This window comes from Mirounga leonina, unplaced genomic scaffold, assembly GCF_011800145.1.
Source record: "Mirounga leonina isolate KUSES-001 unplaced genomic scaffold, KU_Mleo_1.0 Mir_115, whole genome shotgun sequence".
Taxonomy (NCBI): domain Eukaryota; kingdom Metazoa; phylum Chordata; class Mammalia; order Carnivora; family Phocidae; genus Mirounga; species Mirounga leonina.
This window is the reverse complement of record NW_023270268.1, coordinates 18640667-18712755: the sequence shown is the minus strand read 5'-3', so window position 1 is coordinate 18712755 and position 72089 is coordinate 18640667. Positions and strand designations below refer to the sequence as shown.

Below are 72089 nucleotides of genomic sequence, written 5' to 3'. Positions count from 1 at the left end.
TGGGATCGAGCCTGCTTCTCCCTCTTCCTCTGTCCCCACTCCTGCCCCTGCTCCTGCTCTCTCACGCGCTCTCTCTCACTCTCTCTCATGCACATGCTCTCTCTCTCTCTCTTAAATAAATAAAATCTTAAAAAATTTTTAAAAATAGGGGCGCCTGGGTGGCTCAGTCGGTTAAGCAACTGCTTTCGGCTCAGGTCATGATCCTGGAGTCCCAGGATCGAGCCCGCATCGGGCTCCCTGCTTGGCAGGGAGTCTGCTTCTCCCTCTGACCCTCCCCCCTCCCATGCTCTCTCTCTCTATCTCATTCTCTCTCTCAAATAAATAAATAAAATCTTAAAAAAAAAAAAAATTTTTTTTTAAATAAATTAAATATAACTTTAAAAGTCAGTTCTTCAGGGCACCTGTGTGACTCAGTTGGTTAAGCATCCAACTCTTGATCTCAACTCAGGTCTTGATCTCAGGGTCATGAGTTCAAGCCCCGCACTGGGCTCCATGCTGGGCATGGAGCCTACTTAAAAAAAAAAAAGTTCTTCAGTCATACTAGCTACATTTCAGGTGCTCAATGGCCACATTGGTTATCAATTGGAAAGCACAGAAAATATTTTAAGCATCAGAGAAAATTCTGTTTGTACAGATCTGCTGCTTTAGACCCTTGACATTCTTTTCTTTTTTGTGGTCTTTCCCAGCAGATAAAGATGAGGCATCTGAAGTCTGGTTTTCCCATACAAAATCTGTTTGATGCATAGATTTCATATCAGAATAATATTTGTTACCACAGATTTTTAAGGGGTGTATGATTACCACTTCCTTGTTAGGTTGATATTGGGTTTATAGAAGTTCTTGACAAGAGTTTTATCCCATTGAGATCTAGGCTGGCTCAGTTAGTAGAGCATGCAACTCTTGATTTTGGGATGGTGAGTCAGGCCCCATGTTGGGTGTAGAGCTTACTTTAAAAACAAAATAGGGGCACCTGGGTGGCTCAGTTGGTTAAGCGACTGCCTTCGGCTCAGGTCATGATCCTGGAGTCCCCGGATCGAGTCCCACATCGGGCTCCCTGCTCAGCGGGGGGTCTGCTTCTCCCTCTGACCCTCTTCCCTCTCTTGCTATCTGTCTCTCATTCTCTCTCTCTCAAATAAATAAATAAAATCTTTGAAAAAAAAAATAAATAAAATAAAAAGTTTTATCCCAACAGTACTAACTATAAAAGAAGGAACTGCTACAACAACTTTACTAAGAATGAAAATTTGGGTTGAAAAAGACCTTTAGTTTTCCATAGGCTTCAATGTGGCCTGCGTTTTTTGTTTGTTTGTTTTGTTTTGCCAAAGTGCTGGATACTCAAAATAAGTTTATAAATATTCATCATTTGCAATAAAAACAGTCTTTTTTTTTTTTTTAAAGATTTTATTTATTTATTTGACAGAGAGAGAGATAGTGAGAGCAGGAACACAAGCAGGGGGAGTGGGAGAGAGAGAAGCAGGCTTCCAGCCCAGGAGGGAGCCTGATGTGGGGCTCGATCCCAGACCCCGGGGATCATGACCTGAGCCAAAGGCAGACGCTTAAGGACTGAGCCACCCAGGCACCCCTAAAAACAGTCTTTAGATTTGTCCTAGAAGGGTCAAGCTGGCCTGAGATACCAGTGTTGAGGTGACATGCAGCCTCAAGCTATATTTTGACCACCCCACAGAGACTCACCCAAATTGGCAGTTTTTGCCCCGTAACCTTCTTCCCATAGCTCCAACATTACCCTCTAGTTGAGCCTTGGAAATGTTGCCTGGACATTTAGCTCATTTGTAGATCTTAGCTATTGTTATTAATGCTGCAGTGAACATCATCATTATACATACAGTTTTCGATCTGTTTTTATGGGCCCAGCACGCTTCCGCTGCGCGACTCTGCTTCGATCTGTTTTTATATAGGAAAAATAAACTTAAAATAGAGGCCTTTATTAGGAACCACTGATCAGGTTACCTTAAAAAAAATCTGCAAAGGTGGAATAGTTAGCTTGTACCTTTAAAACTCATAATTAGAGCATTCAAATTTAATGAATCTTCTGGAACACACACTTCACAGCTCACCCTCAAATCTTAGTAATGGACAACTCATCCCACAAAATTGATCAAACCATTTAATTTAATTGGTATGCTATGAATATCTGAACTCTTTTGCTTGCAATTCTCATTGTCATTTAAAGAGAGGTTGATTATTTGGCAGTCCTAGTTGGTTTAGAAATAGTAATTGATAGGTAATGTAATTATCAGTCATCTAATCACTGAACTTCTTTCTCTGAGACTGTAAACATACCATTTAGGTTCCAGAGATTAATTTTTTTAAGTTGATTTATTTTTGGTAATCTCTACACCCACCATAGGACTCAAACTCATGATCAAGTGATCAAGAATAGCATGCTCTTCGGACTGAGCCAGCCAGGCACCCCCAGAGGTTAATTATTAACTAAGCTAGGAAGTTTCACTTATCAGAAAGGAAAATCTAAAACATGATCACCCACATTAAAGAATTTTGTCCATTGGCCTATAGTTGGATTCTATGGGTAGGGTCTTTTAGAATCTATTGCTGCCAAGACACCCAGCATTCGTATTGTGATTAGGATAAGAAATTGCTAAACGTTCCACTCCCTCCTAATTTAGTTCTCTAATTTGTTCATTCTTGTTAGTTTTTGTATGGTATATGTTGGTATGGTGACCAGTCATAGATTTGCTCCTCTATGTCCTCACTGTACCCTGGTTCTTCTTTTTCTTATAGTCAGTGAAGAGAGAACTGGAGGCCCCCAATGTAAGATCAATAACAAAACCTAAGAACAAGACCAAGAAGTGCCAAACCCAAAGACAGACATCACCACTGAAGATGTTAGCTGTCAACTGAAAAGTTTCCCTAATGTAACCCATCCTACAATGTAATGGTTGAAATTAATATGTCTAAGGCTACAATATCATTGATTGTTTTCATCAGCAACAGCATTATCATTGTTTCAAAATGGTGCTCTTCCTCTTACTACTCTTCATAAATGTCACTGTGTGTTTCAAAAGCCACTGCCTTTTTTCTACCTCAAGAAGCAAGAAAAATCTCAAATAAACATCCTAACCTTACATGTAAAGGACCTAGAAAAAGAAGAACAAAGAAAGCCCAAAACCAGTAGAAGAAAGGAAATATTAAAGATTAGAGCATAAATAAAGTAGAAACTAAAAAGCAATAGAACAGATCAATGAAACCAGGAGCTGGTTCTTTGAAAAGAGCAGCAAAATTGATACACTTTTAGCTAGATTCGTAAGAGAGAGAGAGAGAGAAAGAACTCAACTAAACAAAATTAGAAATGATAGAGGGGAAATAACAACTGACACCACAAAAATACAAAGGATTATAAGAGAATATTCTGAAAAATTATATGTCAACAAATTGGACAACCTAGAAGAAATGGATAAATGGGTAAATTCCTAGGAACATATAACCTCCCAAAACTAAATCAGGAAGAAATAGAAAATTTGAATAGACCAATTACCAGGAATGAAATTGCATCAGTATTCAAAAAACTCCCACCAAACAGAAGTCCAGGACCACACAGCTTCACAGGTGAATTCTACCAAACATTTATTTTTATTTATTTATTTATTTTTTAAAATTTATTTTTAAAGATTTTATTTATTTATTTGAGAGAGAGAGAATGAGAGAGAGCAAGCACATGAGAGGGGGGAGGGTCAGAGGGAGAGGCAGACTCCCTGCCGAGCAGGGAGCCCGATGCGGGACTCCATCCAGGGACTCCAGGATCATGACCTGAGCCGAAGGCAGTCACTTAACCAACTGAGCCACCCAGGCACCCTCTACCAAACATTTAAAGAAGAGTTAATACCTATTCTTCACTAACTGTTACAAAAAATAGAAGAGGAAGAGAAGTTTCCAAATTCATTCTATGAGGCTAGAATTACCCTGATACCCAGATAAAGACACCACAGAAAAAGAGAACTACCGGCCAGTATCTCTCATGAATATAGATGTAAAAATCCTCAACAAAATATTAGCAAACAATCCAACAATACATTTTAAAAAACATTCACCACTACCAAGTGGGGTTTATTCCCGGGGTGCAAGTGTAGTTCAATATTTGCAAATCAGGGGTGCATGGGTGGCCCAGTTGGTTAAGTGACGACCTATGAAATGGAAGAAGATATTTGTAAATGACATATTTGATAAAGGGTTAATATCCAAAATATATAAAGAACTTCTACAACTCAGCACCAAAAAAAAAAAAAAAAAACCAAATAATGCAATTAAAAATGGGTAGAACACATGAACAAACATTTCTCCAGAAAAGACACACAGATGGCCAAAAGGCACATGAAAAGATGCTCAACATCACTTATCATCAAGTAAATCAAATCAAAACCACAATGAGATACCACCTCATATCTATCAGAATGGCTAAAATAAAAAACACAGGAAATAAGAAGTATTGGGTAGAGTATGGAGAAAAAGGAGTCCTCACGCACTGTTGGTAGGAGAGCAAACTGGTGTGGCCATGTGGAAAACAGCATACAGGTTCCTCAAAGAATTAAAAGTAGAATTATCATATGATCCAGAAATTCCAATCCTTTGGCTATTTACCCAAAGAAAATGAAAACACTAATTTGAAAAGATATATGCACCCCTATATTTAATGTAGCATTATTTACAATAGCCAAGATATGGAAACAGCCCAAGTGTCTATTGACAGATGAATGGATAAAGAAGAGGTGGTATTTATCAACACAAAGGAATATTACTAGGCCATAAAAAGAATGAAAGGTTGCAATTTGCAACAACATGGATGGTTCCAGAGGGTATAATGCTAAGTGAAATAAGTCAGTCAGAGAAAGACAAATACCATATGATTTCACCCATATGTAGAATTTAAGAAATAAAACCAACAAAATAAGAAAAAAAAAAGAGAGAGGCAAACCAAGAAACAGACTCTTAACTATAGAGAACAAACTGGTGGCTACCAGAGGGAGTGGGTGAAACAGGTGATGGGGATTAAGAGTACATTTATCATGATGAGCACTGAGTAATGCACAGAAATGTTGAATCACCATGTTGTACACCTGAAACGAATATAACACTGTGTGTTAACTATACTGGAATTAATATAAAAAACAAAAACAAAAGCCACTGCCTTTTTTAATAAAATAAAACTTTAATCTCAAGGGCTTGTAGATGTGGAATGGTCTCCTAATGGGATTGGGTGGCCAGACTATTCAAGATTCCCTTGACCTTCTAGGGCTCTTAGTGGTCACCTGTGTTACCACCATGACCCCCCGTTAATACTCTGTAGTGTAGCTGGGACCAGGAGAAACTGTTTAAAGAGGATTTTAGATGAATCAAGAGGTTAACAGGAAGGAAAGAACTAGGCACACATCCAACTAGGTAATCTAGTTTGGGGGAACTTGGCTGACTCAGTCAGAAGAGTATGTGACTCTTTTTTTTTAAGATTTAAAAAATTTATTTGAAAGAGAGAGAGAGAAAGAGAGAGAGCATGAGCAGGGGGAGGGGCAGAAGGAGGAGCAAACGCCCTACTGAGCCAGGAACCCGACTCAATCCTGAGACCATGGGATCATGACCTGAGCCAAAGGCAGACGCTTAACCAACTGAGCCACCCAGGCACCCTGAGCATCTTGATCTCAAGGTCATGAGTTCGAGCCCCATATTGGGTATCGAGATTACTAAAAATAAGTAAGTAAATAAATAAACTTAAAAAAATAAAGTATGTAATTTTTTAAAAAAGATTTTATTTATTTATTTGACAGAGAGAGAGAGAGAGAGCGAGCGAGAGCAGGAACACAAGCAGGGGGAGTGGGAGAGGGAGAAGCAGTCTTCCCGCTGAGCAGGGAGCCTGATGCGGGGCTCGATCCCAGGCCCCCAGGACCATGACCTGAGCCGAAGGCGGACGCCTAACGACTGAGCCACCCAGGCGCCCCTAAAGTATGTAATTTTTTTTTAAAAAGATAATCTAGTTTTACCATTTGGGACTCATTCTGATGCCTCAGGCAAGCTTCTTAGTCTCTCTTGTGCTTATATCTCCCATTATCAACATGAGAGCTGATGCTGTGTGTTAGTAGGGCAATAGTTAATGACAAGGACGCTGGCATCAGATTGCTGGAGTGCAAACTCCTGTACTCCCAATTCCTGGCAGGAATCATCTTGGGCACATGGCTTCAAGTTCTTGTGTAAAATGGATAACACAATAAATCCAGGGTTTGTCAATAATTTTCCAATTCTATCTGGGAGAAGGAGTATTCTTGGAGTCTGGATGTCTAGGTCAGATTTTTTTTTTTTTAAGATTTTACTTATTTATTTGACAGCGAGAGAGGGAACACAAGCAAGGGGAGTGGGAGAGGGAGAAGCAGGCTCTCTGCTGAGCAGGGAGCCCGATGCGGGGCTCCATCCCAGGACCCTGGGATCATGACCTGAGCCGAAGGCAGATGCCTAATGACTGAGCCACCCAGGCCCCTGGGTCAGATTTTTTAGAGAGAAGTATTTCTGTAGTGGAACAAAGGAATCTACTTAGGTCATGATGGCTTGACTGAAATTTCTCGTAAGAGCCAATTTCCTGCCCTCTAATTCTGCATTTCCCCAAGCAATCACTTAATCAATAATTTGGTCTTCCACCTAGACCAGGAATAGCTCTTTTTTGTGCAGACCCTAAGTCTGGATTTTCAGTTTATATATCATCATATAAAAATGGTCCTAACTGTATACTATTAGTGCTCATTAATCCTCCAGTCCCTAAGAACTCCTTAGTAAACTAATAACATTAAATTTCTGAATATATAAAGTATATTTAATTCCAATGTATGTCATATGTGACTTGTGTATAAAAATAAATCCTGTTGCATTTTGACATGATCTAGAAAAAAGTTTTATACGAATTTTTTTCCCTAGAGAAGTTGTAATCTGAAATAATGACATATATAGAAATTGACTCCAAATCAGGGATTCCTGTGCTAGTGGTTATCACAGAAGTCCTCTTGGGGGAATACTGGTGTGTAAGTTATGCCTCAGAGTTTGTCCCATCACATAGGAACAAAACTGGACTTTCACAGACTCCTGTACCAGTCTGTCACGGGCTTAGGGTCACCTGGGGAGAGTGTAAACTCCCAGGCACTAGAACGTAACCTAGCAGGCAAGTGGCACCTGAAGCTCAAGGTCCCAGGTGCAGGACCTTAGAAACAAAACCACACAGAAGCTGAGGAGGGCAACGCAGAAGCAGTAAAAGGTAAATCTAAAGTGTTCTGGCTGAGCACCAACAATGTCTGTCTCACAAAATTACAGCGCTTTCATGATCTTCTCTCCATTTTTTTTCTGAAAGCATTTTCATTATCAATAATTTCTTTGGCCAACATTTCAAGTCTAATAGAGTCAAGGAACAGTTTTGCACAAATTACTTAGCCTTCAATGTTTTGGAACTTCTTAAAACTTTACCAGTTTTAGATAAATATTTAAATGTGGTGCTTCAAAATACATTTGTGCCTCTAGTGGAAACATAATTGTTTACATGTAGTCTCTTCTATATACAATGATTTTTTTTTCTTAAGTTTTATTTATTTAAGTAATCTCTACACCTAACATGGGGCCCAAACTCACAATTCCGAGATCAAGAGTCCCATGCTCTTCTGACAGAGCCAGCCAGGGCCCCTAATGATTTTCTAATAATCAATTAAATATTGTAATTTCTAGGTGAAGGATGTTTTAAAAATCTCACATATCTTAAAATAAACGACAGTGTTCTTAACAAGTTTACCCTAAATCACTTCTAATTTTAAATAAATAGTAAATATATGTTTGACTTTTCAGCTAATCAAGTGTTCAGACTATTCCAAGGAATAGTAAGTTACTTTAAATTTTTCACATCATTTAAAGGAATGTTTAAAATGTACATTAAAATTAACTCTAAAAACCACATTCTAGACTACCTGTACAAATTATTTCTATTTTTAAATATGCTTAGAATGTGTCGGACTTTTTTTTTTATGTAATCTCTTCACCTGATGTGGGGCTCAAACTCACAACCCCTGAGATTAAGAGTCACATGCTCTACTGACTGAGCCAGCTAGGTGCCCCTGGGCTTTCAAACTTCTTCTTCTTCTTCTTTTTTTTTTTTTTAAAGATTTTTATTTATTTATTTTAGAGAGAAAGAGTAAGCATTGGGGGGGAAGGGTCAGAGGGAGAGGGAGAGAGAGAATCCCAAGCTGACTCTCCACCGAGCACGGAGCCCAACGAGGGGCTCGATCCTATGACCTCGAGATCATGACCCCAAGATCATGACCCTGAGATCACGACCCAAGCTGAAATCAAGAGTCAGATGCTCAATGCACTGAGTCACTAAGGCTCCCCGGACTTTCAAACTTCTTGAACATAATGCTAACAAGCAAGAAGTCTTTTTTTTTAATTACATAAATTTTGAAAATACAAAAAAAAAAAAAATTACCTGAATTCCACCACTTAGAGAGAACCATGTTATTTTGATTTCTTTTCTTCGAGTTTTTTTTTTTTTTTTTTTTAATTAAAAAAGTCATAGAGGGACGCCTGGGTGGCTCAGTCGTTAAGCATCTGCCTTTGACTCAGGTCATGATCCCACCAGGGTCCTGGGATCGAGCCCCACATCAGGCTCCCTGCTTGGCAGGAGCCTGCTTCTCCCTCTGCCTGCCTCTCCCCTGCTTGTGCTCTCTGTCTCTCTCCCTCTCTCTCTGACAAATAAATAAATAAAGTCTTTAAAAAAAATCATAGATATTCCACCTTTAATAATGGTGGGATCTATAATTGGTAGAATAGGTAATCTGGACAAGCTCTCCCTCTGAGGACAACTAGAAAGGCAGAACAAATTTTATATATAATTATATACATACACACACATATATATATATATAAAGTAAATAAAGTATATATATATACACATACACATACAAGTATATATACATAAAAGTATATAAAGTATATATACACACATGTAAGTATATAAACTATATGTATACTTTATATATATATTTATGTATATACAGGCATTGGAGCTAACAAGCAGTGAAAACTTATAGAACCCAGATCCAGGAGAACATGGAGAGTGTGGAGAAGGTGTGGGCTGCTTCTGGAAGGGGTAGCTGAGATGCAGAGAGGATGAGCAGCCCTCTGACTGTTGGTGGGCCACGATGATAAAAGCGTAGGGATCCACCAAGCAGTATAGGAGGAGGGTCCTGATAAACCTTTTACACTTTGAGTTGGGATTCCCTAAAATCTATTCTCCACAAAGTAGCAAGAGTGACATTTCTAAAACTTATCAGATCCTGGTACTCTTGCTTAAAACTCCCCAGTGTTTTTCAATCTCAGAGTAAAAGATAAAATAAGAAAAAAAAAAAAAAAGAACAAAAGGCCTACAAGACTCCTACATTAGCAGTTTCCACCCTATTTTGAGATTCAAAGGATCCAACACTCTCTTCTTTAAATTTAAATTCCAGTTAGTTAACATACAGTGTTATATTAGTTTCAAGTGTACAATTTAGTGATTCAACACTTCTCTACATCATCTTTTTTTTTTTTTTAAGATTTTTATTTATTTATTTGACAGAGAGAGAGACAGCGAGAGAGGGAACACAAGCAGGGGGAGTGGGAGAGGGAGAAGCAGGCTTCCCGCCTAGCAGGGAGCCCGATGCGGGGTTTGATCCCAGAACCCTGGGATCATGACCTGAGCTGAAGGCAGATGCTTAACGACTGAGCCACCCAGGCGCCCCTCTATACATCACCTTGTGCTCATCACAACTGCACTCCTTAATCCCCATCACCTATTGCACCCATCCCTCACCCCCTCCCCTCTGGTAACCATCAGTTTGTTCCCTTTGGTTGAGTTTGTTTCTGGGTTTGTCTCTCTCTCTCTCTCTTTTTTTTCACCTCTGCTTGTTTGTTTTGTTTCTTAAATTCCACATATGAGTGACATCATATGGTATTTGTCTTTCTCTGATGATTTATTTCACTCAGCATAATACTCTCTAGCTCCATCCATGTCGTTGCAAATTTCATTCTTTCTTATGGCTGAGTAATATATTCCATTATATATATCTATGTATTGATACATATAACACATTTTCTTTATTAATCAGTCAATGGACACTTGGGCTGTTTCTATAATTTGGCTATTGTAGATACTGCTGCTATAAACATTGGAGTGGGTGCATGTATGCCTTTGAATTAGTGGTTTTGTATTCTTTGGGTAAATACCTAGTAGTGCAATTGCTGAGTCTTAAGGTAGTTCTATTTTTAACTTTTTGAGGAACCTCCCTACTGTTTTCCAGAGTGGCTGCACCAGTTTCATTCCCACCAACAGTGTAAGAGGGTTCCCCTTTCTTCACATCCTTGCCAACACTTGTTGTTTCTTGTGCTGTTCAAGTTAGCCATTCTGACAGGTGTGAGGTGACATCTCATTGTAGCTTTGATTTGCATTTCCTTGATGATAAGTGATGTTGAGCATCTCATGTGTCTGTTGGCCATCTTCTTTGGAAAAATGTCTATTCATGTCTTCTGCCCATTTTTAATTGGATTATTTGTTTTGGGGTCAACACACATTTTTTTTAAAAGATTTTATTTATTTATTTATTTATTTATTTATTTATTTATTTATTTATTTATTTATTTAAGAAAGAGAGTGAGAGAGAGAAAGCACGAGAGGAGGGAGGGTCAGAGGGAGAAGCAGACTCCCCGCTGAGCAGAGAACCTGATGTGGGACTCAATCCTGGGACTCCAGGATCATGACCTGAGCTGAAGGCAGACGCTTAACTGACTGAGCCACCCAGGTGCCCTACACCCTCTTTTTTTTTGAGAAAGAGAGAGCAAGCACATGTGCATGAATGGGGAGGGGAAGAGGGGGAGGGAGAGAGAGAGAATCTCAGGTAGGCTCCACGCCCAGCGTGGAGCTCAATCCAGTTGAGCACAGGGCTCAATTTCACAGCCCTGAGATCATGACCCATGACCTGAGTCAAAATCAAGAGTCTGACACCTAACTAACTGAGCCACCCAGGTGCCCCAACACCCTCTTTTTATAATAAGAATTTATAATGCCCTCTTTATTATCATAATATGAAATGTATATATAACAACTAATCTACAAATATAATTTCAGAAAAATCAATATAATGCCCAAACTGTAAAGAAAGGAAATATAAAAGTAATCTATAATGAAACAATATGTATGTCAATATGTAAATTTCTACATATATGTAAATTTCTACCTATAGGTCAGACGATATAATGAAGTGATAAGAGGGTGTTTATACCTGTATGCAGAATGACTGTAAATATAGCCTGATACAAGTGTGTATGCTCTCGGCCACTCGAATACCATGAACAGTGTTGCCATCAATGATCTGATTCCTGAACTGTTTAAAAAATCTTGATAAAGTTCCAAACTAGACAAACAACAACCTTCCCTTCATTCACAAAGTAGTTGCACTCCAGAAAATATGGTATATATTAAAAACGTACAAAAAGTAGTTTGTGTTTGTATGTGAAACGAAGTTCTAGGCTCATATAATAAAATACAATTTTCTTTCCCCTCTGTCACTGTGGCAAGACATTTGGAAGTTGTGTCAAGCACAGAACGATTCCCCATTGAGTGGGACTGTCCCACACAGTTGCAGGATCTCTGGCAGTCTTGGCCTCCATGAAATGTGGGTACCACCCTTGCCATTGTTGTGACAATCAAAAACACCCCCACCAATTTTCAAAATGCCCCCTGAGACAGAGGAACGCACTCACTGCCTTTGAGTCTCACTCTTACCAGGGACCTGGGGCACAGTTACCTCCCTGGGTTCATTTCCCACTCTTTTTCCTTGTACCTGCCTTTGCAGCTACATTGGCCTCCTTGCTGCCCTCAAATACAATCATGCGTGCTCCAGCTTTAGGCTCTTTCGTTGGCTGTTCTCTCTACCCAGAATGTTCTTCCTCCAAAGACATGACCCACTCCCTCACTTCCTTCAAGTCTTTGCTCAAATGTCACCTTCTCAGGGGGACCTTCCTGGACCCTTTGTTTAAAATTTAAAATTCCCTCATCCTTGCCCTTGGCATTCCCTCTTCTCCCTTTCTCTATTTATTTTATCCCCATAACAGCACCATCTGACATTTCTCGCGTTTTACTTATTTATTTTCTGTTTATCTGGCCACCTTCACCCCCAGAAGTCGTAAGTCTGGTGCAGCTAGGTTTCTTGTCTCTTTTTGTCCACTGTGGCGTTCAATAAATAGCAGTGGAAGGGAGGGGGAGGGAAGGGAAACGAAAAAGGGAAAGGAAGGAGAGGGAGAGAGTGAGGGAGGGAAGTGGGGAACAGGAGTGGGCTTCCAAAAAGTATCAAAGGGGTATGAGACCCAGATCTGTCTTCTCGCCCTCAACTACCCAGTGAGTTCAAAAATGCACTGTTGCTTCCTTGCCCCAAAGACTGTCTCATTTTTCCTTCTTCTGGGAACTGGGCAGAGACAGAGTTTTCTATCTGGTGTTTATCTGGCGCTATAATACTAGTTATTAGTCAGTGGATTAGTCAGTGGAGTCTACTCTGTTTTTTAAAGTTGTTGTAAATGGAGAGGTTAATTTTGAGATGAGAGTTGGTAAGAACCTCTATGAGCCATATTACCCCGAAGCCAATAGACTACAGATGGTTGGAAAGGAACATGGCTTAGAGCCCTTGATCTCTTTATAATGTGGTGCGTTTATGGACCAGAAAACTCACAACTAAATGGAAACATCAGACGTGATTATGGATACAGAAGGCTTTTCAAGGGATGTTTTGAGTTAGTCCCGGGAGGCAGGCTTTAATAATAGCTATTGTGAGAGTGCCTATAAAATAAGCCTAAATAAACAGGTGTTTAATAAACAAAGAAATCACACAATGAAATTCCAGTCATTTGTATAAACTTCTATACCAAATTATATCTGCAGGTCCCTGTCTTCACCTGCAATTTCGTGAGCTGAAGTGTACATCTTTAACAAAACAAACCCATGTAAGGATTATATATTATTACCTACCATGAAATAACTTCCATTGTTTTATAAAGAAATGGAGAAGATTGCAGGTACCTCTCAATGGAAACAGAAGGAACTTGGAGTGTGTTCCCCTCTTGCTTCTTCCTCCAAAGCAGGGTTTTGTTTTGTTTTTTTTTCCTATGGCAGAAGTCAGCAATATGAACATTAATGGAATTGTTCCATATGCATTTGTGGTAGGCAGAACAATGGCCCTTCTGAAGACGTCCATGTCCTGAATCCTGTGATATTTATACCTGAATCCTGTGATATTTATATATTAAGTTACAAAGCAAAGGGGAATTAAGGTTGCAGATGGAGTTAAGGTTGCTAGGCAGCCAGCCTTGAAATGGGGAGATTATCTGGTGGGCTCAATGTAATCACAAGGGTCCTTTAAATATGAGAGGGAAGCAGAAAAGCAGGGGTGTCCAAGAGATGGGCACATGAGAAGGATTTGACTTCACGTAGTTGACTTTGAAGATGGAAGGGGAGGACAATCCAAAAAATGTGGGCAGCCTCCTACAGCTTTTGGCAAAGGCAAGAAAACAGGGATTCTCCCCAAGAGCCTCCCGAGAGGAATGCAGCCCTGCTAATACTTTGATTTTAATCTAGTGAGACCTTGGTTGGACTTCTGACCTATAGAACTGTTGGGTAATAAATATGCATTGTTAAAGCACTAAGTTGGTGGCAATTTGTTACAGCAGCAATAAGAAACGAATACAGTATTATTCTGCTCTCTCCATTTGTCATTTAACCTCACCCACAGAAGTTACTCTCTCTCCTACCACACACCCCAGAGCTCTAGTTCTCCTTTCTGTTGTCAGTTTGTAAATCACTAGTGGTTCTCAATGGGGGCAATTTCCCTCCTCTCCCTCCCCCCCACCAGGGGGACATTTGTCAATGTCTGGAGACAGTTCTGGTTGTCACAACTGGGGACTGGGAGGTTTGGTCCTGGCATCTAGTGGGGAGAAGCCAGGGATGCTGCTAAATACCCTATAATGCACAGGACACCCGTCACAACAGGATTATCCAGCCCAAAATGTCAATAGCACCACTCTTGGGAAAAATCTGCTGTACACACGTATCAGCTTATATAATACATGGGGTTAGGGGGATAACTGCCCACATTCAATGAGTTTTTGTATCCTCCCTCCTCCACCTCTTCCTCCTTCCCCTCTACTCCTCTCTGGACACCCCAGCCCTTACTTTTTTTGGTCTTGTTTTCTTTACACCATGAATTCTCAAAGGGGCACCCCCCCAGGAAGTGAAAATTGTTTTTTAAGGGGCAAAAATACAGATATTACAGTAGTTTGTGGCCCTTCAAAACTCAACCCCACCTGAAAAACTCCTGTTCCTTAGTACTTCATTTCTCCCATTAGGGAGCATTTAAGTTATATTTATTTATTTTTTCCCTTAGGTGGGTGATAATGAAAAAAAGGTTGAGAAACATGCTTTGCACTAAAGTGTGTTATTAATCACTTCCAAAGATGGTCTTTTCTTCTGACCTTTTCTGTTAGATTTAAGGGGAACTTACTCATAAGCTGTTAGAGGAGTTGTGTTGTTTAACAAACAGTGTTAAGGAACAAATGTTTTTGCAAGCTAGTAAATTCATTTTTAAATTTGCATGCTTATGAATTTTCAAAAATGTACTTAAAAATGTACAAAATTATTGTTCAACTGCTAACATCTGGTTTAAGATGTTTTGCCCTGTTTTTACTTATTTTACTTATTCCTTCATTTTTCCTAGGATAAGTCATTAACTTGAAGAAGGAAAATCTAGGGGTGTGGCACAGTCATGAATATGTAACCACAAATAATGAAAATTCAAAAATAGAATATGTTTAGTTTCATACCACGTAACACTTTTTCACTTTTGTTAAACAATGCTTCCAAGAGTTTAATAAGGTGTATCCTAGCAGCCTAATAAATATTTGTATGAGAATACAATTTTTTGCCTTTTGAAATTTACATATTCATATTACAAATATTAACAATGCTCCTGAGACATTTCTAAATCTAGCTCACCAAAGAATGGCAAAGTAATGACCTGACTTCAATATTAGTCCAAAAGAAATGGGGAGGGTTTGTGTGTGTGTGTGTGTGTGTGTTTATCATTGGCTCCTTCCTTCCTTCTACCTTTTACGTGCAGAAACTTTTTTCTACAAAGGAAAACCAAACATCTTCTCACCTTTCTTTGCCCCCAAACAAAGCACTCCAATAAACCGAAACAGAACACCAAATGTAATTGTCTCCTTATGTTTTGTCCTGGGTATAAAGTAAGAAGGAAACATCCATTGTAGGCAGCTGTGGGCCATGCTGTCATAATGACATGTCTTTTATGATATTGGTTCTTTGAATGATTAAATGCTTATTCAGTGATTTGAATGATGTTATTCCGTTGCAGTTCCTCTGGCTATTTTGCTTTCATACTGCAATGTGTTAAAAATTTAAGTCCCAGCTTGAACTTTTATTTATGCTGAGATCAGCCCTGTGGATTGTCTCATTATACAGGGCCTGCAGGGTGGCGCTTTTGGGCTGCCAGCCAGCACTCTCGGGTCAGCAGGAACTATTTCAGCTCAATTTATAAAGCAAAAGAAAGGGATCTGGTTGACCTATAAGGATCAACTCTGCAAGAATTAATGCTAACCACAATGGTGATTATTCACAGCTTGCCCATCTTCCTGAGAAAACAAAACATTCTTCAGAGATTTTTTTTCCCTCCTTTAAATGAAAGCATCCAGTTTCTCTCTAGTTCAAAAAAAAAAAAAAAAATTCAGAGAATATCAGAAGACTCAGTACCTAGTAGATTTTTTAGAATCTATAAAAGATTGCTTAAGAGATCCATGTAATAAATGATTTCTGAATCTTCAAAGGATGACAAGGGAAAGCAATAGTGATCACTCAGCAGGCTCCTTTCCCTGTCTCATTCACCTGCTCTTTCCCTCTGTGCTTTGAAGGTGTTCTTAAGGATTTCTCAGTTCTTCAGGTTGTTTTCACATGTTGTGCAAACAAAGATGAACTGCGTGCAGTCAGCATTCCAAGAGTAGAATGCAGTCTCTCTACTGCTTACCAGACCTTTTCTACTCACCAGTCCATAAACTCAAAACTAGCTGGGAGCTTTGTTTTTCCTTTCCTCATTTTACCTGAGTGACTTCATGGTGTCTGTATTTGTTCTCTATTGCTTCTATAACAAGTCACCACAAATTTGGCGTCATATTGCAACCCAAATTTATTAATTTATAGGTCTGGAGGTCAGAAGTCCAAAGTGGATCTCTTTTGGCTAAAATCGAGGCGTCCGTAGGGCTGTATTCTTTTCCGGAGGCTCTAGGGGAAGATCCTTTGCCAACTTCTAGAGGTTGCCCGCATTCCTTGTTTTGTGGCAGCCCTTCCATCTTCAAAACCAGCAATGGCCTGCGTGGTTTTTCTCAGCCTGCATCACACTGACACTGACTTTCTGCCCTGCTTTTTTCCATTTAAAGGACCCCTGTGATTACATCGGCCCCCCAGGCTAATCTCTTTAGTTTAAGGTCAGCTGATGAACAACCTTATTCCATCCGCACCGTAATTCTCCCTCCTCACGTAACTTAAGATAATCACAAGTTCTGGGGAATCACGATACAGAATGCGCACATCTTTGGGGACCATTATTCTGCTGACCACAGTGTCTTTGTCAGGCAGGAATGAAACAACTCAGGTTTCAACCATATTGATCTCATTCCTCAGTACACCTGTTCCTTCTTTCTCATTTGGTCACCTCTACACAGACTTCATCTTCCGGGATCTATTGTATCTTCCTTTCTTCTCCATTCTTCCACTTGGCCCCCTTCTCAACTGCCTGCCCTCTACCATCTGAACTTCTACTCATCATCCAAACAAAACCTACTCTTTAGTCATGGCATTTCTGACTCTTCCATGACACGTGTTTCACTCCTCTATTTTAGCTCTTCCTACACATCATTTATTCATTCATTTCACAAATATTTATTGAGGAACAGCCATGTGTCAGGCAAATGGAATACACCAGTGACCATGATGGACAGGGCCCCTGCTTCCATGTATCCCATATTTTAGTAGAGGGGACAATAAACAAGTAAATGAATAAAATAATTTCAGATAGTGACAAGAATTGTGGAACAAGAATGGAAAGGCATTAAATGGGGATCAGGGAAGTCTCCAGAAGGAAAAAAAGATAAAGTGTGGATAAAATGTGACTCCATGTGATGACCAGAGGGAAAGTCATTCCAGGCAAGAAGGAACAGCAGATTTTCTAGAGGAAAAGAAAGGAGGCCAATGAAGCAGGGATGGAAGGATAGTTAGGGAGAGAGAGGAGGGAGATGAGGTCGGAGACAGAGGCAGGGGCTGGGTCATGCCGGATCTTCTAAGCCATGGGAAAGACCTTGGTTTTATTCTATATGAAATGAACAGGTATCGGAGGGCTTTAAGCAGGGAGATGACATAATTTGAGATTTTAAAAAAGATCACTCAGAATAGATTATTGGTGGGGGCTAAACTGGAGCCTTGATGTCAGGATGGAGAAAAACGAGGTGAACCAGGGAAGTGATGCAGCATTGTAGTTATCTGCTTACTGGCAAAGTCTTAAATATCAACTGTGGAAAAAGATTAAATGTATCCAATTTAACCAATGCACTAAGTATATCCAATTTAGGGGCACCTGTGTGGCTCAGTTGGTTGAGCATCAGACTCATCAGAATTGATTTCAGTTCAGGTCATGGTCTCAGGGTTGTGAGATCGAGCCCGTCGTGGGGCTCCATGCTCAGTGGGGAGTCTGCTGGAGATTCTCTCTCTGCCCCCCTCTATATCTCTATCTCTTTCTGTCTAAAATAAATAAGTAAATCTTTTAAAAAAAATATATCCAATTTAATGAGCATATTATGAAGACTGTAGTAGTCCTCCTTCATTAAAAGCCCTAGAGTTGTCTGAGTAGAGACTAGCATCATTTCATCCTGAGGACTTACTGTAGTGCCTGATATAAAGTAGGTATCTAAAAGTGCTAATGATAAATATTATCTTGTCGTTTCTAGTTATTTGATTTTTATGAAGTAGGACATTTTGACTGGGACTTTACCTTTTTCTTGATCAGCAGCTTGGAGACTCAGTTCAAAATGGGAAAAATGATTAGGACATTTGTTCAACAGTGGAGTTGCCCAGTCATGAACTTTGTACAAATCCTGAAATATCTGAGGAGAATTTATCACATTTTTTCATGAGTTAGATTTTTTTAAAAAAGCAGAAACCAACAGGCTTTAAAAAATCAAATTCATAATGAATATTATGGTAAAAATAAAACTTACAATGGCTGAAATTAAACATGGTAAGATTTGTTATTGACTCAAAAATAATAGAATTAAATCTTGACAAACTGAAAAATCTGCAAAATTTGATAAGGCAGATGGACTTGGAAGAAATAAGTTCTTGAAAGAAAGCTTAATGGGGGGTGCCTGGGTGGCTCAGTCAGTTAAATGTCTGCTTTCAGCTCAGGTCATGATCCCAGGGTCCTGGGATCCCAGGATGCTGAGCAGGGAGTCTGCTTCTCCCTCTCCCTCTACTGCTCCCCCTGCTAATAAATAAATAAAATCTTGAAAAAAAAAAAAAAAGAAGAAAGCTTAATGGTTGAAGCTCTGATTGGCCAAAAATAAAAAAAAAAAAAAAAGAAAGAAAGAAAGAAAGAGAAGAAAGAAAGAGAAAAAACTGAACAATGAATCAGCTATTTTTTTATAAGAATTTTAGGGAAAAGTTTGATGTTTATGAAAATAATTCTAACAAACCAAAATGAAAATGGGAACTACTTCAAATAGTTTAACTTCACCATATAAAAAATTGATAATTTATTGATTTGTTCAATAATAAATTATTCAAGTCACGTTGGCCTGATGGATTTCTCTAGTTCATACTTTCTTGCTGAAAATTTATCAGTATTAGTGTAATTGTGGTTTGTATTCATAAAGTTGTCAAAGAGTCAACTATCTATAAATTTAAAATGACTGCCATTAAAAAAATTCACTGGGTAAAAACATTAAGGCCAAGTTGGCAGAATCAAAATGGTAAACTCCAAAAACATTTTTAACATAAATATTAATTTTAATTCATATTTTCAAATATTTTCATTATAATATTAGACAAAAATTTTAAAATTTTTTGATAATGCACAAAAAGAAAAAATATCTATACTATCGTCATCAAAACAAAACCATTGTTAAACCTTTTGATGTATTCTTCCATTCTTTTTTTAATGCATAGGATTAAAAAATCGTTATATTACTTCATATGCGTTTTTTCATACTGATTTTTTCACTTACATTAGATTGTCAACATTTTCACATTATTGCCTCATCTTCATAAATATTCTTTTTTAAAGGCAAGGGGAATTTTCTTCTGGTTGGGTAATTTTGCCAGTTTTGCAATAATATATAAACAGTGCTGCATATTGTTTCACATAAAGATTTTTGTGTATTGAGAATTATTTTGTTAGCATAGATTCCTAGAAATGGAATTATAGGGTCAAAGCATTCTTCTTTCTTTTAACTTGGAAGAGAGAAAGAGACGGTTTTATTAGTAATATCCTGACCAGACATGGGACCAGTGAAAAAGCAGCTCAGACACCTAAGAGCAGCTATAATTCAGCTATAGATATTTTCTATTATTTTGGAAGATTGTGGTGTTTAAGGGGAGTTGGATGGTTTTTACCTTTTTTTTTAGAGAGAGAGAGCATCAGGGGTGGAGAAGGAGGGGCAGAGGCCGAGGCAGAGGAAGAGAGAGAGAGAGACTCTCAAGCAGAGGCCTGCCCAGTGTGGAGTCCAACTCAGGGCTTGATCTCACGACTGGGAGATCATGACCTAAGCTGAAATCAAGAGTCTGTCACTTAACCGACAGCCACAAGGCACCCCTGTTTTTGCTTTTATTTATTTATTTATTTATTTATTTATTTATTTATTTATTTATTTGAGATAGTGAGAGAGACAGCATGAGTGGTGGGGAGAGGCAGAGGGAGAGGGAGAAGCAGACTCCCTGCTGAGCAGGAAGCCTGATGCAGGACTCAATCCCAGGACCCTGAGATCATGACCTGAGCTGAAGGCAGATGCTCAACTGATTGAGCCAACCAGGTACCCCCGGTTTTTGCTTTCAAAGTAATTTTAATTTTCATCAAACTGATAAATTCACACAATTTAAGAAGTCAAATAGTACTACAAGGCTTATGATGAGTAACAGTGGTTCCTTGCCCCATCCTTCCCCATCATTCATCAGATCCTTAAAAATGCTATTTTTTTTTATTCATATGTTTTAGGTATTATCTACTGACTTGCTATTATGGAAGATGAGAATTTAAATAACGCTTTCCTGTCACATGCATCCCCTTTTCTGGTACCTCTCATATGTGTAGGTATGTTAGCACACCCACATGCTTGTGCACTCACATACGCATAAACATGCACATTTTTCTTCCCTCTCTTCTCCCTGTCTATGTTATATCACCTTAGTGACTTTCTAAGAAAAGGTGTATAGAAGGGGTGTTTTTTGAACACTTACCTGTCTGAAAATATCTTTATCCTAACTTTGTATCTGACTAATGGTTTGGCTGAGTTTTGAGGTAAAGTATTTTTATCTCAAAATTTGAAGGCATTCCTGGGGCATTCAATGATGCTGTTAAGAAGTCTGATGACATTTAGATTTCTATTGTTTTGTATGTGATCTGATCTTTCTTTCAGGATGTTTTTATGATCTTTTTATGCCTGATGTTTTGACGTTTCATCATGACATGCCTTGAAGGTTTTTCTTTTTCATTAGTTGTGCAGGATAATCTATGTGTATTCTAATCTGGCAACTCTTTCATTTAATTCCAGGGAAACTCTCTTCAATTATTTCTTTGATACTTTTCATTCTGGAACTCCTGCACTTGGATTAATCTTTAAGTTTAAAAAACAATCACTTCTGGGGCACCCAGCTGACTCAGTCTGTGGAGCCTGTGACTCTTGAGTTCAGGGTTGTGAGTTCAAGCTCCATGTGGGATGTGGAGATTACTTAAATAAATAAAACTTAACAAAATATTTAAAAATAAGTAAATAATAATAGTTTCTAATATCCATCTTTTGTCTTTATGTTCTGCTTAATGGTGATTTCCTTGATTTCTAACTTTTCTAATACTTTTTCTATTTTGTAAATTGCCTTTAATTTTCAAGAACTCTTACGTGTTTTGTATGCCTTTTTTGTAGCATTCCACTCCCTTGGATGCTCTGTCTTATCTCTCCAATAATAAAGAAAATAGCTTCTTGTATTGTTTCTTAGTTTCTATTTTCTTTCCATCATGGTAGAATCTTCCTTCAAAAGTCTAGTGATCCATTGCTATCTGTTTATATTTGAGTGAAGCATTAAAAGCTGATTAGATACTGATTGTGTATGTGTGTGGACCTTGGGGAGCTCTGGGATCCCCCATTGACTTTAAAGCTTCATTGTAGAGTGTTAGATGGGCCCTGCTGCTTCACTTATGTGAACTTTCAATGAATCCCAGTTTTCGTCTCACTACTCATCTTGGACTCAATGATAATCTTCTTTAGGTACTTAACTCTGCCTATATTTATCTAATCGTCTGTTAGGTCCCTGTGACTTCCGGGGAGTCTCGATGATATCTGGACTTTTGATATCCTTGATCTACTGGTTCCTGCTTGTTATTAGTCATCGATTGCTGAGTAACAAATTACCCCAAAACCTAAAGGCTTAAAACAACCTTTGTTACCTCACAGTTCTGTGGATCAGAAATCTGCATGCAGTTTAGCTGGGTTCTCTGCTTTAGTGTCTTGCAGTCAAGGTGTTGGGTGTGGCTGAAGTTGTCTCAAGGCTCAGCTGGGGAAAGATCTACTTCCAAGTTCATGCATGTGCTTGTTGGCAGGATCCTGTTCCTTGCCGGCTGCTGGCCAAAGGCACCCTCAGTTCTTTATCACATGAATCTCTCCAGGGCAGCTCGAAGCCTTGCATCTTGCTTGATCAGGGTAAGCAGGTAAGAAGAGTCAGGGAGAGAGTGTGAGCAGGATATGTCTCAGTCTTTTATAACATAATATCAAAAGTGACATACCATCACTTTTGCCATAGTCTATTTTTATTTTTAATTTCTTATTATTTTTTAAGATTTTATTTATTTATTTGTCAGCGAGAAAGAACACAGGGAGTGGGAGGGGGAGAGGGAGAAGCAGGCTCCCCGCTGAGCAAGGAGCCCCATGCAGGACTTGATCCCAGGACCCTGGGGTCATGACCTGAGCTGAAGGCAGACACTTAACTGACTGAGCCACCCAGGCATTCCTGCCATAGTCTATTTTTAGAAGCAATTCATAGGTACAGTTCACACTCAAGGGGAGGGGATTACACAAGGTAGTGACTAACAGGAGGCAAGGGTCATTGGGGGACATCTTGAGAAGGCTACCTACCACTTCCCTCCAGAGAACACTCCTGCTGCAAAGCCTCTGTCTCCCAGGTGTAGTATGGCTGGGCTTCTCAAACTTCTTTGTGCAGATAGGTCACCTGGAGCTCCTGTTAGCATGCAGATTCTGTTTCAGTAACTCTAGGGTGGGGCTTGAGATTCTGGCTCCCAGGTAATGCTAACGCTTCTCGTCCAGGACCACACTTTGAATAGTGACGTAGTAAAAAAACCTATGTGCCTCTTGGCTTAATCTAAAAAAATTACATTTGGCCTCTCTTCTAAGACTGAGAGAAGACCCATACATAAAAGATCATTACTAGTCCAAAAGCCTAATATGTTAGTCACAAATTGTAAAGTCTTTGGATGTCCCAACACAGTGCCTTAAAACAATGGAATCCAGACATATGAAAAATCAGTATGCAGTCTCTTGGTTATGATGCACATGGTAAGGTAGTCTTCTCCAATTTTCTTCTATAGAACTGCATCATGAGGGGGCGCCTGTGTGGCTCAGTTGGTTAAGCGACTGCCTTCAGCTCAGGTCATGATCTCAGGGTTCTGGGATCAAGCCCCGCATCGGGCTCCCTGCTCGGCGGGAAGCCTGCTTCTCTCTTTCCCACTCCCCCTGCTTGTGTTCCCTCTCTCGCTGTGTCTCTCTCTGTCAAATAAATAAATAAAATCTTAAAAAAAAAAAAAAAAGAACTGCATCATGAGAAGGAGGAATGAGTTTTTATATGGATTCAGAAGGTAAGAGCTGGTCCTGGATATTGACTATGGTTTAAATGACAATCCTATTGTTACCACTATTAAGACATTTTGTTTTTCCTGCACAGCCAGAAAGAAGTGTCTAAGCCTTAGGAATAAATTTACTTTCTAGAATATAGATAAATAAATCCATAGGTAATTAGTAAAGACTTGCTAGCAGTGAGCATACCAACTCATTAGAATAGCAGTTTACTCCTAGAGTCTATGGGCAGAAATTCATCCGGGTCTGTAGGAAGAACCGAAATCAGAAGCCCATGCAATGTGGGTTTTGCATTTAGAATCCTACCCTGCCATCTACCATCTAGTCATATTATATACCTATTACAGGGCACAAGTCCTGCTCATTTGGGGGCATGGTACAGAAAATCTAGAAGGGGGCAGCCACTGGCCTTATACACTTAGTCACATGGCCCGATAGCCCTGAAATACAGGACTGATCAATTCTCTGGCGGTAGAGGCTACCGGCTTCATAAGCAGTGTTTTCAAACTTGAGTGCAGCAGCAGCATCTGGAGGGTTTGTTAAAACACAAATTGCTGGCACCAGCTGCAGAGTTTCTGATTCATTAGGCCTGGGGTGGAGCTCAAGAAATTGCATTCTAACAAGTTTCTAGGTGGTGGTGGTGCTGCCGCTGCTGCTGATCCAGTGACTGTAGACTTTGAGAGCCGCTGGTCTAGGTGAAAGGGAGACACCCGAGTCTCTAAGTCCCCTCTGAGTGTTGCTGATAATTTGGGATAGAGAACTTAGGAGATTGTTCAGTTAATGGGGGTCACACTAGGACAGATTCCACTGCTGGGAGGGGTTCTCAATTAGATGAGTTTTCAAAAGTAGGAAGATCAGATGGGAAGATGAGTGAGAAAGTCAACAAGATGTGTTGTTCCTTTAGTGATATAGCATTCCCTGTTGTTAGGGCTAGCTCTTTGTATTTGGTGCTTTTGGTTTCTTTTTTCCCCCAGAGGAAGTATTGTAGATTTTTTTTCAAACTGTGATAAAGAGTATTGAAGATAATCAATACTCAATACTCAGTCAAGTGTTTCCCATAGCATTTTAATGTGTTGAACAGCCATGAAACTTTTTCTTCTTTATTTCCATTCTTATTTTTTCCCCAAATTTCTGTTTAGTATGTTATTAAATCAATGGAGCACTTCAATTCAACCAGGGTTTCCATGTCATGTTGTATTGTTTGCACTCATTATATGTAGACATAACCCTTTCTCCTACTAGATTCTCCTCTGAGGGAGCAGTCCCATTCCAATTCCATAAGATACTATTGAGGTTGGGCAATAAAGAACTTAGAATAGACAAGAGACTGGGTCTGTATTTGAATGTTATTCTATTGACCTTCAGATGCACAGAGAATAAAACAATGGAGTGGAACCATCCTGTGGAGTGGGGGCCTTTCTGTACCCACTTGTTATCTGACTCATTCCTTTCTCTAGAGCATCCTTTCTCCTTACACCAACACTTAGAAAATGCTACCAGGTAGAGGGGATGACAATGCTTACCCTGAGAAATATAAAGTTTTTGACACTGCAATGTGGTATTCAGATCAAGGTGGACTGCGTATGTGTGCAATTTTTTAAAATTGTACAATGGTTTGAGCAATGGTAGCTGCAACAATATATTCCATCTCACATGCTATTCAAAATATGACCTTGATGTTCCTCTTATGGAGAGATGAGGTCTATGTGCCCTATCTTCCAACCTGGGTATGCTTGTAACTCTCTTGTTACAAACCAATAATGCAGTGAAATCGATGTTGTCTGACTTCGGAAACTTGGTCAGAAAAATTGAAACAACTGCTGCCTAATTTCCTGGAATGCTTGCACTGGAGCCCTGGCCTACTCTGTTGTAAGCAGTCCAGTGCCCTGAGGCCAACAAGCCTGAGAGGGACTCCGGAGTAGCCCATATAGACAGACTCTGTAGAGAAGCTCTGCAACTACTGAAGAGAGAGAAAGGAGGGGCTAGCCCCTAGCTGCTCCAGGCTCCTGCTGTTCTGGATCTGCCTACTGTCTGATTGCCAGTGTTGAGACTCTGAGTCATAAATGCCCAACCAGGGGCTCCCCAAATTCCTGACTCATAGAAACCATCAGAGATAATAACATGATTGCTGCTATTTTATTTTAAATAAACTCTACACCCAATGTGGGGCTCAAACTCACAACCCCGAAGTCAAGAGTCAGATGCTTCTCACTGGCTAAGCCTGCCAGGCACCCCATGATTGCTGCTATTTTACATCACTAAGTTTTGGTTTGGGATAATTTGTTACACTGCAGTAGTAACCAGAATAATCCCTATAATAGGTGAGAAGGAGTTAAAGCAGTTTTTGTACCTCGTTGTACCAATGAGGTTTCTTTAGTTATAAGAGAAACTGACTCTGGTCAACTGAAGCAACATTGAGATAAATGTCCAAATCAAGAAATTAGAAAAATCAGATTAAAAGTGAATGGAATAAGGGAGATCAAGATAAAGAGCAGAAATTTGTGAGGTAGAAAACAAAAATAATGAACCAATAAAGCCAAAAATTAAATCTTTGAAGAAGCTAATAGATACATCTCTAGTAGGACTGATTAAAGAACAAAACGTGCAAATAAAATTAAGAATGAGAAACTAGAATTGGTAGAGATTAAAGAGTTAATAAGAGAATATGAAGAATTTTGTTTCAATAAACTTGAAAAGTTATACAACATGGACAGACTCCTAGAATGATAATTTATCATAATGACTTGGACAGAGGAAGAAAGACCTTATAAATCTGTAATGACCAACATGGTTACTGTTAGTTACATGTGACTTTTGACACTTGAAACATGGCTAGTGTAACTGAGGGGCTAAATTTAAATTTTATCTAATTTTTAAAAAGATTTTATTTATTTATTTGAGAGAGAGCGTGAGTGGGGTGGAAGAGCAGAGGGAGAGGGACAAGCAGATTCCATGCTGAGCGCGGAGCCCAACTCAGGGCTTGATCCCACCACCCCAAGATCATGACCTGAGCTGAAATCACAAGTTGGCTGCTCAACCAACTGAGCCATGCAGGTGCCTCATTTTTATCTAATATTTTTTAAAATTTTATTGTTATGTTAATTCACCATACATTACATCATTAGTTTTTAAGGTAGTGTTCCATGATTCATTGTTTGCGTAGAACACCCAGTGCTCCATTAAGTATGTCCCCTCACCCATCACCAGGCTAACCCATCCCCCCACTCCCCTCCCCTCTAGAACCCTCAGTTTGTTTCTCAGAGTCCATAGCCTCTCATGGTTCGTCTCCATTTTAAATAATTTAAATTTAAATTTAAAAACTGGAACAGTGTAAAAATATTTTTCTGTTAAGCAAACTTGACTCTTTTGCTAGGACCATATTTCACTTTAACTATTGCATCTTGTAAGATATTATTATTGCATTATAGTGTGTGTTGGGTGTGTGTATCATTTCTAGTATTGCACATAAACACATCACTGATCTTGTTGATATTTTTTCTATGCACAGATATATTGTATTTATTTGAATATTTTATGAAGACATAAAATGAGAATATGATTTACCTAATGATACATATGTATGTCATAATTGAATGTTTATTACTTAGTTATAATATTAAAAAAATATTTATTTGTTTAGGGGGGAGGGGAAGAGGGAGAGAGAAACTCCAAGCAGATTCCATGCTGGAGCCTGACGCGGGACTCAATCCCAGGACCCCAAGATCATGACCTGAGCTGAAATCAAGTTGGAGGCTTAACTGACTGTGCCACCCAGTCACCTCAATTAAACTACTTTTCTGGTTAAAAAATAAGTATAGACAAATTTTTGAATTTACAGTAAAGTCATACTTTGATGCAGATTTGAGCGATGATATAGAAGCTAGTACTTTGACTGGAACAGTAAGGAAAAAAAGAGCCTGGAAGAAAGTACATCACAAATATCATGATGCCTGGCAATTTCAATTTGCTATGGCAGAGGAAACCCCCAAAACCATTGACATGTGATGATGCCACTGCTCTGTGACATTTATGTTGTGTATTCTTGTGTTTTTAACATTTCTGTTTTCATTTCTAATAGGTAAATATGGATAAATATATCTGACAAAAAAGTCCTTTGTGGTCTTCAATCACTGTAAAAGTGTAAATCAAAATGTTTGAGAACTCCTGAACCAGGGCATAGAGAATGCAAAGTGGAATGTTATTATGGTATTGGGAACTAGCATTATTCATTAGAACATTTTAAAATGAGGAATGACCTTGGACATTTTTAACTGGCCTTAACTTAAAAGAAAATTCCATCTTCTTTCCCAATACCTCTCTTTCATCAAGGTCCTCATACAGCAGTACCTCACTTGATCTATTTTACTGGATCTTAGGACTAGAGGACTCTAATATTTAGGCCCTTCTCTTCTTCATCCACATCCGGATTGACCTATCCTGTGTTCAGTTTCCCAGGGCCCCTGGTGTTAGTGGGATATAAAGATTAATGAGGAAGCTTTCACAGGAAATAATTTGCCTTTTTAAAAAAGATTTTATTCTTTAAGCAATCTCTCCACCCAACATGGGGCTCGAACCTACAACCCCGAGATCAAGAGTCGCATGCTCCACCAAGTGAGCCAGCCAGGTACCCCCTAATTTGCAATTTTTTAACAGATGACTTTTGAAGACACAGTCACTTCATTCAGCAGAGTTATTATTTTGGAAGTTGGAGTAGGTAGAAATCCACTATGAATAGTCTGAGAATCCCTACAGACTGAGCCATGGACTCTACAGGGTTAATACATAAGGTTCCTTGGAATGACAGCAGCAAAAGGCAATTTCCATTGCAGCTACAGCACTCTGGGGACTGTCCAACTCGGATGCTGCTCAGCATCCTCCTCTGGCACTGATGAACCTAACGTTTTCAGTGGTCAGTGGTGTGGCTGGTGACTGAACTGGATTATAGTTTTATAGCCTCTGATAGTTATCCACAATGCCTCCCAGGTAAGAGGTGGCCTTTTGAAAACACGAGGCTCATGGACACAGATTTTATTTCATTTATTTAAATTTAAGATGCTTAAGGGACATTCCTCTGCAATGGTTTGTTTTCAATTCCAGTCTTCTCTTTTTCAAATTTAAATGGTACTATCCTCTATCTTAAAATAGGTTTTATTTTTTAGAGCAGTTTACATCCACAGCAAAATTAAAGTATAGCGAGTTCCCCATATACATTCTGTCCCCATGAACACACACAGCCTCCCCCACTAGCAATATCCCACACCACTGGGGTACATTTGTTACCACCGATGAATCTATATGACACATCATAATTATCCAAAGTCTATAGTTTATATCAGCGTTTACTCTTGGTTGTACATTTGACATGTATCCACCATCACAGTATCATACAGAACGGTTTTACTGCCCTAAAAAATCATCTGTTCTCTGCCTTTTCATCCCTCTGCCTCCCCAACCCCTGGCAATTAATGATATTTTTACTCTCTTCATAGCTTTGCCTTTTCCAAATGTCATATAGTTGGAACCATACAGTATGTCGCCTTTTCAGAGAGGTATCCTCTTTTATGATTTCTTTTCTTCCTTCTAGACTGCTCATACTGGCCTCAGAAACAGATGGTGGTTGATAAATAAAATGAAAAAGCAAGCTACTAAGTGTAGCCTGGGGAACTCTTGCATAGCATCACATAGAGTGATAAAGCCCTGAGGTAGGGAAGAAAAGAGAGCACTGTGGTTAGAGAACAGTGTTTAGAGGGTGGCAGGCAAGCCTTGGAAAGAGAATCAGGGCCTACAGCTTGTGCTGGGCTTTGCAGGTCTGGCTAAGGCATTTGAGTTTCCTCAAAGTGCAACAGGAAGCTAATAGGAGGGTTTTGAGCAGAGTAATCTGATCTCATTTACATTTAAAAAAATGACACTCTGAGAGGGAGAAATGACTGTAGGTGGATGCAAGGAACAGTCCCTCTCCCCAGTTAGGGAACTATTACAGTAGCCCAGGCAAGAGGTGATGGTCATTTGGTCTAGAGTAACAGCAATGCTGATGGAAAGAAGGATAGAAATTGAAGACATACGAAGGTAGAACAGCTCAGCTTTGTTAATGGATGGAATAGGGTATAGAAGGCAGAGAGACACACACACAGAGGACAGAAGAAATGCAATTTGCTGGTTTCAGGAACTGGCAGATTTGCCAATATAGTAAAGACTGAGATGGGGAAGCAACAAGTGTGTGTGTGTGTGTGTGTGTGTGTGTGTAATGGATGGGGGGGGCAGAAGGAGTGTGGCACATGTAAAAATGTTTTACACATTACATTTCCCCCAACATTTTATACTGGACATGTTCAAAGAGCAAATTGGAAAATAATTTTATGAATACCCATTTATAAGATCTACTTCTATCCATTTATCCATGCCATCAGCCCATCTTACTTTTGTAATACATTTCAACTGCAGACATCAATGTGCTTCCCTCTGCATACCTCAGCATACATATCCTTTATTTCCAGTTTTTTCTTTTGATGTAAAATTTATATACAAGGTGAAATGCACAAATCTTAAGTGTGCATTCACTGAGTTTTGACACGTGCATACACCTGTCCACATCTTAAATTTAAGATGCTTAAGGGACATCAAGGGGGCATAATCAAAAGGGTTGCCGAGAGTGGGATTCTGGAGCTCAGAGAGGTCTCGGTTTGAAATGCAAGCCTCAGAACACGTCTATTTAAGCTACGGGATTGGATGAAATAACCCAAAGGGTGTAGAGTGAAGAGAAATGGGCTCTACCCTCAAAGAGTCCAGCGTTTAACGGTCTGTTGGGAGGGTGGGGGGCGGGAGAAGAGCGGGACTTGTGGGGAGGTCGAGGGTTGGCTCTGCCGGGGGTCTCGAAAGGCCGGTCTGTTCGGCGCCTCGGGGCGGTCCTTGGTAACCATCCGAGGTGACCTGAGGTGTCACGGGAAGTGGGGGGGAATGCGGAGGGGGACATGGAGGGAAATCCCAGTCCGAGACGGGAGGTCGGCTTGGAGGGAGGGAGGAGGGGAAAGAGGAAAAAGCACTTGGGGAGGAGAGAACGGGGAGGGGGGCAAGAGGACGCAGACAGGAAGCCAGAACCGAAGGGAAGAGGAGCGGCGGCGGCGGCGGCGGCGAGGGGGCGGAGTTGCCGCAGCGGCCGGCCGAGGGGCGGGCGGAGGGAGGGGGTGTGTGCGCGGGTCACATGGTCGCAGCTGCCCTCCCCGTCAGCCGCCCTCGCCGCCGCGGTGCGCTGGCTGCAGGAAGCCGCCGCGCCGCCGCTTTTGTTGTCGGGGACTCGCGAGGAGCGCCGCTCGCCGGCCGCCGCCGCCCTCTCTCACTGCAGCCCGCCCTCAGGCCGCGGGGCCCGGGTTCCGGGCGCCCCGCCCGCCCTGCCCATGAGGGGGCCCCGCGACCACCGCTGCCTCCAGCCTGGGGCGGCGCGGCGCTGAGGCGGAGGCGGCGCTGCCACTTCTGCGGGAAGCAGGCAGGCTCGGTCCCCTCCCGGAGGGCACCATGGAGGTGAATGCGGGTAAGAGCCGGACTGCAGAGGGTGGGGGCACGGCGGAGGGGGCGCTCGGATCCGGTTGGGGCACTTCGGGTGGCGGCGGCGGCGGGGGGTGACCCCAGGACTGGTGGGGTGGGCTGCTGCGCGGTGCGTATAGGCTCGGGCTCGGTTCCCGCGTCGCCCCCCGGGCCTCTCCACGGCCGCCCTCCCGGCTTCCTGCAACGCCGCAGCGCGGCCCGCGGCGCCGGCCCGGCCCCCCCCTCACATGGCCGGGCCGCGCGAGCCACGTGCGCGCTGTGTTTACGTTCCGCGGCGCGGGCGCCGGTTGGCTGGGCGGGCGCGTGACGCGGCATTACATAATGGGCGCTGAGGCGGCGGCGGCGGGCGGGGACACGTGAGGCCGTTCGGCTCGGTGACCCATATTCCCTGGGGCCGCAGGGACACGTGGGGGCGGGTGTGCGCGCGCCGGCGGGGAGCGCCGCAGCCTCCCGGGAGGCCCCGCCCCTTTGGAACCCTCCGGGCTGTGACGTGGCCGCGATTCCCTCCTCCCCCGCGGGGTTGCACATTGCGGAGGAGGCCGCGCGTGCGCGTGCTGGACCCCGCGCCCGGGCGGTCCCGAAGTGGGCGCGGACGCCGCAGTGCACCGGCTGCAGCCTTACGGTCGGGGAGGTGACCTCGACGCGCAGAGCCGGGGCCAGGCAGACTGCTTGGGCCCCAGACCTTGCGGACGCTGAGGAAGAAGTGCGGGTTTCTTGGGGAAGACTTGGTGCTTCCTCAAAGCGAGACCCCTCGGAGCTCTGAGGAGCTTAGATCCTGAGCAATGCCTGGTAGCTGGGACGGCACCTGCCCTTGTTATGATGCTGCTTCAGTATTTCCAGGAAAAATGGTTGCTCTAGGACGTGACCTATCTTACACACGGTCTTAAAAAAGGCTCGAAAATCCCCTCGGGCTGGGAGCCTATAGGCACACCCATAGCTAATCTTTCAGCTCACGTAGGGTCGGGATGACTCAGGTGATCCCAAGTGACCCCGAGACTTTATGAAAGACTGGTCATTGTTTATTTAAATTGATTTTTTAAAAAGATTTTCTTTATTTATTTGACAGAGAGAGACACAGGGAGAGAGGGAACACAAGCAGGGGAAGTGGGACAGGGAGAAGCAGGCTCCCCACTGAGCAGGGCGCCCGACGCGGGTCTCCATCCCAGGACCCTGGGATCATGACCTGAGCTGAAGGCAGACCCTTAACGACTGAGCCATCCAGGCGCCCCTAAATTGATTTTTTTTTAAACGCATTGGTTGCCGACCTTTCTTGAACCTGATCCACAGAATTTGGCTTTATCAATATTTTTCTAGTTATATTTCCTGTTACAATGTCACAGAACAGTACTGTGCTCCCTTCTCGCCTTTTGCCTGCCCTTAATGATGGCCCTTACACCTGAGGCCAGCGAGGTTACAAAAGAAGCTAGTTTGTGATGAGCTCTGGGTGTTATAGGCAACTGATAAATTATTGAACACTACGTCTGAAACTAATGATGTACTATATGTTGGCTAATTGAATTTAAATTAAGAAAAAGAAGCCAGTTTATGTTTTTTAAGTTATTATATGCACTTTTTAAAAACGATAGCTTGGAAACAAATGTGCTGTGAGTTTTCCACCAATGTAAAAATGAAGACATTTTCTAACTGTGTTTTAATTACCTCTGGGTCTCCTTAGCCTTTGAGGGAATTTTTAAAAATTGGGTAATCTGTCCTGGAATTAAATTTTTGCTTGATAAGAATGTAGAGATTATTAGGGTCAACCTTTTTCAACCTAGCTTTTAGCATGAATGAATTCTTCCAGATTTGTAGCCTTGTAAGGTGGGCTAGCTCAGGAGGCTAGAAAATTTTTGTCTGGTTTGAACCTTCCTGGAACAGTATCACTGATTTTAATCTTGCCTTTTGGAGCTACAGATAATAAAACTTCCTTTGGATCACTGTTGAACATACCACTCCAGTTCTTCCATTTTCAGTTCTCATTACTTGGTCCTTGCTCAGTGTTGTTTTGATCATCATCCTTGTTGCCCTTTGGGCTGTAGCACCCAGAAGTGAACAGACTCCTGTGGAAGTGATTGGATAGTTACCAAGTTCCAAGTTTCGGATTCTGCTGCAAATGAATTCTCTGGCAGGCTCAGCTTTTGTGGCTTACTGGCTTTGCTGACTCACAGTAACCTTGCAGTCAACTAGGACCTTTACATGTGAACTATTTTGAAGCTAGGTTTCACCCATTGTGCAGATAATTGACCTGAAGTGTAGGAATTTGCAATTATTTTTAAGTTTTCTCTTGTTCCCTTTGGCTCCATTTTCAACCTGTCTCAAGGTGTTATCCAGTACATTAACAATTTCTGCCATATATCTGTTAGAGGGAGCATTGGGAAACATTCCCTTCAATTTCCCTTAAATTGCAGATGTTGTCTAGGGTGGGGTCAAATTCAGTGCTGTGTGGCTCACCTCTGACCCATCCGTTTGATTGATACTGTATTAGTACAGTGGTGAATACACATTCAACCAGTGACCATTTCATCTAACTTTTATGACATAATTGTGTTTTTACCTTATCCATGACTAATGCAGATATGAAATAGTGAAGTGGCAGAAATTGACTATATACGTTTCTGTCACAGATTTTGGGTGAATATACCAGGTTCCTTAAAGTAAATGATAACTCACTGCACAAACTTCATAACATAGCTGTAATTCACATTTTTAAAAATTTGGAAGACGTTCCCACATAGTTCATTCTTGTTTTTATAACCTGTATTTCTCCTAACTTGGAAATAAAAATGTCAGAGAGCAGTAACAGTAAAGAAGTCAGTTGGAGAGAGAAACGGCAAGATCATGGGAAGACTTAGAAGTGAAGTAGACTAGTCAACGGAGTTAAGATATTCAGAAGGTGGTGTGGAAATAACCTCCAGGGAAACCACTGGGTCCATTTGACCCACTCAAAATTAAAGGAATGAAGAAAGGATAGGGAGGGTTAGTTTTGTTTGAATTCTTTAGTATGATGGTAAAATAATATTCACCAGTGTCTTTGGGGTACTTACTATGTGCCAGGCCCTTTATATGTGTCACTACTTTGACACCACACTTTAATTCTATGAAGGCAGGTATTGTTACCATTTGAAGATGAAGAGCTAAGTAGATTGAAGTTAATTAACTTATCCAGGCAAGTGGTGCAGCCAGATTTTGAATCCACAAAGTCCACTTGGGGAGCACAAGCTACTATGCTGTATTAGGTCTAAGCCCACATGACATTTGATAGTATATGCACATCTTAGTGGTCTTGTCTTCTTGGGGGTAAAGGAAATAACTGCAGATCCACTTGATTTGTAGTGGTATAGGGTCGTAGCTGATGGAAAAGGGGCGGGTGTTAGTAAAGCCTCCTAATCCCCTCATTCCTTTCTTTCAATCTTGTTGCTAGTCAAACTGTTTTTCCCCCAGACCCTAGGTTACATTTGTGTCTTCCCCCTCCCCCCTTCCCCCAGTAATTTACATGGAGAGCAAAAACAGTATTTTACAAAATAAGACCAGATTTGTCATCCCATTTTTTATTTGTTTTCTTAAATCTCTTACATGGTATATCATTTAGTAATTTGCATGTTCTTCAAGACCCCACTTATTGTCACCTTAGCTGTGTTTGCCCCTTTTGATCTTTGCCCTCCTGAGTGCTTTTGTGTGATCCTCAGCAGTTCACAGTAAATTTGTATGAAACAGTGCTCGCATTGCATTGGAATGAATGATTAAGACAGCTGTTTCCTCAGTTGGTCTACAAGGCTTTTTAGGGAAGGGACCACGTTGTTCTATGGAGCCCTGACGCTCAGGACACAGTTGGAAGGTTAGTGCTTCAGTTAGATCTATTATATCATCCTGTGAGTAGAAATTATTAGTAACCTACTTAAAATGAGAAAACTAAAGCTTCCAGGTGGTAAATATGTTTTGTTCTAAGTCACAAGGCACAGTCATGAGTTGAACTCAAGCATTCTTTCCAGGATGGTGGGCAGTGGGAGTGAGAAGGTTTTGGTGATGGGCAAGCCTAGAATTGGGGTAAGAAAACCCCAATATATGGCGAGCAGTAAGTGTTTCCCAGCAGTATAAAATTAGATATTGACTTCTGGCTTGTCTGAAGTTGACCACTGGGTAAGCCCTAGCCTGGGAACCTGGCCCAGCTCCAGGGATTTTTTTCCAACTAAAAATAGAGAAGACTGCTTCAGCTAATTTTAGCTTGAGGCATCTAAGAAGTGCATTCTGCCTGTTTCTGGAAGTGTTGGGACTTGCTGGCTCGGGGATTTTACCTTTCTTGCTTTATCATCAAAAACCATGTATGTAAAAAGCACTTTAATAATCCCCTTTTATGAACACCATTTCGGTCTTGTAATAACTCTAGCAGATATTCCCATTTTATAGAAGGTGATTCAGTTTTAGAGAGATTGAAAGTGGCTTGCTTGCACAGGTCTTCGCAGTAAGAGATAATAGTTTATACTCTGGCCTTGGCCTTCAACCCTGGCCCTGCCACTTAGTAACAGTGTTTATATTAAACCTCTCCGAGCTCTGAGTTCCTCCTATGAAAAATGGGATAATCGAAGTAAATACTTGTGAGGTCAAAATGTGATAGGAAGTTGTGTCACTTTATTCTTGGTATTCAGTAGGTACTTGAGGACTTGCAGTTTTCACTTCCCTTTCTTCAATAGGTTGAGGAACTATTAGATGTACTCCTTAACTTTCTAGGAAATTAAAATGTGACCGTTTGGGTTACTAACCATCAGATCAGTAGATTGGTGTCCGGTAGCAAGAGTGGATGCTAAGACAACTAAATCAGTGTTGAAGGTCTTGCTAGGAGCATGTAGCTGCTTCTAGATGGGTCATCTTTGATACCATGATGCCTGGCACAAATGCTTGTTGAGAAGGATTGTTAAACTCCCTAAAGATAGGAATTGATATTAACTGGATTGATAGTAGCTCAGTGATTTTTCTTAGGTTTGATTTTGGAGGTTTTGAAAAGAAGGTGCATTTTGGGTAGTTAGCAACAATACCTTCCATTGCTCAGTCAGTGTTTTAAAACAGTTATTAAGCCATTGGGATAGCTCTGATTTCTGCAAGTTTATTTCTAAGGTGAGGTAGTCAGAATATCTTGTGAACATAAGTGGCTCTCTCAAATGCTGGCCCTAAGAAAGTCTTACTTTAAGGAAAACCATCACTTTCTCATCTTTTACTATCTTGAGATGTAAGAGAATTTACCACCTAAAGTGGTAGTACTTTAGTAAGGTAAATAGCTGTGAGACGTTCCTTTGGGAGTTTATTGAAGACTAAGAATAATATTTTCCTTTGCATTCTATTCTGAGTGTGTAGACATGTGAAAAAAGTAGCAGTTTGCTAACACCTGGAATTTCTTTTTTTTTTTTTTTTAAAGATTTTACTTATTTATTTGAGAGAGAGCGAGAGAGATCACAGAGGGAGAGGGAGAACCAGACTCACCGCTCAGCAGGGAGCCCGATGTGGGGCTCGATCCCAGGACCCTGGGATCATGACCTGAGCTGAAGGCAGACGCTTAACGACTGAGCCACCCAGGCGCCCCAACACCTGGAATTTCTAATGTGAACTTCAGATCTCTAAAATTTTATGAAAACAGATGGCACAGTGGTTTTACCCAGTAACATGACATTTGCTAGCCTTCCAAGTTAAAATTGTTTCTCTCTGGATTCACAGTATATTAAGGGTATTCAGGCAGTTAGTCAATGAAAACATCAACTTTTAAAACTATGAACCAATTTGTGCTTTAATTCGGTGATTGTAGCTATTCTTTTGTGCAAAGAATTGTTTGGGGGAACTTGTTAAAAATTAAAAATGGTCATTCCTGAGGGGCCTTCTCTAGTCTGGGCAGGACCTTGGAAACATGTATTTTGAAAAAGTACCAGGTGGTTCTCATGATACGTATTTTACATAATTTCTCTGGATGATGAGAATAAACTCAAACTTAGGAAGTTTTTCCTCCTTGTGTTTGGAGTTTTAGGAGTTTCAAAATCAGTAGATGAAATTTCTGTTATCAAAATTACCCTTGGTCAGTGGGGCACCTGGGTGGCTCTGTTGGTTGAACATCTGCCTTGGGCTCAGGTCATGATCCCAGAGTCCTGGGATCGAGCCCCGCATCAGGCTCCCTGCTCCACGGGGAGCCTGCTTCTCACTCTCCTTTTGTCCCCCTCCCCACTCATGCTCTCTCTGACTCTCTCTCTCTCTCAAATAAATAATTAAAATCTTAAATTAAAAAAATTACCCTTGGTCGCATTTTCTTCCATTGAGCACAGATAAAGACATTGGCTTATGATAGTCCCAGTTTTACTGTGTAACTATTTTATTGTGTATCAGTATCACCAAGAGGTTGATTAAAGTTTCTGATTTAGTAGATCTGGAGTGGGGCCTGAGAACTTACGTTTCTAATAGATTTGCAGGTGATGCTCTTGATCTAGGGACCACACTTTGAGAATGACTGGTTTATAGGTGGGAAACACACTGAAGGTCTAATACTAATCATAAAGCTCTGGCTTCACTCTGGGAAGATGATAAGCACGTGCCAAGAGAACATTTGGGAAGTGGGTTAGTCTAGAAAGACCAGAGTCCCACCTCCTACTTCAAGACTGATAGCAGGCATATGTTTAATGAATGGAAAAGTGGATGGAATTCTCCACATATTTATATTTTTTGTCTTTAAAATTCAAGTACATTTAGTTGCATGTATGCATATTAAATTTGTGTATGATGAACACTGTTGTGTTTTTCTTGGCATGGTAGGTGCTGTTTTAACTTCTGGGTTGTGACCAAAATCCGTAAGAGTTACAGTTTTACTTTACTTCTCAGGAACTTCCCATCCTGGATATGTATAATTGGTACTTAAATACATGTCTGGGATCTTATTTCAACAAAACAGACTAAAAGTGACCTAAAATTCTTCTGTCCATTTTTTTCTTCTCTTTTTGTTCTTCTTGTCTTTTTATTCTTTGGAATTGTTTTGGCCTCAGCATTTTGCTGTGTGTGTGTAGTTATAAAGTATGGCTTTTATCTAAAAAAAAGATTGGGGAATCATTTTTCATTAGAAGAGAAGTTTATTTCAGAGTGAATGCTTAAATTGCAGTTGTTACTTAGGGAATGTGCAGAACTTTCCGTTATTACTCTGTATAGTTATCTAGATTGTTGTCAGAAATGCCCTGTTTTGCTTGTGACTTTCTAGTAATGTTTTATGATACTTGGGATCTGTCCATATTATTTAAAAAAAAAATTTTTTTTTTTTTTAAGATTTTATTTATTTGCGAGAGAGAGAATGAGAGACAGAGAGCATGAGAGGGAGGAGGGTCAGAGGGAGAAGCAGACTCCCCGCTGAGCAGGGAGCCCGATGCGGGACTTGATCCCGGGACTCCGGGATCATGACCTGAGCCGAAGGCAGTCGCTTAACCAACTGAGCCACCCAGGCACCCTGTCCATACTATTAAACGTGGGCTTCACAAAGGCAGAGAAGTAGGTCTTAAAAATATTTATGGCAGGCTTATTACTTGTAAAGCATGTATAGAAAATTAAGACACACTGTGCACTTAGGCGCTTATAGGCTAGTTGAGAAAGAGATGGAAACAGGTAAACAGTAGGTTTAAATAAGAGCTCAGGACAGTGATAGAAGAGAGATAATTTTACCTTTGTATCTGATGCACATCGAAAAAGCCCATAAATGTTTGGTTTTTTTTTTAAAGATTTTATTTATTTATTTGAGACAGAGAGAATGAGAGACAGAGAGCATGAGGGGGAGGAGGGTCAGAGGGAGAAGCAGACTCCCTGCCGAGCAGGGAGCCTGATGCGGGACTCGATCCCGGGACTCCAGGATCATGACCTGAGCCGAAGGCAGTCGCTTAACCAACTGAGCCACCCAGGCGCCCAAGCCCATAAATGTTTGTTGATGATAGAGGGAAGAGGAAAAGAAACCACAGTAGATCTTGGCAGAAAAGATGAGAATTAGTTGTTTGGCCTGGGATTTGGAAAAATAATATATTTGGCTATGAGATTATTCTTGCAGCATTTTATGTCTTTGACAGAAGATGTTTGAAATTATACTCTAAGAATAATTTTAAATACTGTTTCTTAACCTGGGAGGTTTACAGTCTCTAAGAGGCCAAGACCAGTTTTCACCAGGGTTGTGGAGGTTATATTGGTGCAGTTGTGGGTAGTGTTTTGAGAGTAGCTCTGTGGAGAGAGAATTAGCATCAGCCTTAATGTTATTCTCTTATAGCATGCATTCTTTCAGCCTCTTTTAACATTTACTGTAAATAGCAAGTCAGAAGAACAGGTGGTGAGTCTGGATTCCTTAAGAGCTGTTTACAGATAAGTGTGTCTGCAAGTCCAGTGGCAGAAGCCCGTGGGGAAGGGGGATCGTGGAACTGGTGATTAGTGGGTAGTCATAGAAGTTTTCAGGGATCTTTTAGGAAATATTCTGGGAGCAATAGCTATGAAAGTTCCCCATTTTGACATAAATTATCTGGAGTTCCAAATGTTACATCTGTTCTTGGTTAACCTGTGTTTTAGCCAAGTGCTGGGGGAGGCAAATGAACTCATTGTTTGTAGGATTGTGTCACTATAATGAAGGAGGCAAAGAGAGGACCAGAAGCAGACTTATTATGAGAAAAAGTTTGTTTACTCTAAGCTATGTAGTCAGGAAGGTTTTTCATTCCTTTTAGGAAAAGATTTAAAAAAAAAAAAAAACCCTAGAAAATGAAAAGCTTTAGGTTTGGATCTTGGTGTGCTCAGAATAATTAAGCCAGTAAGACCTTCTTATTTTTTGAATTAGTGGAAATGATTGTGCTTCGAACTTTGTGGAAGCAGGAAGAATAGTGGGGAAATAAGGAAATAAGTTACTTTCTCCTTTTAAGGGTGAGTGGATATTTAGTCAGCAACCTGTTTCTAAAGTTAATGACTTTACTATTCAGATTTGGAAAAATAGAAAACATATTGTCATGTATCTAATTATGTGAATTCTCCCCTCTTTTCTAGGAGGTGTGATTGCCTATATCAGTTCTTCCAGCTCAGCCTCTAGCCCTGCCTCTTGTCACAGTGAGGGTTCTGAGAACAGTTTCCAGTCCTCCTCCTCCTCTGTTCCATCTTCTCCAAATAGCTCAAATTCTGATAACAACGGTAATCCCAAAAATGGTGATCTCTCCAATATTGATGGCATCCTGAAGAATGATCGAATAGATTGTTCTATGAAAACAAGCAAATCGAGTGCACCTGGGATGACAAAGAGTCATAGTGGCGTGACAAGTAAGTTACTTTAGTTTTCAAAGGTTGGTGCCATTAATTGCAGGTGGGGTTTATTTTATCAGTTTTTCATTTGGGTGTCATTTCACCCCCTTTTGGGTAATCATAGTTTAGTAGTTAGGTAAGAAATCAGTGATGATTTTGAAAGTTACAGCCTAGGGGTTGTCATAATTGGTTCTTGCCATGGAGCAAGATACATGATATGCACTCTGCCTGCCCATGTTTCCTTTAGGGTATCCCCTTTTACCACATTTTCACAGTTGCCTTTCTTCTGGACTCTTGGTACTGAATCTGGTTTCTGAAACAGAGTACTTGTTATGGGAAGGGGTTTGCTTTCATGCTGTTGGAGCTGGGAACATTTGGGATTAGAAAACAAAGCAGCATTGGGATAACTAAATGAGTGGTGGAATTTGGACCCCTGAGTGAGTGTGGAGGTAAGACTGGCTGATACAGGGGGGAATGGTGCCTGTAGGTGAATTGAACTGAGTATCATACAGCAGCCTGTGGAGACATCTGTTCACACCTCTGTTGATTGACTCTTTTATCTGACTTCTTAATTCTTATTGAGGAAAATTGTTTTTAGTTCTGGTTGCATCTATATGGTGTAAAGAAACTCTAGATTTATAGAATTTCAGTGTATGTTTAAAATCATCAGGCTCTCATAGATATTTTTGGCAGTCCCATAAACTGTGTTTAAAAGAAAACTAAGATTTCTTTGGATTTGTTAATTTGGTGTAAAGATTTTTCTTTCCCATTGTAAAAGTAAATATGAAATATGTATCTTTTAAAAGTACTTAAAAGTTGAATAAAATAAATTGAAATCAGTTAGAAAGAAAACAGTTGAAGTTTTTCTTCCAGCTTTACACTTTTGTGTCTGTTTGTGTCTTAGAATTTAGTGGCATGGTTCTACTGTGTAAAGTCTGTGGGGATGTGGCATCAGGATTCCACTATGGAGTTCATGCTTGTGAAGGCTGTAAGGTAAGCTACTGATTCTGGGGTTAAAGAAATTGGAGTTAGCCTTTCCAATTTCCACAATTGATAACCTGGGAGGATGAGAGAAGTCAGCAGCTACTCTTAAAGTTTTAAGCATTTTATGTAGTATATAAATGTAACTTGTTTTAAAAAAAGTATTTTTATTCTTTATTTTTTAAAGATTTTATTTATTTATTTGACAGAGAGAGACACAGCGAGAGAGGGAACACAAGCAGGGGGAGAGGGAGAGGGAGAAGCAGGCTTCCCGCTGAGTAGGGAGCCCGATGCGGGGCTTGATGCCAGGACCCTGGGATCATGACCTGAGCCGAAGGCAGACGCTTAACTGAGCCACCCAGGCACCTCGAAAAAGATATTTTTAATTCAGTGAAAATATTTCTTTTTTCTTTAAGATTTTGATCAGAATAAATTTGCTATCTCACTCAAACTTAATTATGGTATGAAACCAAGTGCACAGATGCTTATTCATTAATGCATCAGGCACTATTCCAGGTGGTGGGGAAATAGCAGGGAGCAAAACAGACAAGGCACTGCTGCCTTGTTGGAACTTAGTTTAAACCAAACTTTGAATAGGTCTTCTCAGATATGTTGACATTCTGATATGTCAGATATTAGGAGTCGGGAATAATTCCTACATACTTGTAAAAATGTGGTATCTTCAGAAGTAGTGCCAAGTGAGTAAAAGAATCTTGAATATAAATTGAACGCTTGGGAAACCTCATTTTATTTTTAAGGTTCGTTGAATATTTCTTGGTTAGAGGGTCAGCTAATTCCAAGTAAGATAGTCTATGCCTCCTACTTCTATCCAGGGAGTCTCTTTCTCTTTTTTAAAAATCTGACACAACTATTTCTCCTGAGTATCAAAAATTAATATGGCCAAGACATTTGCTCTTGCTGTTTTCTCACTGAAAGCCAGGAGCAGGAATCCAGCTTGGCAAGATATGATGGGTGAGCAAGATAAAGAATATACATGATGGAAGAAGAAATATTTTCTAGGGTAGCTCTGAATAAATTGTGAGTTTTGTAGCTCTTAATGGCTGGATCACTTCACAAGACTAGTCAGTATTTAATATAGAAGTAGCACTTTTCCACTGTATAAAAAATTCTGTACTGTTTTACTCATTTTTTTTTTAATAAGAATGTGAAATAATTGTAGAGCAGGCATCATTCTCAGTTTATTGCTAAAGAAACAAAAGCACAAGCAAATGAGCCTAATTGTGTATCCTTGATAAATACACATAACTGTTCTGTACCTTCTTAGAGATATGTCTAGTTCATATATTTTTGTGTTCAAGTATAATATTGCAGTAATAAAATTTAAAAATACTGTATTTCAAAATTACACAGATTCATGAAATGTGTGGTTAGTTATGATATTCAGGGAAACTACAATTTAAAATTTTGGTAATTGTGCCCTTGACTTTTCTGTTCTTCTGAGACCATGAAGCTGGAGCTCTTTAAAGACCCATCACAGAGCACATGCTTAAGTTGTTTGTATAGTAAAGGCAGTTATTTGTAGCCATCTAGCTGGGGACTGTCTTTCCTTGGATTGCTAGCTGCTCTGCGGGTGTGTGGCGTCACACGTACCTGTTGCTGACAAAGTAGCCAGGAATGTCTGGCACATGCACGTAGACCTTGCTGGTGTCAGCAGGTGATGATGCAGGAAAGACCAAGCTCTTCTAATGGAGTCCTTGGTTCTAGTGAGGGAATTATAGCTGTGGAACACATTTCTCTGTCAACTCTTTAAAAATCCGTCATTCGTATTTCAAGAGTTTTGGGATTTGTATGTGATTAAAGTTTGGGCTGGAAAGTGTGGCTGCAGGCAGGGGCAGGTAACAGGGTAAAGCGTGGTAAAGGGGTGCTTGGCAAGCTCCAAGATTCTGCAAAGGGAAGAAGGGGAAGAAGAGTTTGTTTGGCTAGTAGGCATAGGCGCTTACTAACAACAGTAAGAATCTAGTTAAATTGTGTGTCATGTTATATATCCCTGTGTTCTAAGCCAAAATTATTTCCCAGATAGCTAGTAAAATACTTGATAGTCAGTTGTGGAGGGCGTGCTTACAAGGATTTCATCTGGATGTTTTTAAATGGCTGAGTACATCTGCCTTTGTTCTTAGGGTTTCTTTCGGAGAAGTATTCAGCAAAACATTCAGTACAAGAAGTGCCTGAAGAATGAAAACTGTTCTATAATGAGAATGAATAGAAACAGATGTCAGCAGTGTCGCTTCAAGAAGTGTCTGTCTGTTGGAATGTCGAGAGATGGTATGTTCCCACTTGAACGAGCACTCTTCTTCTTGAGACATATGGAGCTAGGCTTTTATTCCTCAGCATGAACCAGACCTGTAGGCCAGTTACCAGTGGCCTTCTTGTGCTTAGAGTGAAGCAGATTTTAGAAAACACATTTTGATGCCTTGTAAGATGCCAGATTCATTAAAGTTAAAGTTTAGTGTTACCACCCTGGAAAAATAGCTTTTGGCTCTCTTTTGGGGCTTCTGGTAAAACCGCCCCCCCACCCCCCCTGCTTTTTTAGTACACAGTTTGAATACTTTTTTTCCTAAAACAAGGATTCATTTCCCTTCCCTTCCCTCCCTTTCTCTCTCTTTTTTGTGGGGGGGGGGTGGGGTGGGGAGTAAAGGGGGCTGGGGGAGAGAGAGAGAAAGAGAGAATCTTAAGCAGGCTCCATGCCCAGTGCGGAGCCCAATGCAGAGCTCGATCCCACGACCCCCAGATCACGACCTGAGCCAAAATCAAGAGTTGGAGGCTTAACCTACTGAATCACCCAGGTGCCCCTCTTTTTTTTCCCCCCCGTATAGGAATCCTTGGCTCTTTCTCCTTGATTTCTTAACATTTCTTAGGAACCCTTTCTCCTGTGTGAATTATCTCTGTGACTTTCTCAGCTCTGAGATGATAATGTGCCTTTAGGGCACAGGTTCTGAATATGTTGAAAGGAGATACAAAATTGAAAGAAACAGTAGGGTCTGGAGTGGAGGTGGTTGCTAAATTCTGGCATGATCCATTCCCATAAAAAATAAAAGTTAATTTGCGGTACTATTAGTATTTTCTGTGGATGATATCACTGGAAAATTTGACTCTTCTATCATGCTTATGGAAGTCACTTTTGGATAGTCTCATTTAGTTCTAAGTAACAGAAGAGTATGAGGTTTTCAGAGGGATTAGTTTAGTAGGATTAATTAAGAGTTGCTAAGAATGAACCTGATATTTATCTAGGGAAGCGTCACTTAAGCAGTCCCTTAAGTTACTCTAATATAGTACACAAATACTGTTGTAATAGAGCTTCTTGAGTAATGGATTTCAGCGGTTGATGTTCTGGATTTCATTTGCCTGAAAATTTTTTTTATATTACTAGAAATACTGATCCAAAGTTGGTGGATATTGTGATTTCCTCAAAAGAACAAAAATGGCAATCATCTGTGAAGGAGGGAGTAGAGATAGAGTGAAACATGATAAAATTGTCCATGATAGCAATAATATCAGAGGCTACAATTAGATTAGGAAGGCATTCTTGCTGGGTGGGTATATGGGATTTTTATTATCCCCGTATAAATGTTAGACTAGAAAGCTTTTCTTTTCTGTCCCTCAGGGAGAGGAATGTTGGAGACAGAACACATTCTAAAACTTGGCCTCTAAAATAGTGGAGGATGAATGATTTAATTTTTGTTTCATTGATTTTAATTAAAATCCAGCAAATTTTCAATAACTACATTTCTATTGACTATGTGTGTTTTTTTAATTAAAAATTTTTTTAAAAAGATTTTCTTTTTTAAGAAGCTGGAAAAAGAGCAAATCATTTAATAGTTGGGTCTTGAGGATAGGGTTACAAAAATGAATTGACAAAGGTTAGATGTTCAGGGAGTGCTTGTACCTACTAGGTGCCATTAACATTAATGGCTATGGGTAGCTGAATCCCATGTGCCTTCTTAAGAACCCAGCCTTCAGCCTTGTTAATAGGTGCTGTGTAGTAATGCTGATCTGTTTCAAACTATGATTTTTACTAGTTAATTTCAAATTTTTAAAACTTTGCTTCTAAAATACCCAAGACATAGATCTTCTCTTAGCTTTGTTTTGGGAGAAAAATGAAAATTTTTTCTCCTTTTCACTTCCTTTGTACATCAAAAATATAGCCAGCAAATTTAGAATACTTTGGGCCAGAGACATACAGATATTTTTTATTTGTATCACTAGAGGCCATAGTTAACAGAGATAATTTGGTGCTATTCATTTGTATAAACAGCTCTTACTTAGAATATAGATGTTAAAATATCTTTTTCTTCAATAGCTGTTCGGTTTGGTCGCATTCCTAAGCGTGAAAAACAGAGGATGCTAATTGAAATGCAGAGTGCGATGAAGACCATGATGAACAGCCAGTTCAGTGGTCATTTGCAGAATGACACATTAGAACATCATGAACAGACAGCCTTACCAGCCCAGGAACAGCTGCGACCCAAGCCCCAGCTGGAACAAGAAAACATCAAAAGCTCTTCTCCCTCTTCTGATTTTGCAAAGGATGAAGTGATTGGCATGGTGACCAGGGCGCACAAGGATACCTTTATGTATAATCAAGAGCAACGAGAAAACTCAGCAGAGACCATGCAGCCTCAGAGAGAACGAATTCCCAAGAGCATGGAGCAATATAATTTAAATCATGACCATTGTGGCAGTGGGCTTAGCAGCCATTTTCCATGTAGTGAGAGCCAGCAGCACCTCAATGGACAGTACAAAGGGAGGAACATAATGCATTACCCAAATGGGCATGCCATTTGTATTGCAAATGGACATTGTATGAACTTCTCCAATGCTTATACTCAACGAGTATGTGATAGAGTTTCGATAGATGGATTTTCTCAGAATGAGAACAAGAATAGTTACCTGTGCAACACTGGAGGGAGAATGCATCTGGTATAGTGAAATCAATTTTTTTGCCCAACTTGCCTCAAGGATGGCTTTTGAAGGTTTTCTTTTATTTGGGGGCAGTATACCAACTTCAGGGGCAGGGGTGGTGTCAAAACTTGAGACTTACAGAATCAGTTTTGTGCAATATTTTAAGTTAAATACTTCTAATAACATCATTTGTTGATTGACCTAATTCACACAGACCTAGGTAAAAGCATATGATTTGATTGATATTATGGTTGGGATTAGGATTTTATATAAAATATGGATCATGTAGAATTGGTCCTTTAATTCTTAGAAATCCCTTTCAAAATTTAAGCATTCTGATTAATCACTATCTTACTAGCTTTGGGATTTTCTCAGAGGGCTGATCATTTAGTTTGCCACAGTTAGTAATCCTTTGATTTCTATGGAAAGTGTTTTTTTTAACCATTATAATGCAAAAAGTTCTTTGAATATAGAACATTGATAGATGTTTTACTGTTTGAGAATTTAGGAATATTTTAATATGCTGGTTTCTAAGGATTTTCTCAGACTTCATCTTATGAGATGAGTTAATGTTATTCAAGTTTTTTAATCAAATACAACAGTCTACATGAAAGTACAGTGTTTATGTTCAGCCAAAATTTCATCAAAAACAGCAGTACTGCACCATTTCCAGTATAAACCATGAGGTCCTTTGATAGTGCTTGGTATTTTCTACAGCCAGGTAATTAAAGTCTTCTTTTTTCATTTTCAAAATAGCTGACTCTACCCCAATTCTTTTGTTGTTTTTTTTTTTTTTGTCACTTGCAAGGATTTGATTCCATGGGTCCGAAAGGTGACCTTATATTTTATTAGACTTAGTGGCTGCCTTAAGGAGGGAAAAAATCTGTAAGCATTTAGGTTCTAATTTTGTGGTATTCTCCATGGTTATAGAATCATCACATTCCTGGATCTCCTATGGATTTAGTGAAAATTTAAAGGCGATTTTACTAATAGAATATACAGTGAATGTTCATAATCTTTTTAGTGTTCTTATACCTTCTTTGGCTTCCTGGTTTTTCCTCACCAATCCTTATGTAAAAGCTGCCCCTTGTATCTCCCATCATTGTTTCCTAATTGAACAAGTGGAGGCCAGTAGTCACACCACTGTTTATGAAATAAATGGTTAATGACCTTTTTAAAAAAGTGAGGCATCTCGCTGTCCTTTGAAATTATAATACTGTAATTGTGCCATTTGGAAAAAAGTGAGTTTTGAAATATTAACTAAATATTGAATTCTAGGTCTGTCACTTCTAGCTGTATTTAGATAAACTTCTTAGAATCTCATTTCCTTATCTAAGAAATAGTAACTATAATATCTGCCACAACTAATGAATATAGGATTGACAATGAAGTATGTATGAATTTGTTTGAAAATCTCAAAACCAGCATCAGGTGGCAGCAGTTTTTAAAAACAAAAACAAAAACTCTTAAACCCGTGCCATAGGTTTTTGAAATAGCTTAGCCTACCTCTTTTATGATGCGTTAATTGCTGTTCAGACTAGGTTGCCGTGAGGCTTTCTAACGTAAGGCAAGTAGCAAGAAGAGAAAGTGTTACTATTAGTAGATTTTACTTGTGTCTGAGAGTTATTTTCACATTGGGGTTTCCAGTGATCAAGATACCACTTTTGAAGTTTCTTTACCATCTCTCACAATTTAAGAGTTTTTCTGTTTTGTGCATGCTAGGTTTGTCCAATGAGTAAGTCTCCATATGTGGATCCTCATAAATCTGGTCATGAAATCTGGGAAGAATTTTCAATGAGCTTCACCCCAGCAGTGAAAGAAGTGGTGGAATTTGCAAAACGTATTCCTGGATTCAGAGATCTCTCTCAGCATGACCAGGTCAACCTTTTGAAGGCTGGGACTTTTGAGGTAGGTTTTATTTATCTAGAAAATCGATGCAGGGTGTGTGTAGTATTTTATTTTCATGTATCGTTTCATTCTTTTCTAAAGAAGTATTTATAGTCCAGAGGCTGAAATTACCAACAAAAGAATAACCATCTCAGAATCTTGGGAAGAAATGAGATAAATCCAGAGATTCTTAGGACTTGAAATACAACTGCTGTGTTCTCAGCATATAGACTTCCTCCAGGTTCTAGTATTATTTTCAGGTGAGGACCGCAGGCAGAGTCTGAAAGCCTAGCCTGGTGTTTCAGTACAGAGTACAAAGAGTAAATAGAATGTGGTTTTTCTCTTTAAGGAGATTGTAGAATATTTCGGGGTTATGTGAGACGTGTCTTACGTGCTACTTTAGACTCTGTTGGCTTCACCTCATCCAGAATCCTTGCTACTTTTTTTCCTCTGGCTTCTCTTGCTGTGATGCATTCTGCCTGGACTTGGGGCAGCTACTGTTGCTAACCTGAGTAGGACACAGAGTGCCTGTCTCTGTGCTGTGTTAGGTGCCTCCCACCTGTCTTCCCCATGGCTTCCCTGGTGCTGCTGAAGTGTGAGGAGCCTCAGGACTTGCTCAGAGCTCACTTAAACATTATTCTGAATTGCAGCGTGGTGGGTGGAAGTTGGTGTCTAGTGGGCCACGTCTTTGATCAGTGGGGGACGGGAATCGGGATATATTTTCACTTTTCCCTGCTGGTCCCACAGACTGAGCTCTCAGTTGTTAATGATACTGAGTGGTGGCTAGCTCAGTAATTCTTCCTCTGATAATTTGCTGTCATCCCTTCCCAGTCTCATTTCCTTTTTCCTCAAACCTGTTCTCACATATGGTACTGCACATTCTGCATAAACTTTTGCCTTATGCTCTGTTTACGGGGGCACCTGGACCAGAATGGAGAAGGAGCCATATTCATAAATAAAATACCTATGGTATAATTTAAAAGTAAAGCTGTTAGGTTAGGATTTTCAATGTAAAGGAAAACATTAGAGGTAAGATTTAAACTCTAAATCTTAAGAGGGGTGTCAGTGATCAAGTTCAATTCGTCCATTTTTTGAGGTTAAGTAATTGTGGTCCAGAGAGGTGAAGAGATTTTTCTGGGATTACCAATAAATATCTGACAGAGGACCATAACACAAATCCCAGACTCTAGCACTTGTGTTCTTTCCACCTTGTGATTTGTGTTGGGATTGCTGTGTTCTAGTTAGTGCCATCTTCATAGAAGGCTCACTCTCTTTGGATTGTCTTGAATAAAACAAGTCTTTGGAAAAATTGCAAAGGGGAGGTGTTTGTTCAGTATTCCTCTGGTTATGAGAGAAGTATGTGACCTAGGTGTTGCCATTTACTCTAGGGGGGGGAGTGCCGTAGATAAGCAGTTGTTGACTGATTTGGTTTGGATTTGAAATACAACTTGGTGTCTGGAACACTTCTACTGTAATAGTTTCCTTTGTATATTGTCTCTTTGGGTTATGGTTTTTTAAAATAGTCTAATTAGAGTTTACCCGCTGCATTTGCCTTGGCTGCATTTGGTGTTTTGAGGTCTCTAAGTGTTGTTGCATTGAAATACTGCTCTTTTTACTTTATGGTTTAGAGACCATGTGGTATACTTGGTAGCTTAAAGAGTTTCTTTAATGCCTTTGGCCAAGGCCCAGTTTCAGTTTTCTTGGCATTATTGCCTGCTTTAATTTTATATTTGCTTTTCAGAATCTTTATTAATAAGAGTTTCAGAGTATCATAGGACTCAAGTATTTTGCCACTGGTGGCTGGAATTTTTTTGATGTTCTTGGGATATTTATTGTTTTGGTAGAGAATTTGCCTTAAGGAAATGGCTCTGGGTAAAAATAAACTTGGTTTTTCTTTTACAACTTTCTTTTATATGTAGGATGTTTCTTAATTGACTTGAATACTGAATATTGTCTTAGTATTAGTACTGAACTCTTTCAAATACATTTAAGTCTTTTTTTTTTCCTTTCCAGGTTTTAATGGTACGGTTTGCGTCGTTGTTTGATGCAAAGGAGCGTACGGTCACCTTTTTAAGTGGAAAGAAATACAGTGTCGATGATTTACACTCAATGGGAGCAGGGGATCTGCTAAACTCTATGTTTGAATTTAGTGAGAAGCTAAATGCCCTCCAACTTAGTGATGAAGAGATGAGTTTGTTTACAGCTGTTGTCCTGGTATCTGCAGGTAAGCAGGCTGGTTCAAAATTGTGCCGCACCCAGAATACAGTTACCAAGTGGGGAGAAGGTGGAACTATGTTCCAGCAAGCTATTTATAAGGCGAGAGGGCCTTAAGCAGATACTGGACTGTGTAAATCTGTTATTTTTGCATAATTAGACAGTAAAAATTCAAAAAGTGCTGTATAGTAATAAAATGATGTTTAGATCTAGGCCTCACATTGACCACAAGTCTTAGTCTTTAAACTTTTGCTCATAATTTTTACAAGTCTAAATTGTTATTTTTGTGGATTTAATTTTTGGAACATTAGGTGGTTCTGATACGAATTTAAGTTTTAATTAAAATGTGTATTACTTGAAAATGTTAAAATTATCAAGATATATTAGTGTGGTTTGTTCCAAAAATTGGTGAATTACGAGTAGGCTTTTACCCAGCCTTGCCACTGAATTTTCTGTGTGACTTGCGTAAATAATTCTGTTCTTTTGGGTCTTGGTTTCCTTATCCTGTGGAAGGAAGGGATTGTACCATGTGAGCCAGCCTGGGGTCTGGCACAGAATAGGTACTTAGTTACTGTTTGAATGAGTGACAAAGATTTTTGAGTCCTAACATTTAATGTTTATTTATATGAGTCATTGATGATGTTTTCCAATTTCCCTGCCACTTTGCATTTATATTATAGCTATTTCTGGCCAACGTATTTCAATTTAGATAATTGCTATTAAGATAATAGCAAATGGGAAATTGATACACAGTGACTTTCCTGGGGATATATAAGTAAGTACCAGCCATTTTTAGGTATCACTAACTTTATTTTAATACATTTGTTGAGAATTTTACAGTATTTCGATATGACTTACTTTAAGTTGCCTATTTGCTTCCTACTGTGTAAAAGCCATTATACCAGGTACTGTGGGGGTTATAAAATATAAGTTATAACCCTGCTTATGTGGCTAAACTGTAAATCAGTAACTCCTGTAAGTTTTTTGTATATCTTAAAGGACCTGTACATCAGTGGTATAAATAAAGACTTATGTCATTTGGAAGCATAACTTGGCTACCTATTCTGATCAGCTCTACCTAGGTAACTAAAAATGCACTTATGATATGGAATAGTATGAAAGTTAACAGGTTAATAAGGGATACCTATTTTCTTAGTAACCTTGTAATTAATGCCTCTTGCACTTTACCTACCATTTTGCATTCTCTCTTTTTTTTTATTTTTTTTAAAGATTTTTATTTATTTATTAGAGAGAGAATGAGAGACAGAGAGCATGAGAGGGAGGAGGGTCAGAGGGAGAAGCAGACTCCCTGCCGAGCAGGGAGCCCGATGCGGGACTCGATCCCAGGACTCCAGGATCATGACCTGAGCCGAAGGCAGTCGCTTAACCAACTGAGCCACCCAGGCGCCCCATTTTGCATTCTCTTGATAAGTAATCATTAATGGTTTGAGTTGACATCAGATTAATCTATTATTGTGAAACTAAAGGTAATCCATACTTGTTAATTTCTTTATCTGATCAATATGTGCGAGGGGGGAGACAACAAGCATTAAGACACAAGCTTGTTCTCCAAGCATTTATGTTTTATTTGGAGAGACAGAAATAACACAAAAAGCTTTATGGTATTAAGCCATGTGGTTCTGACCGAGGAAGTAGGGGTTCTAGGAAGGAAATTACCTGAGAAAGCTTTGTGGGGAAGACGGAAGTAGAGCTGGAATTTGAAGGATGGGTTAGTAGATTTTCCCATCAAAACAGTGATGGAGCAACTTGGGAGAGCATGAGGTAGAGTAGGGGCAGGTGGCTAAAGCCCAAAGTGTACATCAAGGACGAAAGGGACAGAAGGCTTATGAGTTGAAGGGGCACCAGGTTACGGAATGACTTCGAGGAGAACTAAGCAGAGAAGTTTTAAATGAAATATGGGGCAGTGGAAAGTCAGTGTAGGGGAATGATGAGGCATAACAAAGTGATGGTCTGACATTAGAATTTCTGCATGTTTATCTTAGGCGGATTAGACAAGTGATTAGAACTGGAGAGTCAGATTGAGAGGCTGTTTAACCTCAGGTAGGAGGCAGTGGAGTGAACTCTCCTGAGATAGGTGTAGTAGAGGAGGTGAAGCAGGAGGGACTGTGTCAGAGATGGTGAAAAGGAAGAAATGGTAGCAGGGGATAAGGGGGAGCTCTGTACCAGGAAATGTGCTATTTATTTATATTTTCTACCAAGCGAACATAATTTTATTTTGTTTTAATCTCCTTTTGAAAAAGCCTTGTTTACTGATCATAAGAATATGGGTTTTTTGCAAAAGTAGAAAATACTAAGATGAACATAAAGATGATAATATTGCTACCAAAAAAGATCACTGTCAACATTAGGGGGTCTCTGTCTGTTCACCTGTCCATCCATGTACCATTTGCCTGCTTACTGATTTATGGTACATAAAAAAATACTTGACATACCAAGTGGAAAAGATTGATTATAGAAGAATATAATGCATTCTTATTTTTGTTCTGTCTGCCTATATGAAGGTATACAAGCAACACATACACGTGCACAGTTTCATGCATTTTAAAATAGTACGTTGCTTTCACTTAAACATATGATAGTGTTCATGTCAAACTTAAATCTTCACCACCTAAAAAGGACTATTGTTATTTTTAAAACAGTATCTATATAGGAAAATAATATTCAGAAATTATAGAGGATAAAAGTCTCTCCTTCCTTCTCCCAGCCTACTCTTCAGAGAACTAGAATTCTAACCATCTTTCTTCTTAATTGTTCTGACAGTTGCCCACTCACTTCTAAATACTGTGTTTATACCTCTTTTTATTGAGTAGATATAACTGACAAAAGTATCTTCTTTTTATAAGTTTTATTTTTATGTTGCTTTGTTTTATATAAAATTGTAATATGCTCGCATTCTTTGACCCTTCATTTTTACATAATCTCTCAGATAGTTTAGATTGAATCTTCTCCTTAGACAGGAAGACAGTATCCTTCTTCTATATCCTGGCTTCTTTTGCTATGCCATTTCTTTTACATTGTCAAAAATGAAAATATTTACATTATGTTCTATAGGTGTGATTAGTTTCCATGCTTTATCAGATGATTCTAAATATTGAAAAGTAAAAAATACTCATTTACAGTATTAGGATTATGTAAATAGTACAGTGTTCACATAGCGGGGTTGAAATGGTAGACAAGGTAATAATAAATTTTTTTTTTAAATTTTATTTGAGAGAGAAAGACAGCATGAGCAGTGGAAGGGGGGGCAGAGGAAGAGTGAGGGGGACAAGCAGACTTCCTGCTGAGCGAGGAACCTGACAACGTTGAGTGTGGGCCATCCCAGGACCCTGAGATCATGACCTGAGCTGAAGGCAGATGCCTAACTGACTGAGCCATCTAGGCGCCCCAAGGCAGTATAAATCTTGCCCTAAACCTGTGCCTCCCAAGGGGGAATGTTCCAAGTATCAGATAACAAATGGATTATTTATATTCTCTGTTAATTGCTTAGAATTAAGCAACCATTATATTTGCTTTATATTTAAAGTAACTTTTTGTTTTTCTTGGAATCTACAGTTACCATCTGGGTTTTGTTTTGGTGGTTGTCAGAAAAAGTGCTAGTTAGTTTCTAGATCTCATTATATAATTTTATCCTTAGAGCAGACCTCTGATGTGAGCTAGGATATGTTATTCTCAAATACAGGCTAGAAATTTGAGGAACAGAAGGATTAATATGCTCAAGATTATGCATTTAAAAAAATTGGCTGAGCATGCATTTGAACTGTTAGTCTAGCTTCAAAGCCTTTCTGCTATACTGCTTGTTAACAGAATAGCTCTAGCTGCTAAGGTAGAGAGAATCTCAGACATGATGTTTGCCTGTGAGGTTAGAAGACTCTGGATATCATGGAGAAAAAGGGAATTATACCTGGAAGGTAAATTCTTCTTTAGATTGTGTGAAATGGCAGCAGTCACTTGCGGTTGAGGATTAGGGACAGGCATATAGGTGTGAGAACAAAGTTCATCTGGATATGGATTTTACTTGTCCTCATAGAGGTTTTGTGGAAGGAATTTGACTTCCATCTTGTTTATGTTCATAGAGAGGAGATTCGGTGAGATTTGGTGGTGAGGGATGAAGAACTTCTCTAAGCTTGAGGAAGCAGAGGACAGGTATATCGTGAATTAAAACTATACTATAAACTATAAAGTAAGTAGTGTAGCATTTAATACACCATTTAGAAGATTAATTTTCATTTCAATCTGTACATTCTATTGTTACAGTTTCTAGAGGATTATTGTTTTTGACCCAGCTAGATTTGTAGGTAGGTTATTTGGCCTTGAAATCATGAAATCATGGTTTTAGAAATTGCGATTTTAGAAAAATTTACATTTTTAGGTATAAGAATCCATTTTCCTAAAGTTGTGAGTTGTATAGAAGAAGCATAGGTCTTTCCAACACAGAGTATTCACTGAAAGACTCAAAATACTAGTTCCAACTCAGGTATCCTTCTCTGCTATCTAGATTATTTTGTTTGTAGGGCTCACTGTCATTCTTTTCCCTGTTGTTGATATTGTAAATTACTGATGATATGATTCAAACCAGGCATTTTCTTCTGCTAGAAGAGCTCTCTCAGGGAAGGAATTTTGGTTGGTTATGTTGACTGCTAATTCCCTAGCACCTATCACATATGTAGCCATAGACATTCAGTAAGTGTTTGGTGAGGGAATTAATAAATTGCAAGGATGTTGAGGAAAACAATTATTTGATTAAAAGCAAGGGAGACTCTTGGAAGCATTATTGACGACTTATTTAAGTAGTTTTATATGGCCCTTAATGATTGTATGACCACAGTCAAATGTTAAGAGGTCTTTTGTCCATGTAACAATTTTGTCTGAAAGCATATGAGCCCCCAAACCAATAGTCAACATTCAAATTGTTTGTTTTTCTATAATAATTAGCACATAGTTGAATAATAATCCACATTTTATTAAATGTAAGATAAACCAGTTTTCATCATTTTTTTCTGCATTTAGAGTTAAACTTTTCCCTTTACTATGAAATTTTAGTGTTTGCATTGCAAGTGGCCTTTTTAGCTACCAGTTACAATGCAGAGCCTAAATACCCTTGTGAATAATGAATAAAAAGGGTGTGAATGGCCAGAGATTTTTACTTCCTTCGCAGTATCTTTCTTACTAATTACAGCTCCCTATACTAGGAGCCATTGAGTATTTCTTGTGCTCTACTGCCTCCTTTTGTAAAGGGAAGAAATAGCCCTTGATGACTGAAAAAGAAAAAAAAAGTCCATGGGCAAAGAGCATTAATTTTAAGATACTTTCCTTTAATGCTGGCTTATACTACATTACTAGTTTATTAACATTTTGTGTGATGAGCTTAATAAACACAGTATGTTAAATGGAAATGAATGCAGGTTAATATAACTAGGTAATAAAGTTGCATAGTGTATTAGTTATCTATTAACTGTGTAATGAATTACCTTAAAACTTACTGGCTTAAAAATGCAAACATTTATTATCTCACAGTTTCTGAGGATTAGGAATATGGGTAATGGCTTAGATGGGTGCCTCTGGCTCAAGGTTTCTTGGGAGATTGTAGTCAAACTGTGAGCGGGGCTGTGGTCGACTATGAAGGCTCAGCTAAGGAAGGATCTGCTTCTAGGCTTATTCATGTGGTTGTGGCAGGAGTTATTTCCTTGCAGGATGTTGGACTGAGTGCCTCAGTTCTTTGCTGGCTGTTGGCTTGAGACAACTGTCATTTCCTTAGCATATGGGCCACCTCATAGGCAGCTTGCATCATGGCACCTGGCATCTGGCTTTTCTCAGAGGAAGTATGCCGAATATGGAAGCCATTTTTTTTTTTTTTTTTGGTAATCTAATATTTTATTCATCAGTAGTGAGCCAGTAAGTCTAGCCCACTCAAGGGAAAAGGGATACACAAGGGTGTGGATACCAAGATGAGGTTGCCATTTTATTTTTATTTATTTTTTATTTTTTTAAGATTTTATTTATTTATTTGAGTGAGCGAGAGAGAAACAGCATGAGAGGGGAGAGGGTCAGAGGGAGAAGCAGGCTCCCCGCTGAGCCGGGAGCCTGATGTGGGGCTCGATCCCAGAACCCTGGGATCATGACCTGAGTCGCTTAACCAACTGAGCCACCCAGGCGCCCATGAGGTTGCCATTTTAGAGATTGCCTGCCATACATGGTAACATACAAATGTGGATGTATTCCATATGAAGAAAAAAATATATTTGTAAACTACAGTATTCATTTTATTTTGTCAGGAGCAGTTGAAATTAGCAGATGGCATCTAATTTTAAAAATCAGAACCTCTAGTTTTGTGAACAAAATACTAAAGAATTTTGATTTATCAAGTGTACTGTGTGGTATCTCTTTATAATATAACAAACAGGTACAGAAATTTGCCATTGGGATTTAAAAAATGTTGTTAACTATCTTTTGCCTTCATTCCAATGTATAAAACCTTGTTTTGGATTCATTAATGAGATTGATGAGCAAGAATTATGTTTATATTTAATATTTTCTCTTTATATTTAATGTTAATAACATGTCCTCTTATTCATGTCTGTCTATTCATTACTCTCTTTTAGATCGATCTGGAATAGAAAACGTCAACTCTGTGGAGGCTTTGCAGGAAACTCTCATCCGCGCACTAAGGACCTTAATAATGAAAAACCATCCAAACGAGGCCTCTATTTTTACAAAACTTCTTCTAAAGTTGCCAGATCTTCGATCTTTAAACAACATGCACTCTGAGGAGCTCTTGGCCTTTAAAGTTCACCCCTAAGGCCTTTGTTTATTTAAACATGAACTGATTCATGCTAACTGTACCTTTTGTGCTAAAATGCTTATTTATATGTGTATACCATATGTGGAGATAGAAAAGACCTTTAAGACAACACAAGATTGTAGGCTATCTCTGTAATCATGCAGTAGCTGTTTGGATTGAGGTTTCTTCAGCCATGGTTAGACATTGACCGCATTTCCCCTATAGACCAATCAGCTGTGTCGCACTTAAACTGGAGAAGTTACACTGAATTATAGCCACACTGAATGTTAGACTTTTTCATCTGCCAAAACCAAAAATCATTTTGATCTCCCTGTGGTATAAATATAGCGCACAATCACAAATATGTGAGAACTTAAAAATTAATCCTTTGTGGTAGAAATTCTCTTGTATGAGGAAGGCTTGATTTCACCACAAGACCATTTGATCTGGTAATTGGAGACATTGCAAGTTAGGAGATCTTCATGTCTGTATTTTGTTCTGCCGCTTGTTAAAGTGTATGATCCCGGGCAGGTTAGTTGGTTGTGGAAAATGAAAATTGATAGTGTACTTAATGCCCCACCTCACAGATACTAAAAAATGTCTATAAAGCATATTTACCTCTTGGGAGATAGGCACTATGTAAATAAGGTAAATTTTTTGTTATTATAATTATTCATAATATTCTTCCCTTATTTCTAAGTATTTCTGAGAAATCATTTCACAGTCCACACCAACCTATTATTCAGGGTTCCTGCATATGTGTGGGGTATCCTCCTGGCACACACATTCAAAATTTATGGGTACATCAAATATATAGTATGTGTACATAATATCTATGTGAATATAGTTATACATAAACACATTTCTTCACAATATTTTAAACTGTGAAGAACTTTATCATACAGTAAACTTAAAACAAGTGGTGTCAAAGACTCAAATTAGGTGCATTTTACCTGTTGATGACATAACCATTGCTTTAAATGTTTAGACAGTAGATTATTGAACTTATGCTCTATTTTTATTTAAGCAGCACTTAATGTAAAAGTACAACAGGCAGTTGAGTCCAGATTTCAAAAAATACATATTTTAGAGTTCATCTTTGGTTAAATCTTTGGTTCAAGGTACTAGTTTAAAAGTTCATTCAGATTCTACGTTGTACTAAAAAAGGTTACATTGCTGCCCCTTATATACATGCTGCAGCTTGATAAATATTTTGATTCTTTTTGGAGAACCAATCAATGTTTTAAGAAAACTGTTTAATGTGTTGGTCCTGTGTGTGGTGTGTGTGTGTGTGAGAGAGAGAGAGAGAGAGAGAGAGAGAGAGAGTGTATGTATGTATGCATTTGTGTGCAAATGTGTTTTGAGTCCACTGTTTTTTTTTTCCTAAATAACACTACAGGGATTTTGTCAAATTAGATTTACTCTGTAATTTGAAAAATCATTTAGTGTGTGAGACCTACAGACTTAGAAGTGGTACAGAGACATTTCATCCACATTTCTAATATTGGGCTTTATTAAATAGAGAAGATCAGCCTCTGCTTATGGCAGTGGGAGAAATAGCCAAAGTTGAGGATTTTATGTATATTTTTCTGTTTCCCTGGAAAATAGCAATTAATTGGAATTTTTTTGAAAAGATTGCCTTCTGTATAATTTTTGGATTATATAAAACTTTAAGAATGGAAAGAGCCCGCTTTACTATACTCAGCCTGTTACTTTAATGACATGTGAGCAGAATGCCTTATTTTGTAATCTTGTTTAACTTGTTGCTACTGGGACTTGAATTTCTGTGGCACTTGTTAAGTAAGTCAAAAAAAGAAGTTAAATCCTCTCATTATTAAAGAGGAAGGGTGATGGTGATGTCTGTCATACAGTATAAACCATAATTGTGATTTACCTTACATAGGTAAGACTTTTATGGGATATACAGTATAGTTTTTGTGAATTCTTTACATGATAGCATTATCTTTTTATAATTTTTTTTCTTAAGATAAATGCATAGTTTTCTTCTATGGGGGATAGAAACGGCTTTTTGAAGTAATCCTGAAAACCTCAAAGATCATGTTTATTCTTAGTTTTTGCCTTTTGCATAAGCCTCTTTATAACATGTTATCTTTAAAACAATTACTGTCTTTAGGAATGTGTAACCAGAACTATGTTAGTATTGCTTATAAAACTTTAGTTAGGTTCAATATATACATGTATACATCTATATATAGGTATGTAGGTTTGCATTTTGTCTTGCAAGATTTTATTTGAACAAATTCTTCCTGTAGGTAATGGGAAACAAAAATAATAGTTCATGTGCCACTTGTAGCATCTCTATATTTGAAAATAGCCCAATATTAAAACTACTAAAATTAAACCAGCAGCCTATTATAAGCACATTCTTTGATTGAGTCATTGGGTAGAAACTTAATGTGGAGAAGACAACCAGTTTGGAAAACTTCTGGGTCGGTGGGACACTGTTGATTAATTGATAATGTACTGTATGAATTAAGTGATGCTTTAACTCTGATTTTACATTTTAAATTAAAATATGGGCATTATGTCAGCAAACTTAAGGGCATTATGTTAGCAAGCTAAAACATTTTTTTTCTGTGCTTTTAATGTATCTCTTCACATGATCTGAGAGGATTCAAGCTTTAGAAATAGCTGAGGGAAAGGGGAAACATCTTCTTGAGTTGAAGCTTTTCCTTAGGGCGATGGTTTAATTACAGATTAAAAACAATTAGAAGGCAATTTCAGTGGATTAAGTGTATAGCTTTTGTATCTACATTTCAAGAAATTACCATTGTAACTTGATAAGAAATGATTTATTTTATGTAAACATCATTGCAAAGCAAGGTGTAGAAGCTCAGCTAGATTTATTACTGTGCACGAGAGTAAGTACCTATCTCAATTATTCTTTTTCTTTTCCAATATAAAGTTTGCTGAATGTACAAGAAGAGTTTATCACTTAGGATATAGAATTTTTTTTAGGGGTTGGGGGGATGGGATCTGTCAGGAAATTGCCTATAAACAAAGATTGTCTTGATTTGATTCAAAACATAAAACTTGAAGCTATTCTTGAACTAACGTGGAAAAATAATATGGCTATTGTTTAAAAAAAAGTGATAGAAATATATTGTCAAGATATGAATTAAGTTTATTTTCTACAAACTTATTGATGAGGACATGGATAATATCTTCATGTTTCTGAAAAGTAATCTGTACATGGGGGGAGGGGATAATAAATATTATTTCTAACCAAGTGTGGTTTTTGGTATCTATCTTGGTGTTTTTTGTAAGACTCTTAATTTAATTTACTACTTTCCCCTGAGCATAGCAGTACATCTTAACCTAAATCTCTGACTCAGCATGGTGGAACGTATATATGCAGGGTTCTTTGGATTTTGGTTTGTTTAGTGAGTCCAGCAAGGGTTGTGGGTTTTCTATAATGACAGCTGAATAGTGGTTCGCTCTGTCTGGTAAGGTAATCATTCTTAGAAGGGGTTAGTGAGAGAAGAAGGGGGTGCTTGATCTAGCCAAGACTCAGCCTTGGCTATGAATGGGATAAGATGCCTCAGCAAGACCACCACCTCCTTTCCCCTTTCCCAGGGCTTGTAGCCATGCTGGCAAAGTTGAGGCCAGGTACTTAAATCTGCATTCACTACAGTTGTTTCCTAGACCAGTAATACCCACTATTCTGAGGATGATAATAGATGTTAGGTGGGAGGATTGGTCTCCTTGATTGAATAAACTTGGAAATGCTGGGTTAACAAGGTTACTGAGATGTCTTTATGTCAGTCCCATTCTCTAATGAGCAAGTGTGTATTGTGAGTTCTTTTAGGAAGGGCTTAGTGGGATGCAGTCTTTCCCAAACTTCCTCTGCCAGGTAGTGCCCCCCCCACCCCTTTTTCTGTGTTGAGCACTTCTTGGGGCTCTTTGGAAGGTATGCTTTCAGGAGAAAAAACGTTAACCCACTTTGGATGTTGATCAGGATATTGATCATATTCTGTGGATTATTGTACAAATTTGTATTTTGTTCCATTTTTGCACCAGCATAGCCAAGTATAATAAACATTGAGCTCTAAATGTGTGGTTGATGAAAAAATAGATTAAATTCCTTTTGAGTTTTGGAAGTGCTGCATGTGAGTGAATGAGTGAAGACAGCCAATTCATGGATCTGGTTTTAGTTTCACACTCATTTGGGCCTGTTAAAATTTGTCACATTTGCTTTTCTTAATTCTTGGTCTGTCTAAAGGTTTAGCAACAACTATGGCCTGTGTTCTAGTAGTCACATCAGAGTTGCTCTTCACAATGTCAGAAGTTCTGGGGTGGCTGGGTGGCTCAGTTAAGCGTCTGCCTTTGGCTCAGGTCATGATCCTGGGGTCCTGGGATTGAGCACCATGTCCGGCTCCCTGCTCTGCGGGGAGCCTGCTTCTCCCTCTCCCACTCCCCCTGCTTGTGTTCCCTCTCTCACTGTGTCTCTCTCTCTCAAATAAATGAACTCTTTAAAAAAAAAAAAATTGCTTTCTATGGGGCACGTTGCCAAGAACGTAAAGATGGTCTCAAAAATCAGCATTTTAATATAAATTACTAAAGAGGGTGAGACCAGTGTTTCAAAGAAGACTCAAATACCTGGGATGAAAATGGTGTTTCAAATTTTCTTTCTCTGTTTTCCTACTGGTAACCATAGAATTGAAATGATCTTCTGAAAAGTCTGTGAGTTCTGTGTTTCTTCTTTTCTACGGTTTCATTTTTCTCTGAATTCTCCTTATCCGTAACCCCAGCAGTTCCCTCGGCTCCCCCCCATTACTTCGTTGCTTTGCTTGTAAATTTTCATCTATTTCCCCCCCCACAACAGCCATTTCATTTCCTATTCAGGTTCTGCAGTTATATGTAAGTAGGGTAGCTTCCAAAATGGAAAGCACCTACACTTTCATTCTCTCTTGATCATCTTGCTCCCTACAGTTAGGCTGCTCTTTAAGTTGTTTTATTTAACAGGACTTTGGAGGAATAAACTGATGGTTTAGTTATTCATTACACATTTATTGAACATAAATGTATGGCTCAATTTTTTTTTTTTTATCCAAATGCAAAATTAGTTTCCTTGAAAATGCAGGGCACTGATCCAGACAGTGTTGTGGAAGTCGTGTGCACATGAAATAAATGGCCACCAATCACAGCATCTTAAGTAGTTGCCGGCAAATGCTGTTTTAGCCATGGTGTGCTGGAGCCAGCTTATAAGGTCTCTTGAGGTCTCACTGTTAAATTGCCAGGAATTTATGGAGCTGGTTGTTAGAAACCGCCATTATTAAAAATTAAATTATATAAGCTTACAATTGAATTATATTTGAGAAGATACTACTCAAAACTCCTCACTTCCTAATTATCTTACATTTTACTGTTATTTATGCTTTTGAGGCTCAGTACCTTTATGGATATGGAGGCAATACTTTATAATGGTGTTCCTGCACATCTCAACTCCCTAAGTGACAGCCCATTGGTAGCTCAAAATTGGCTGTGGTAGGATTTATACTATGCAAAGCTGCAAATGCTATGAATCAGGGCTTGATGTAGTTTGTTGGTTGTCTAGATTTAAGAACGCGATGGAGAAAGTGTTAATAATACAAATTGAACTTGAAAGTGTGTCATGCCTATAGCCATTGCAAATAGAAAATTGACGAAATAGTCCAGTATTTGAAAACCATTACCTGATTCAGCAAAGAAGTTGCTCACATCTTTGGTGAACAAATCAAGTTCTGACATAAATTGCTTCATTTTTGTTTTAATATACTTAAAATAGCAACATTCATGTCAGAACTGTACTTGTTAGTTGTGACTTCAGCAAAAATAAAGGAATGCATTCTGTGAAAATTAATTGGTTTTATTGGATTTATAGTAGAGATATTTTATTTCTTATAAATACATAAATTGTGTGCTATATATCCTTTCAGTAAAAATACATACACATTCATAAGGTATTTCCCCCCCCAGAGAGGTAAATGTTTATCAGCACGCCACTATTAACCCCAAGAATTAATTGTTTTCTTTTTTTTTTTAATTTATTTATTTGAGAGAGAGAGAATGAGAGAGAGCATGAGAGGGAGGAGGGTCAGAGGGAGAAGCAGACTCCCTGCCAAGCAGGGAGCCCGATGCGGGACTCGATCCCGGGACTCCAGGATCATGACCTGAGCCGAAGGCAGTCGCTTAACCAACTGAGCCACCCAGGCGCCCAATTCTGTTTTCCAGATAAAGGAAACCAAGGCTCAGAGAGTGTAAGTAATTGGCTCAAGGTCAGACAGCTACTGAACGGGAGAGTTGGACCATAAACCCCAGATGTTTGGGCCAAGAGTTTACTCTCAACTTCCGCATAATAGAGGAGCACTGGGCTTGGGGTCTCCTTGGCAGAGTGGTTTTAGTAAGTCTACTTTGATCTATACATAAGTAGAGCTCATGTTTATGGGATTGTTTGGAGATAGGTAAGAGGAAGCTCTTTAGTCAGGATTCAGTACATAATACGAGTTTAACGTTATCCTCCAACCCTTACCTTTTTCTCTTATCTGTAAGAAGTATAAACTACTTAGAGTGATTGCAAGACTAAATGAGATGTATTTAAAAACTGCGGTGATGTCCTCTGCAGACATGAGGTAATTGTCTTTCCTCAGGAAATGACATAAAGAAGAGAAAGGAGAGTTTCCTGGGGAGGGGGTGGGGAAAGTGAGGGCCGGGCCCTGGAGGAGGCTCTCCCTGGGTCAGTCTGTGTGGCTTGGTCTCTCACTGGCATGTTGGGGCTGACGTGAGGACGCAGTTCCCGATTTAGGCCTTTCTCAGCGGGGTACTGCTCGGACCGTGGACTGTGGTGACCGCATCCTTCAGATACTACTGATTTCCAGTAACTTCCTCAGGAGAAGCTAACCAAGTGACAAAAGGTGACCAAGTCCGTGTCCCATTTCCAAGCCCTCATTCAAGAACACAGTACAGCCCCTGACCAGCAGTTTGGTTTTCTGCAGTCCCAATCACCTGCCCTCAGCCCCGACCGCGACGGGAAGTGAGAGCCCAACGCTGCGTCCTAGGGCGGCGACGGTCGCCTCTCGTCATCTCCTCACGGTGGCATTTTCTATCTGCTATCATCGTGAGGAGAAGGGTGAGTACAGCGCCCTAAGGTATTTGAGACAGCACATTCACATAACTTTTATTGCAGTATATTGTTATATTATTCTTTTTAAATTATTGTTAATCTCTTTTTGCGCCTAATTTATAAATTAAGCTTCCTCATGGGTTTGTACGTTTAGCAAAAGTCATGCTGTATTTAGGGTTCGATAGTTCCGTGGTTCAGGCAGCCACTAGGGGTCTTGGAAGTTCTACCCCTGCAGCCAGGAGGATGCGGCTATATATGGGAAGGGCCTTAGTATTCCAGTGGATGCTATCGTTGTTCAAGGTGTACATCTGTCACAAGGGGCAGGGATAATGGGCTCCATGCTCCTTCATAGTAAACATAACATAAATACCCTGAAAGGGTAGGAAGAATTGCCATGTCTTTGAGTTTTGAATATTCTCATCATTTATTGAGGATAGAGGATACCTTTCGAGTTGTGATTCTGCTCTTCAGTGATCTTGAGAAGATCCCTTCATCTTTGTTCAGCTCCCCTCTGTGAAGTGAAGGAATTTAACTGTATGCCCTCCCTCATTCCTTCCAGGGCTAACATTTGTGATACGATGATATATAAACAGCAGAGTTAAAAAAGAAAAAAAGCCAGAGAGTGAAGAATTTGTTTTGTCGGGAGTGAGGTGAGGGAAGACAAAGAAACAGTTCCTGCAGCTAAAGGTTGACCAATCACACACTTGCCTTAACCTGGTGTGACATTGCACCCTGCTGGCCATCTGTCCACGGTTCTTGTGGTGTGACTCCCTGCTCCCTGACGCCTGCCTCACTGCTCAGTGTTCACAATATCTTTAGCTCAAAGTCACCCCAAGGTCAGGGACAGGAAGTGTGCTGGGGAGAAGAGGGATCATGTAGGAATTTCATATCCCCCAAGGTTCCCAATGCCCAGTGGAAAGGGCAACTGAAACTGGACGCACAAAGCGCAAGGAACATCAGGAAGCCCCAAGCCCAGTGGCAGTGCTCTAGTAGGTCCTGAATTTTTAGGTGAAACAGTTTATGTTCAAGCTGAGCCCTTTCCCGCATGGCAGCACTTCCCAGTTTTTGGTCGTAACAAAAATCTAAATTATTTATTTATTTTTAAAAAGATTTTATTTATTTATTTGTCAGAGAGAGAGAGAGAGAGAGCACAAGCAGGGGGAGCGGCAGGCAGAGGGAGAACAGGCCTCCTACTGAGTAGGGAGCCCTATGTGGGACTCGATCTCAGGACCCTGGGATCATGACCTTAGCTGAAGGCAGTCGCTTAACTGACTGAGCCACCCAGGCACCCCAAAAACGTAAATTTTTGTAGTTGAAGTGTGAAAGAGTGTAAAATTTTTTGTGATTGATTCTCTTGTCTCTTCCCCTAAATCTTTTTAATTTTATTCCAATCCTCAAGATAGTCAGGAAAATTTTTACCATATAAAACCAAAACTTGTACCTATTGTTACTTTCCAACACTCTTAGCTGGCAAAATCAAAAGAATTTTATAGTGAACATCCAGACCCCTCCACCATTAACATTTTATTATACTTGTGAATTACAGAGCTATCTGTCCTTCCATCCATCAGTCTATCTTGGGATTTTTAAAAATGCATTTCAAAGTAAATTGCAGTCCTTAATAAACTGCCCTCTAAGTTTTTCATCTTGCATATAATTTACTAGAGTTAAATATTAATTTATAGTTTCTTCTTTTGATATACAATTTATAGACAATGAAATGCACAAGTCTTTAGGGTATATCTGCCACTTTATTTTTACAAATGCATTCTCACTGTGTAACCCAAAACCCAGTTGAGATATAGAACATTACCATCATCACAGAAAGTTTTCTCATGCACCTTTCTAGGCAATCCCCATCCCTCAGAGGCAATAGCTATTGTTCTGATTTTTTCCACCATAGATTAGATTAACCTATTCTACAACTTTATATAAATGGTATCATTGCCATATGTACTGTCTTGTGTAAGATTTCTTCACTCAGCATAGTGTTTTTGAGATTTATCCATCATAATTTTATTCTTTTTATTGCTAAATAGTATTCCTTTATATGGATGTACCACAGTTTATTTATCCTGTCAGTGGATATCTGGGTTCTTTCCAGTTTTTGGTTATTATGGATAAAGTTATTATGAATACTCCTTTGTATTTGCTGTTGCACTATATCATGACTTGACCTTGGGGTAGAATTTGTTAGTTCCATGAGTGCAAGAAACAGCATATAATGGAAAGCATGAGAAACAGAGAATTAAATCTCAATTCTTTCTGCTTAGAGTTCTTACAGAAAAAGCAATTCATCAACTAGAAAATGCTTAAGACTTATCTAAAAGGGAGTTCAACAATAAGGATATTTATTACTTATTTCCTGCATAAGACTTCTGGAGGCAGGGCAATTCCAGGCTGGTTCAGTAGCTCCAAATACCATTGAAGAACCCAGGAGCTCACCTCATACCCATTAGATTGGCCATTATCAAGGGAACAAACAAAAACCAAACAAAACAAAGAAAATAACAAGTGTTGGTGAGGATGTGGAAAAATTGGAACAATTGTGCACTCTTGGTGGGAGTGTGAAATGGTACAGTTTTGTGGAAAACAGTGTGGTGCTTCTTTAAACAATTAAAAATAGAAAAGAAAATTAAAAATAGAATTACCATATGATCCAGCAATTCCACTTCTAGGTATATACCCAAAGGAATTGAAAGCAGGGTCTTGAAGAGAAATTTGTATATCCACGTTATAGCAGCATTATTCATAATAGCCAAATGATGGAAGCAACCCAGTGTCCACTGATGGATACACAGCATGTGGTATATACATACAATGGCATATTATTCAAACTTAAAAAGGAAGGAAATTCTGACACGTGCTACATGGATAAACCTTACATTAAGTGAAATATGCCAGTCATAAAAAGACAAATACTACGTGATTCCACTTATATGAAGTACCTAGAGTAGTCACATTCATAGAAAATAGAGTGGATAGAGTGCTAGTTGCCTGGGGGTGGCGGGGGAGGGGAGGAATGTTTCAGAGATTCAGTTTTGCAAGATGAAAAAGTTCTGGAGATTTGTTGCACAACAATGTGATTGTACTTAAACACTACAAAACTGTACTCTTAAAAATGGTCAAAGTGGTAAATTTCCATGTTATATGTATTTGACCAAAATTAATTAAAATAAAAAAACAACCGAGTAGCCTTTGATCCTTCTTTGTCATCTTGTGCATATTTGCAATGTTTTCTCTCATGGTTGCAAGATGGTGGGTGCCACTGTTAGACATCACAGCAGAAGGAGTATGTCCAGAGAATAGGAGAGGTCTTCCTCTTGTTTTTTAGGGAGAAGGCTTTCTCAGGAGGCCCCAGCAGACTTTCTCTCTCAGCTCCCATTGGCCAGATTGTGTCTCATGCTACAAGGGAGTTTGGAAAGCAAGTATGTACCATATTTCGGCCTTTGTAGAGAGCAGCAGACTCTTCCAGAGAGAACAAGGGGTTGGGGAATGGCTTTTGGGTAGACAACTAACAATGTTATCTTCTGAATGGAATACTGTTAGGGAGGATGGGTCCTTCTTTGTGAGCTCAGCACTGATAGCCACTATGAGTGGTGACCAGAGCAAATCTTGGTTGATACAAGGATGATGCCCTTGGCTTACCTTTAATATATGCAGGGCCAGGGCAAGAATACAAATGAAGACCGCCAGCTTGCCCTTGTTTTTTTCCCACTCCTGCCTTTTCCCATAGTATGAAGGACTTTTTTTGTTTTTGTTTTTCTAGGATTTTTGTGAGCCAGTTGACTTCATATTGATATCTTGAAATTGGCCACAGTGGGAATATTGATACTATGGAGATCAGTAAATGCTACAGATTAGGACTCTGCACCCCAAGTACCAGTGCCCTGCTGAGCCTTTCACACATGCTCATGGACACTCCAGCTCCTAGGTCCAAGCTCTATTCATCCACTCTCTTTTACTATCCCTTGGGCTGAGTGCTGTGCATACTGGCAGTGTGGTCTGGCTGTGGGAGGACCAAGGAAAGAACCTTCTGCAGGCCCTGGAAGCAGGCCCAGGGTCATTTGGGTAGGGAGTTCAGGTACTGGAGCATGATCTGGAATGGGATATAGATTCTGGGCATACTTGGCCTGAGGAGAGTGGCATAGCTTTAGACTTGGAACTTCTACAGTGTGACTCCCGGGCAGGGGGCCAGTAGCCTGGGTGGTAGGGTGGGCAAGAGAGTGAAATACTTTTGTCCACTCTCCCCCATCTGCCTTTGACTGGATGGAAGGGAACCCTTCCATCCCTCATATACCTGCCTAACTTCTCAGTGAAGTTAATTTATCAGAACCCATTCACAGGCCATGTTTTAGTAGCAGACGGGGTTATTGTGTCTTAAAGTTTAGGATCTCTGCAAGATGCAGCTTTTATGATTGCAGTATATGGGACAAGCTCACCTGTGACTGTACCTGGGTGTGATGCTCAGGTTAGAATCCTTTCCATTTTAGATTCAGGAAGGAGGGAGAAAGAGGCCTTCTGACTTGAGTCTGTTAGGATTTGATATAATCTGTACCTCTTAAGAAGAGTAGTTCGCAAGGGGTAGTGCTTAGACCAGCAGCAGCATCACTTGAGAACTTACTAGAAATGCAGATTCTGTGGTCCCTCCCCAGACCTCTTGGATCAGAACTCTGGGAGTAGGTCCAAGAGTGTCTTAGTAAGTCCTCCAGGGGACTCTGATGCAGGTAAAAGATTGAGAACCACTACTCTAGAATATAACTTTAGTGTAATCATTTGCTAGGGCTGCTGTAACAAAGTGCCACAGACCAGGTGGCAAACAACAGAAATTTACTTCTTATGGTTCTGGAGGCTGGGAGTCTGAGATCGAAGTGTTGGCAGGGTTGTTTCCTTCTGAGGGCGATGAGAGAATGCTCTGTTCCAGGTTGTTTCCTTCTGAGGGCCGTGGGAGAAGGTTCCTCTCTCCTTGGCTTGTAGATGGCTGTGTTCTCCCTGTGTCTTCACATCATCTTCCCTTTGGGCATGTCTGTGTCCAAATTTCCTCTTCTTATAAGGACACCAGTCTGATTGGATTAGCACCGACCCTAATGACCTTGCTGTAATTTAATGACCTCTTTAAAGACCCTATCTCCAAATATGGTAACATTCTGAGGTACTGTGTGTTAGGACTAAACCATACGGATTCTTTGGAGGACACAATTCAGCCCATAACACTTGGGAAAACCGGTCATATACTTTATGTGCCTTTCACCCCAGTCCCCAGTTATGAGCTTATTAGAGGTCAGAGACTGGGTCTTCCTTTTTTTTTTTTTAGCTCTAGTGTCTTACAAGATGCCCAACAGTCTTTTGGTAAATTTAAATTGACTGTGGATGGAAGAACTTTTTGATGTTTTATTGGGGTTGTAATCTTAGAACACTTTTTTGTATGTGTATGTGCAAAGCACACATCTCAAAGCTTATTATGGTCTCAGGCCTTTTTTTCAAGGAGGTCTGATGTAAGATACTTACTGGCTGAGGTTTTACTACCTCATGTTGCTATAGATTTTTGAGTTGCTTAATCCCGCTTCTTCCTTTTGTGTGTTTACATAGTGGGAGCATTCTTCTGGGGCCATAGAAGATGCTTGACATCTAAACTCTCCCAGAAACTTGTTTGTTTGTTTTCTTCTTTTCTGCCTGAGAGCTTTTGAGAAGAAAATAAAAAATTAGCCCTGCTTCAATCAAACATAGCAAAGGATTCTAGGTGTATTTTGAAGAACTCAAAACCAGACTGTGATAAGCAGATAATTGTCACTGAGCAGTATCCCACTTTATTTGCTAGGGATTTTCTGTTGTTGCTTTTCCATTTAGTAAACAGTAGAATTACAAGTTGCCGTGGCAACGTATCCATTGCTGAAGTTGCCTGGGCCTTAAAGACACAGAAACCACATTTGGTTTTATTCCATAGAGCTGACATTGTTATAAAACAGAGCACAGCAGAGTGAATGCGGAATTAGAGCAGACATCCTGCCCCCACTTCTTTTCCCTTCCTCCCCTCTTGTGGTTTCTGTGTTTACCAGGCCCCTGAATAGCCCAGTGTTAGAAATTGTATAATTTGGTCTCTGGAGTTCTTTCAAGAAAACAACCACGTTGCTGTGTCCCATGCAGTTTTGTTACCTTTGTTAGTAACAAACTATGGGAGTTAAGGAGGTTTGGGGTTGGTTGGCATATATGTAGTCAAATTCACACTTCATACAAGGTTTGACAAATGATAGACTTCTGCCATTTCTGCAACTGCACATCTTTCATTCAGGTGGGATAGCAAAAGAACACTCCAAAGAAACTGAAGACTGGTTCTCCAGACATTTCCAACTAAAGGGAAGCCAGAAAAGCCTGGCAGACCCCGGGACCCATTCTTGATTATGCCCAGAAGTAGAATTAACTGGTTAAGCTTGAGAAAACACTGGAACTCTGGCAGCTGCTCTAAATGAATTTTCTCGTTCCTCTGAGCTTTGCCTGTAGCCACTGTATGCATTATGTTACAAAGCTAATTATAAAAGATCTTGAGAGCCAAGGGAAGGCTGATTCATCTGATAAGCTAATTTGAGAGCATACCTTGAGCCTGGGTTGTAGTACTTCCAGTAGGCATGATTGAGAAGTTAAAGAATAAAATAAAACCTCCCCTTGGCTGCTGAAATTGCAATTGCCTGAAGTTTGCTGGCTCTGAAAGTTTAGATTTTACTTGGGTGTATTTATTTCCAATCTTGCTTAATTTCTTTTCAGGCTGTAGGCCATCATTCAGTGCTGATTTTTATGGCTACCTTTTTTTTTTAATTTTTAAAATTAAATTTTTTTTAGGGGGGGAGAGAGAGAGAGAGGAGAGGGGCAGAGGGAGAGAGAGAATCTTAAGCAGGCTCCATGCCCAGCATGGAGCCCAATGTGGGACTTGATCTCACAACCCTGAAATCCTGACCTGAGCCAAAATCCAAAGTCAGACACTTAACTGACTGAGCCACCCAGGTGCCCCTTTTATGGCTACTCTTAAGGGACCAAGGAAGGACCTCCTTTTTTGCTATAGGAAGTACTTTATTTCATGGGGAAAGTGGGATCCATTAATGAATCAGTTACCCACCCAGGCACTGGGGGCAGTTTTGGCTTTTACTAGGACTTCTTTGAGCACTCAGGGCAATCCCAGACCTTCCCAGTTAACTATATTTTTGATATGGATGATAATAATAGCATCAGGAATTTAAATTGGGGAGGTCACCTGTTGTAACAGTTCCCAGACTTCTCTCATCTGGAAACACGTAATGGGTGTTTTAGTTTGGTTCTCCAAAAGCAGACTGGTAGACAGGAAGTTGGGTGCTGGAATTTATGCCAGGAAGCAGAGATGAGGGAGGGAGTGCTGGAGAGAGAAGGGAAGAAAGCCAGTAGAGGGGGTATTAATGAACCAGCTGCCACTGAGGCCAAGTGTCTCTCTGTCATGTTGGGCACCACCTGACTTTACCTCAGAACTGTCCTGCCAAGGGATAAGGAAGTTGAGTATTTATCCACTGACTGTTATTGATTGAGGGTTGCCCTTAAGGGCTTAGCTCCTTCCTACATAGAGAGAAAGCTCTTAGGCTGAGAAACAAAGACCTGGGCCCCTGAAGTGGGTCACTGTCAGCAATCACAGGGACTGTCCTCTGCAGCTGTAGGTGAACTCAGACATGGACCAGGGCAGCAATAATGTCTGTCTTACTCTTTTTGAGTATCCATGGTTATCATGGTGGTTTTAACATCTCATCTGCAAATTCTTGGCATACTTCCCATTCAGAGATGGGGATCTATGGCTTTTTTTCTCTTGAATCAAGAGAGCCTTGGGACTGCTTTGACCAATAGGATAAAAAGGTGATAAAAGTGATCTATGTGACTTCTAAGGTTAGGTCATAAAAAGCCATGCAAATTCTACCTTTGTTGCTGGGACACTTGCATTTGGAGCTTTGATCTGCTATGTAAGAAGTCCAGTTACTTTGAGGCTGTCATGGTGCAGAGGCCATGTGTAGTCAGGGGCCCCAGCTGCGCTCCCAAGCAATGGCTCCCAGTCAGCTGCCAGCCATGTGAGTGAACCCTCTAGGATGTCTAGCCTAGTTGAACCTTCAGATATCTGTAGCCTCGGCCAGTATCTGACTGAAACCC

General features: G+C 39.7%; 1 protein-coding gene across 2 annotated transcripts; it reads left to right on the top strand.

The window, feature by feature from the left end:
- Window positions 1-30451: 30451 nt before the first annotated feature.
- NR1D2 (nuclear receptor subfamily 1 group D member 2) lies at window positions 30452-60062 on the top strand. 2 transcript variants are annotated; one of them, XM_034993723.1, is made up of 9 exons: window positions 30452-30730; window positions 39763-40029; window positions 40916-41004; window positions 43131-43275; window positions 45311-45930; window positions 47635-47820; window positions 49813-50023; window positions 54108-54177; window positions 56634-56712. In XM_034993723.1, exons 1-8 carry the CDS (start codon window positions 30715-30717, stop codon window positions 54134-54136), a joined length of 1563 nt encoding a protein of 520 aa, XP_034849614.1. In that variant the 5' UTR covers window positions 30452-30714; the 3' UTR covers window positions 54137-54177; window positions 56634-56712. The 2 variants fall into 2 exon arrangements, with proteins under 2 accessions (XP_034849614.1, XP_034849606.1); XM_034993715.1 differs by lacking the exon at window positions 54108-54177 and having other exon boundaries at window positions 30715-30730; window positions 56634-60062.
- The last annotated feature ends 12027 nt before the right edge of the window (window positions 60063-72089 follow it).

Excerpts from the sequence above, each read along its gene's own strand:
- NR1D2 (XM_034993715.1), top strand. Across the intron at positions 41,005-43,130 it reads ATGCTTGTGAAGGCTGTAAG|GGTTTCTTTCGGAGAAGTAT; the intron begins GTAAGCTACTGA and ends CTTTGTTCTTAG. Across the intron at positions 45,931-47,634 it reads CTGGAGGGAGAATGCATCTG|GTTTGTCCAATGAGTAAGTC; the intron begins GTATAGTGAAAT and ends TGTGCATGCTAG.